Consider the following 72,089-nt stretch of genomic DNA (forward strand, 5'->3'; position numbering starts at 1 on the left):
GGACATGGAAAGAAAATAAAAAAAATATAGCTACAGAAGAAATCTGAAGAAAAACAGTTTTCCACAGAGTGGTGGCCACTTGGAACAAACTGGATGAAAAAATAGTGTGAGCAAAAACCATTCATGAGTTTAAGAGCAAACTAGACACAGCAAGATACAAAGGCGGGACCCCACGATTGTAGCTCCCCTTCCCGCAAAAAACAACTAGGTAAATATGACATCATAATTACATTGCATAATAAATAGCTATATCATAAAGTAAGTGCTCAGATGAGAGGGAGGGTGGGAGGGGTGTGGAGTGTATTTAGGGATGAAATGGGTGGGAGTGTTTTTATGCCTTTCCCTTTTTGGCTACCTCCCTTGGAAGGGGGAAAAAGCCTTGGTATATGTATGTAGGTATAAAGTAAGTCAACATGTAAACAAAAATTCTTGTATAACTATCTCAGCAAAGAAAATACATACATACATATACAAGACTTTTTCTCCCCTTACAAGGGAGGTAGCCAAAAACAAAGGTATAAAGTCCACTACCACCCATTCTATCCCTACATACTTCAATTTTGAAAAAGAGAACACAGTACCCAAAGAAACTCTTGCAACAACCTATCCTATATATTGCAGATGCTAGATGTTGTGTTGGCAAGTGGCAGTACTGACAACCAGGAGAAGATAGAGAACCTGAATGAAAAGACCTGGATGGCTACCGGCTACAAGGGCATCATTCAACTCCCACCTCCATATGGAGATGTAGTGCCTTGGTCTCTAGATCAAGCCCAAAAATTAACTCTATCCTGCCTATTACTCCTAGACCCTCTTATGCCTTTACTTTTTTTTAGGAATGTCCCCTGTGGGGCTACAAGGAGAAAGATGCCTGGTCCCAATCCCCGTCCCTTTCTTCTCGCCTCTTACGATCCAAGTGGAATGATTTTATGCCTTTTCCTTTTTGGCTACCTCCCTTGTAAAGGGGAAAAAGTCCTTGGTATATGTATGTATGCCTATTACTTCACATCCACCTACCTCCCTCTCTTTTATTGTCAACTTTTCACATATGGAGGTCAGTGCTCTGGCATCCACATTCCTACACCTCCTGCTAGTAAGAAACTGACCAGGTCCATATACATCCCACAAGCACAAAAAAATATAAATTACTCAGACACATCCATCAAGTGCAACATGTGCTACACATTGGTCCATGTCACATGCACTCACGCTGGTCCACGTCACATGTGCACCCACACTGGCCCACACAAACCAATACAAAAAAAGCTGGATTTGCAGTCACCATACATCAACACAGACACAAAACATTCTAGCAAATAAATATACTCTAAACATGAAATAAACATCAATGTTTAACATCAACATCAATGTCTAACAACACAATATACACTCTATAAAATATTTGTGGGAAAACCTGTTCCAGCCATGGCATTCCTCAGAGACGGGACTGCTTGGCCAGACAGTCTAAGGAACAACAACAATACCCCACACTAACAATCCCTTGACAACAACACAATATTTCTTCCATGAGTGACATATGGGTCTTACTGGTGGTCAGTGCTGGTTACCTGGTAGCCATGGGTGTCCTGCAAGAGATCAGGGGCAATAGACTGAAGGACTACCCATATTCACTGAATAAGATACATGACAATTAGGGAAGACAAGACTCAACAAAAAGGTTGACTCACACCCTTCTCCAATAAAACAAAAGAAACCAAACAAACACTAATGGACAACACAACTGAAAGTCACCATCCAAAAGCTAATAAAGAAAACAACTTATATATGGACCAACTGTATAGTATACGAATGGCGAAGATCCATTCTAATACAATAACAATGTAGATAGTTGTGACACCTTATCAAGTGTCTATACCACACTAATATTTCATTAATATAATATTTCCTTCTTTTATATATCCTTCTCATTAAAGACAAAAAATAATATGCCTTACTTGGTTAGGTCAGCCTTCCCTCTATTAACAGGCACCTGTACCAACTGTATTTCAGGGCATTTGGCCCGAGCTTCATCACCACGCATTCCACGTTTAACACCAAATGCTCGGGCCTCATAATTCACTGCTATGATCCTGAAAATGTACATAAAAAAATAAACAAATAAATAAACAACACATTATCTTAGCAAATTATGAGAAAACTAACAGACAAAACCATATCTACTCACTCTATTCACCAATAGAAAATTAGGTTACTTTCACCAAGAACTCTTCCTAAGCTGTAAAATTAGGACTCACCCTCCTCCTTTCCAGGAATTATACTGAACCACTGCTGCAGGAACTCCTCTGATATGTGGATTGTCACGCTCTTCTACCTGCACGTAAAAGCAATCCATGTCCAACAACACCACAATTCTTTCCGTCATTTTGTCTGGCTTCTTTAACTTCTTCTAAAGATTAACTTCCCAAGCTCACATACACATCTGTAAATAAAATCCCTATCAGTTTTCAATTAACCTTTGTCTTAAAAGTAATAAAGAAAATAATTTCATGTGCAATCATATACTTTGCAACATACAATGAACACAATAACACAGGGTGATTTTTGCATTCATTTTCTTAACAAAATCCTGCGTTTCAAATATGCCGGAAAATATGCATCACTCTGTCATCTCCCTACTGAATGACTGCTTACATATATTGCAGCAAAGTTGGGTAACTGTGGGCAAGAGTCAAGGATAATTCCTTTTTTCCTATAGGTTTGCTTGTATGGTGTGCATTTATATATCATGATTGTAATCTGGAACCTATAATTTCTGGAATAAGTTACTTGATTAAATCTGTTCTTATCTATATCAGTGTTGTCTGAAAGCATAAGTTATACAGATGGGAAGAAGGTTACGGGTGTACGAGATCTAATAGTCAAAATGGCTTATTGGGTGTTCCTGACAATATTTTTTGCACAAGTTTTTTAGTGTGGACCTAAGAGTGAAATAAAAGTCTGTTGCATGGGTTGATAGTACACTGTGAGGCCCTTGTTGGCTTGTTTATTGTAAAGGATGCCAACATGAAATGGCACGCCATAAACAGACATGGATTTGAAGTGGAAGGAAATATGGATGACCTAAGAGTGGATTTTGTGAATTAATCTGTGGCAGGAATGGAGTGTGGAAACAGCTTCTAGAATATTGTGTGAGACAAAGATGGTTTTATAGGGTGAGGGGAGGGAAGCTGATCATGAGGTGGGAGGCAGCAAGAATTGCAGTTTGACAAAAAAGAAAAAGTGAAAGTGAAAGGGGAGGATCCTAGTTCTGTTACTGTGGGAAGAGTACTATTGTATCACTCTGTCATCTCCCTACTGCCCATTTTCAAAATCTATCAATACCTTCATTCCATCTGGAGGGCATGGTAGTGTCCAGACCAGGCTAAGGATCACCACCAACTTCAATTGTACATATTATCCCTACATTTTCACACAAGGACAGCTGACAACCATCTGCTCTCCTTCTACTATTATCAACTTACAGTTTGACAACTTCTTCCCTTAGAGGACTGTTGCCAGCCACTATGGGTTTGCAACTATTTTGCCAGAGAAACTCAAGGTAACAATGGTAAATCTAAAGAAGTGCACACCTAAACACTATAGCAATACAAAATGAAATATTAATTTTGTAAACCATTCTTGGCAGAAATCAATGACAAAAAAAAAAAAAAAACTTGCTAAAAGCAAATACACTATAGAATGGGTTGCAACAATAGGCTTGAGATACCACGTTATTATCTGTCCAGTCCTGTCAATGTCAGTTTGATGATACCGATGACTATGTTGTGTGCCAGGTATTCTCCTACTCCAAGTGACGTCATATTTTATAAACAGTGGTATGGAGTTGAGCTTCATGCTTTTTTTGAAGTTACTCCTCTTCATCCTGCAGTCCAATAGAATGCCATGACCAGCCGTCAACATCCCTGGTGATGATGACCCTGATGACCTCTAGCATTACAGATACCACATTATTAAATGCAGGTTAGATTAGATTAGATGAATTTATCATACTTTAATTTTTTCATCTTTCTCAAGTATCAAAGCAAAGATTAAGATGTCATCTCAGGCACTTGTCACAACTCCATTTGTAATTTTGTTAGTGTATCACTTTGAGCAACTTTTTCCGTCATTGATTTTCAATGAGAAAGACATATATTACCTTGATATAAAATCATTTACAAAAGTAATATTCAATTTTCTATTCCTATATCATTTCGGTGTGCACTCCTAAAAATTTACCTGTTTTCTAAATTCTAAATTCATGTTCAAAAACTTATTTCAATGTCACTAAGGAGGGTCTTCAGACAATTTATGGTTTCACACAACCAACGATTTTGATATGTGGCTTATGTGTTTCTGGTGGGAGATGTTGTGATATGAACGATGGTGTACATCATTTCTGTCGCAAATGCGTATTTACAAGTGATTAAACATTGAAGTTATGCACTTATGCCTACATCTCCCCAACAATTTGGGGGGACCTGTGGGAAATCAGGTCTTCTCCATGTTTTAATCGCAAAAAAATTTACTCTGTTGTGTTAAGTATCAGAGGGGCAAAGCTGAAGGAAGAAATTATGTGACATGTCAGTGAAGAGGACCTTCAGGATTCCTGTGATCATTTGAACAATTATTGACAATTATTATCATATCAATTCTAATTTTAACCATGCAGTAGTATGTATAACAGCAAACAAGCTTATAAACTTTTCCAAAAATAATACGCATCAACATTGTCATTTATCATTGATAAAAAAATAAGGTTGATAATCAATATTGAATATTGCTTTCTCTTGGCCTTGCGCCCGAAAATCAAGCATCACCAATCATCATCATGCAATTATTATTATCATATAAAGGCCTGAACAAACACTTACCATGGCACATATGTCATATCTAATGAATGTCAATATTTTTTCTTCCGCTTAGCCCGTACATCACACTGACATCACATCTGAATCTGAATGTTATTTAAAAATGACGCATCTATGAGTATTTATATTCAAATTGTGTAACACTTTTGTTTCACTCCTTGCATGTAGCAACACGTAAGTTTGTCAATGTACCGCTTTTCTATAGTTATCATTTGTTTCGTTGCCAGTATCACCACCGTACAACTAGATATGCCTAATGAAAACCATAATCATGTCTCGACACCTAGTTATGCTTCCCGAATAACTAACATGAAGAAAGTTTTCGTTTATCCCGATTTTCAAGAGTAAACAAATGTTCGAAAACGATATGACAGTGACTGGCACTGGCTTCAACTCACCTTACGGGCCACTATTCTGTAACATTTGGCTCTATTAGAGCATATCTAAAGTATAGCTGCATTAATTTTTGGAATTTTTGTACCTTAAAAAGTATTTCAAGTGGTAAGAGTTACGTTTTATAGTAACTTATTTCCAATACTAAACCAACAAGATCGAAACAGGAGTTTAGGCGCCAACTTGAGAATATTCGTACACACCGTTGTTTCTCTTCGCATCTTTTCTACACTTGAAAACAAAATCAGTAATTACAAACACGATAGTTCATACATGTAATTTTGGGTGTTTTTGAAGTCTATATTTTTATGTGTAATTACCATAAGGAATAGTTTTGTCTATAAATCAGGTAATTGTAATGTATTTCGTGGTCATATACTTAATTTACTTGAGGGCTTTCCTGTGGTGGTCCACCGCTTTTGCCAGCACGGTTATCTTTCTTCAGGAGGGTAATCTGGTCTGGCACTTAGCTGGGGGCTGCCTTGCAATACAGTGCGTAGCCAGGTATAGGAGGCTCAACAAGTAGTGTCCTTAGGTTTTTGTCTAACTCGTTATTGAATTTGTGGGCGACGTTGTCAGATAATATTATCTTTCTATCAGTATGAACTGACAAAGTCATTATCATGGGTACCAAATCAGAATAACTCTCAGTAAAAGATTGGATTGCCTAATTGATCGGAGGGGGGGTGGTGCGCCCAATCATCACGTATGTTGTAAACAACCTACTAGATAAAGGAGATTAAAACAGCAACAGACCTATTAGTCCCTTCGGAGGCTGCTTGCAAATTGAAACGGGGTGTAAAACAGTGGAAACTGATAAAAAATATACTAGCATAATTTAAGTGTATAAGCCAATAGGCCTTAGAGAACAAGGATCAGCCTGTAGATGCCTCCACCCCCACCCCCTCCTTCTCGCAACTGCCCGCGCGTGACACAGTGCGTGTGCATGTTTCAATTTCAATAAAATTCAATTTCAATTTAGCAGTTTATTCAACAAAATATTACACATTACATTTGCATGTTGAAGATGCTCATAAATACATACATATAAACATTAATTTGTTGAAAAGGAGAGAGCGGAAGCTGAATAGCTTATAAAATGCTCTCCATTAAGTTTATATATAATTTTTTTTTTCACAGAGAAGTAATTTTATCACAAAGATATTAAAAGTAATAGGGGTGCTACTATAGCGTGAGGTCTACCACAATATAGTGGAAGATCTACCACACTATGGCGTGAGGTCTACTATACTATAGCGCGAGGTCTACCACACTATAGTGTGAGGTCTACCACAATATAGTGGGAGATCTACCGCACTATAGCGTGAGGTCTACCACACTATAGCGCGAGGTCTACCACACTATAGCGTGAGGTCTACCACACTATAGCGTGAGGTCTACCACACTATAGCGTGAGGTCTACCACACTACAGCGTGAGGTCTACCACACTATAGCGTGAGGTCTACCACACTACAGCATGAGGTCTACCATACTATAGCCTGAGGTCTACCATTTCCATACATTTTAGCGATAAACACACATTTTGTACATATCCTAGGAATGACTTAGATAATTGCATTTCTGTTTACATTCATATTAAAGGAAGAAATGTAAAAATAAAGATATTATATATTTCCATACGTTTATTCTAGTGATACACACTTTGTGTACCTTCTAAGAATGACACTATTAGGTTAGGTTAAGTCAGGTCACGTGGACAGGTCACGTTTTTTATGTATTTGGACAGGACACATGTTTATTGGACAGGTGCGGGGAGCATCCCGGAAGAACGCGGGTCACGTGATAGACTTCAGGCTTCACCTGGGTAGGCGACATATGGCAGTAGACCTCACGCTATAGTAGTACCATAATAGTAATTGTATATACATATAGCTACAAAGTAATGTCGTAACACATTCGTAAATTTCAACAAGAACCCACTGTGTTGGATAAGAAGAAATAAAATAGATGATATCCATATATTTCGATCACGGACTGTGATCCCCTTCAGTGGAATACAGAGTAGTGGAACAAAAGGCATGTATTATATACAGAGAAAGAAGAAGTAACATGGGCAGGGCTCAAGTGGCGTCTAATGCTTTGCGGGGCAAATCACCCATCTTCACTAAAGATGGTAATAATTTTATTACTTCTTATCCAACACAGTGGGTTCTTGTTGAAAAGTATATACATATTTTTTTTTCTGAAAGCGAACAGGAGTGGTAGACAGGGGCTCTTTTCTCCCTCCCTCTTCGGTGACCCCCCTCCCCACTCCCACAAAAAAATCCGTCCTCTTCCTCCCCATTCCCGCAATACCCATCCTCCTCTTCCTCCCTCCCACCCCTCCTCACCCCCACGTCTCCTCCTCCCCTTCTCTCCCTTCCTCACCCTACGTCTCCTCCTCTCCCCTCCCACTCTATGCCATCTCCCTTTTCTCCTTCCTATTCTTATCCCACCCATCCTTCCACACCCCACTCCTCCCCCTCCCCTCCTCCTTTGCATCACGGCGAGAACTAAAACTCTTGTGGTGGAATATAAACAGCCTGGTTGGCAAGATCCACGTACTACAGGCTGCTGCCCAGGCCACAAGGGACGTGGATGTAGCCCTCCTGTAGGAGACCAATTGGCTGGTCAATCGACTGGTCCGGGCTGGTGGATGCTAGGTATACTGTACAACCTGTAGCAAGTGGTCACTCACTCGTCATGTCGATTCGGGCGAAGATTCCAGGTGAACCCGTACCCGCCGTGCCTTGCGGAGAACGAGAATAGACCTTGGCTGCCAGATTCACCTTTCTCCTGTACAACATATCGTCCTCCAGACAGTGAACCAGCACTTGGGGGTGGGGGGAGGGGATGATCTCCATAGCCGGCCATGAACCCACACTCATCGCCGGGGACTTTAATGCACATCACCCTCATCTTCCGATCCCTCAGGCAACGCAATCCAACAGGGCACATCCTGGCAACACTTCTGGGGGAGATACCTGACATTAGTCTATTGAACTCAGGGGATGATACTCACACAAACTGGATAATGAAATAGTACAGTATGCGCAAAAACCATTCATGAGTTTAAAAGCAAACTAGACACTGCGAGATACAAAGGCGGGACGCCATGAGCATAGCTCCCCTTCCTGCAAAATACAACTAGGTAAATGTAAATACACCTTGGGAGGGCGCCTAAACCTCACTATGCTCTCCACTTGCATGGTTCATCGTGCTCACTGGATAGTGGACTCACAGCTCACTAGCGACCATTTTGCCCTCACCTTGGTGCTGGAATACAAGGAAGGCCAATTGAACCCTTTTCAGTAGGCACTAGACCACTGGTGGTTATATGTGTCATGATTTCTTTACAATTCTCAATTCTGTACATTCTTTCATGTTTACATACATACATATACCAAGGCTTTTTCCCCCTTCCAAGGGAGGTAGCCAAAAAGGGAAAGGCATAAAAACACTCCCACCCATTTCATCCCCAAATACACTCCACACCCCTCCCACCCTCCCTCTCATCTGAGCACCTCCTGGATGACGGGTCATCCCTGCACCCTGCCCACCGCCCTGGGTCAGAAGCAGTGTCGCAAGACACAGCACATCCACAGCAAGGCCGCTTCATTTAATCGGCGACCCCCCCTTGCATATAAGGAGAGGACGGGGAGAAATCCCTTTGGGCTGCGTCAAAATTTACTCACACATACTACCCCCCCCACCCCCCCGCCCATTCCTCCTCGTGCAATTATAACATCATCCATATACAACCATTCTCCACTCACCTCTGTCTTCCGTCCTCTCCCTTCCTTCCTCAACAGACATTCCCCTTTTCCCCAAAGCCCCCTTCACCCCATCCATCCACCTCATCCTAGGACGTCCCCTCATGTTCACTCCCTCCACATCTGCCTTCCATACCTCTTTTACTAGTCTTTCTTCACTCATTCTTTCCATGTGTCCAAACCATCCTAATATTCTTTCATCAACCCTATCTCCCAGCTCCTTTTTCACCCCTGTTCTCCTCCTCACCTCCTCATTTCTCACTCTATCCAGCCTAGTAACCCCCACCATACTTCTCAGACACCTCATCTCAAACACATTCAAACTCCTTCTCTCTTCTTCTCTTATGTTCCACGTTTCTGCCCCATACAGTGCTGTTGGCACAATCACTCCTTCATACAGTCTCCTCTTCGCATCCATTCCCAAATGTCTATTCCTCATTACACTCTTTAATCCACCAAGGCATTTACTCGCTTCTCTCAATCTACATTCTACCTCCACCTTTTCCTGCTACACTTGCACCCAAGTATCTAAAACTATCCACTTCCTCCAGTCGCTCTCCCTTAATGTTCACTTCCAGTCTACTGCCACTTTCACCCCTTGTACATCTCATCACCTTACTTTTACCCACATTTATCTTTAGCTTTCTTCTATCACATACTCTCCCAAACTCTGTCACCAGCTTCCTCAATCCCTCCTCTGACCCTGCCACAAGCGCAGTGTCGTCCGCAAACAACAGCTGGCTCACCTCCCACTTTTCTCCATTTTCTTTAACCATCTCCAATCCCTGACCCACTACCCTAGCATTCACCTCTCGCACCACCCCATCCATGTATAAGTTGAACAGACAGGGCGACATAACGCATCCTTGACGAAGTCCCACCTTTACTTCAAACCACTCACTCTCTCCATTTTTAATCCTGACACAAGCTCTACTACTCTCATAAAAACTCTTGACAGCTCCCAAAAGCTTTCCTCCTATCCCATAAATCTGCATAACCTCCCACAGTGCCTTTCTGTCTACCCTATCATAAGCCTTTTCCAGATCCATAAAAGCCCAAAAAACATCCTTCCCCTTTCCTATAGCTTTCTCACATATCTGTCTTACCACAAAGATCTGATCTACACAACCTCTACCTGTCCTAAATCCACACTGTTCCTCACCAATTACTCCTTCTGTTCCTCTCCTAATCCTCTCAATTAAGATCCTCCCATAAGCCTTCCCTACTACACTTAACAGGCTAATCCCTCTGAAGCTACTACATTCACACTTGTCCCCTTTTCCCTTGTAAAGAGGAACTATACAGGCACTTCTCCAGTCCTCCGGTACTCTACCCTCTCTCCAGCAAACATTAAATAACCTCACCAACCAGTCCACCATCACTGAACCTCCCTTTTTCAGACATTCTGGATGGCATCCATCCAGACCAGGTGCCTTACCTGCTTTCATCATCTTTACAACTGCCTTCACCTCATCCTTCCTTATTTCTTCTCCATTCTCCTCACTCATCACTCTCATTTTCTTCGCATTTCCCACTGCAGCTATCTTTCCTTCCCTATCCTCCTTCACATTTAGCAACTCCCTAAAATATTCTGCCCATCTTCCCCTTACTGCCATCTCTTCCATTATCATCTCTCCATCTCTACCTTTTACCTTTTCTTCCCTACTTGATTCGCCTCCTCTTCCTCTCTTAATTTCTTTCCAAAACATCTTTTTATTACTTTCAAAATTTTCTGTCATACTCCTACCCCATTTCACATCTGGTCTCCTCTTTGCCTCCTTTACCTTTTGCTTTACTTCTCTTTTCTTTTCTTTGTACGTCTCATATGACTCCCCCGTCCTCTTTTGTAACCAATCTGTGAATGCTCGCTTCTTCTCTTCTACAACCTTCTTTGTTTCCTCATCCCACCATTCACTACCCTTTCTTCTATTTCCCCCTGTCCTTCTTGTTCCACACACCATCCTTGCACACTATAAGACTCCCTCCTTGAACCATCCCCATTCCTCCTCCACACCCATCTCTGCTCCATCCTTTACTCCCTCCCACTCCTCCTTCAGCTTCTTTTTGTACTCCTTCTCCTTTTCCTTTTCATTCAAGTTCACTCTAAGAACCTCCCTACCTTTTGTCCCTTTCCTCTTTCTCCATCTATCCTCCACTCTCAGCTTACCTTCCACCAAAAAATGATCTGATATTCCCCCACCCTCTCCCCTTAGCACATGTACATCCTGAACTCTTCCTATCATAATCCTATTTACCACTACATAATCCATTAGCGCCCTATCTACCACCCTCTCCCATGTGTACTTATGCTTGACTTTCTTCCGAAACACTGTATTTGCTATCATCAACTCTCTTTCTAGACACATTTCCACCATCAACTCTCCACTACGATGTTTCTTTCATGTTTCATAAACAAAATCATCAGTAAGCAAAATCCACGTTCAGCTACATGAGAATATATAGATATATATTTACCTGAAGTGATTGTATTGTTTTTAGTGACTGCATTATTATAATTTTTTCCTCAAAAGTTGGCGAAGCCAACATATCCTCTGTAAATGTAAGTTTCTGTTAAAACTTTCAAAATAAGAAATGTTTTCTATTATTTTCCCGATGTTAAAAATTGAGTCAGAATTGTATGACTATATGACATAATTCCACATAGAGGCAAGAGAGTCCTGTAGAAATTTCTTCACTGAATTTTTACATTCATTCATTTTTTCCTTGTAACACAAATTCTTCCTCTACTACTTCTCTTTTATCTTTCATTACTCCAAAATACTGGTCTCCACTACTGATCCCAAAACACATCTTTGCCATGGGAAGACTGCAGAACTGTGTGTGTTACTGCCAGACAAGTAGTGCATTACCGAAAAATCTGGGGTGTATTTCCGTCAATGCATTACCTATTTTAATTTCCTTAGAGCGGTCCACATTACTGTGTATGTGTATATACACGTAGGCAGTATGTATACGCAGATTTTTTGATAATGCACTACCTGTCCAGAGGTACCGTGACCAGCTCTGAAGAACTGACAAATTTACATTCTTATATCAATCAACACTGATATCTAGGGTAAGGACAGCCATTTCATTTTTTTTTCTTTTTTTTGTAATATTGGTTAAAGGTATTTGTACAATGTTTTAAGGAAGTACTTATTAGAACTAAAAGACACTTTTATAAAAGCTATTAATGTTCTGCAGTGAATCAAAATATAATTGCATTAGGTTAAGTACCTAAAAGCCAAAATAATGGAAAAACAATTAGAAACTGTTATCAATTTAATACATTATAAATGAATTTCATCTGCTTTTCAGATACTAATCTATTAACCATCAATACTAGAATCAAGATCACATGTAAAAATTAAATCATGATGCAGGCATTTACAGGCAAAGCTAATAAGCATCACTCATGGCAATTTTAATAATGTAACAAAAAAATCGAAAGCAAAGCTAAAGTACATACAGACTTCAAGAGCAGAAAACTTCATCTTCTATCAGTATTATCTCATTCTACTTCCAATTCTGAGACTGCTAAAGATCAATTATCTCAGTATTGATAACCACGTTAATCTTAATTATAAAATCTTCAACTGATTGACCTATTGATTCTGTTTTACACCACAAACTCCCTTGTTCAGGGGATATGTGGTGCTTTATCAAAGGACTTTGGTTTTAGCAGCTGGGGGTCAGTGCTCAGGGGAATGCCCTTCCTAACCTCTACATTGTGACAAGGCTTCAAACTCGTAAACCGTACTTAAACTCCCTAGCGGCTCCCAGCTGGTAGCACTACCCCTGTACAAGGGACCTCAACTTAAAAATCTTTCTTCAAACACAAACAATGGCCATTTGACAACTAAGCATTAGCAAACAGAACTACATCAAATAAAATCTTAAGAAACATTTAGTAAGGGTAAGTCTAATAACAATGAAAGTACAATTTCATGATATAAATCATGAGTAATCTGAAAATGCTTCTTTTTACATTTTTCCCTGTATACTATGAAACCAAGATACACTCCTAATGGTTCCAGATATTCAGCAAATGAAGGTAGTGAATCAGTCATATTCATTCCCATGTACATCAATATTTCCACAAAAAAATCAATATTGGAATCAAATTTCCTTATGATATTCAGATCCTCTTATAAAAATACTGTGTTTCTTCAAGCTCACATACAAGACTTCCCAGTAACTTTTCTTACAGATAACAATAAATAAAGTGAAGTTTCCTATTACCTATAAAAATATCTATACTTATTAATGTTTCAAAAAAATGCCTTCAACAAAGACCCTTCAACGCCTTAGCTTATAAGAGACGTAAGATATACTTTCATAATTCTACCTGAAGCATCTGAATGAAAAATGATGTATATCATACAAACCTTCTTAACTTTTTACATAAGAGGTAGTAATCTACCTATGCTCTCTGGTTCACAGAGAGTTAAACATGTTAAATACATTTATAAAAGACGAGTGAAGAATAAGTGGGCAGGAAAGGGGGGAAAAAAAAGTTACACAAACATCTGAAGTACACTGGCTGTCCATGTTATTAATACATAAACATATATACATGCATGATGAGAGAGAAAGAGAGAGAAAAAATCTGCTATGAAAAAGATATAAATATCTATAAAACACAATCTCACCATCCTTCGGTGCAGTTTTGCATCCCCAACCCTTTGCCATCAAACAGGTCTATCAGTACTTAAATACATACACAACACTGTATAAAAATAAAAAAAATTATAATTTTGATAAATGTTAATGTAATACATTTTTTATTACCACAGCACTTCGTATGGAAAGAATGAGTGAAGAAAGGTTAGTAACAGAAGTGTGGAAGAAGTGAATATGAGGGGGTGTCCTAGGATGAGATGGATGGATGGGGTGAAAGGGGCTTTACATAAGAGGAATGTCTGTAGAGGAAGGACGGAACAGGACAGAAGATAGGGGTGAATGGAGAAGGGTTGTGTATAGATGAAGCTGTGATGCATGAGGGGGATGGGGGGATGAGGAAGCATGTATGGGGAGGGAGGGAGAGAGAGAGAGAGAAAAATACTGACACAGCCCAAAGGGCATGAGGGGACGGAGAGGGGGGGGGGGGTCGCCGAATTTATGAAGCAGCCCTGCTGTGGATGTGCTGTGTCTTGCGACACTGCTTCTGACCCAGGGCAGTGGACAGGATGCAGGGATGACCCATCATCCAGGAGGTGCTAAGATAGGAGGGAGGGAGGAGATGGAGGGGAGTGGAATATATGGGAAATGAAATGGGTGGGAGTGATTTCTATGCCTTTTTCTTTTTGGCTATCCCCCTTGTACGGGGGAAAAAACCTTTGGTATATGTACTTCGTATGCGAATTACTTTAGCAGGGGCTGATGAAGGGTACTGACATGTTGGAACAAATTGTCTCCCTGCAACCTGTTTTCAAAAGCTGTCAACATCCTCACCTCCTTTGACACTCAGATTCCACACTGGGCCCAAGATTTCTCTATCCACTTCAATTGTATTTCCTCCACCTTTCCACATGAGGAGAGCTGACAGCTACTTCCCTACCTTGTATTGCTATAAGCCAGTGATATAAATGGTTCCACAATAATACAACATATGACAACAGTCCAACATATCTTCCAAAAGATATCTGTCGGAGGGTCCAAGAACTGTTGTGGTGATGTAGTTTTCCTGGTAGTGAAACCCAAGGTAACAATTCATCATTGTTACATCCGCAATAAAACTATCAGCATGATGCCATGAATGGTTACTACCATGTTCAACTAAAACTCTTGCTTTATAAAATACATATAAACTTCACAGAAATCCTCAAGAGGTGCATTCAAGAATCTTTGTTCTACCTGTGAGGCAGACCAACGGTACAGTACAAAACACACTTTTGTGCAGCTCTAGCAAGAATGTTATATAAAAAAGTTATGGAATTGAGCCACTACACAAAAAATATAAAGATATATAAAGATACCTTTTCAAAATACAAAACTAATGCAAATGCTTACAAAGAATGACTTCTGAAACATCATTTGTAATTTCAAGTATACATGTAAATAACTAAGCATATACAAATATGCACTGATGTCCTAACCTAATAACCACTCCTATACATGTGTAACCTCAAATGCAAAATATTGTTTAGGTAAAGTCACAATTTTGTCACTTATTACAATGTATGGAGTCAGGTGACTTTCACTGTAAACCTCTCATTAATAAATCACTGAAGACAACTGAAAACTACTTTTTGTCTTGAGTGGTCAAAGGCACTGCGGAAGAAGCTGCTGCAGTTGGAAGAAGGGCAGGGTAAACAGCAGCTGCGCTAGTGGCTCCATAGATGTCAAAGGGGGCCTCATAACCTGTGGGATAGACTAATCATGTGTATGGAATGGGTAAATGTTGACAGTACTTTGATACTATAACTAATATATTTTTCTTGGCGGAAGTTGAAGTCTTTTTATTTTTTATTTCTATATACCAATAAGCTTCTTACCCTAATAAGGGAGTGCGTACATACAGTATAAACCAAAGGGCCTTTTTCACCTAAAGGTAGCAAAGTCTAAACATACGCCCATCCAACACCCAATCATCACCCTACCATCTTAGTAAATCCATACATATACCAAGGGCTTCCCCCCCACCTTGTAGCCAAAGTCAAAGGCATAAATCCACTCCCACCAATTTCATCCCCACATACTCCACTCCCATTCACCACCCCTCCCTCCCTCTTTTCTTGTCTCCTCCTGGATGACAGGTCATCCCTGCATCTTCCACACTACCCTGAGTCAGAAGAAATGCAGCAAGACACAGCACATCTACAGCAAGGCCACTTCATTTAATCGGCAATCTTCCTCTCTGTCCCCTCATGCAGAAAGAGAGAAGACTGGGAGAAATCCCTTTGGGCTGCATCAGAATATCATTCACAAATACTCCCTCCCCCCTCCCCTCACCCACTGCCTTCCATGAATTACAGCATCATCCATACATAACCATTCTCCACTCATCCCTATCTTCTGTTTTCTCCTTTCCTTCCTCAACAGACATCTTTCTCTTTCCCAATGCCCCTTGTACCCCATCCATCCATCTCATCCTTGGTTGCCCACTCATCCTCACTCCATCCATTTATGCCTTCCACATCTCTTTTACCAATCTTTCTTCACTCATTCTTCCCATGTGTCCAAACCATCCCAATACTTTTTCATATATCCTACCTCCCAACTCCTTTTCCACGCCTGCTCACCTCCTCATTTCTCACTCTATCCAGCCTAGTAACCCCTACCATACTTCTCAGGCATTTCATCTCAAACACATTTAAACTCTTCCTTTCTTCCTCTCTTACGTCCCATGTTTCTGCCCCACACAGTGCTGTTGGCACAATCACACCTTCATACAATCTCCTCTTAGCATCCATTCCCAATTGTCATTTCTCATTACACTTATTAATCCACCAATGCATTTACTTGCTTCTCTCAATCTACATTCTACCTTTCCTGCCACATTTGCCTCCAAGTATCTAAAGCTATCTACTTTCTCCCTTAATACTCACTTCCAATTTACTGCCATCCTCTCCCCTTGTACATCTCATCACCTTACTTTAACCCATATTTATCTTCAACTTCCTTCTTTCACACACCTTCCCAAACTTTGTCACTAACTTCCTTAACCCTCCTCTGATCTTGCTTCAAGCACAGTGTCGTCGGCAAACAACAGCTGGCTTACCTTCCATTTTTCTCCATTTTCTTTAACCATCTCCAATCCCCAGACCATTACCTTTGCATTTACCTCTTTCACCCCCCCTCTTTCACCACCACCCCAAAGAGATTTCTCCCCGTCTTCTCCTTTTATGGATGGGGGGATGGAGAGGGGGGGGGTCGCCGATTTAATGAAGCGGCCTTGCTGTGGATGTGCTGTGTCTTGTGACACTGCTTCTGACCCAGGGCAGTGGACAAGGTGCAGGAAAGACCCGTCATCCGGGAGGTGCTATGATAAGAGGGAGGGTGGAGGGGTGTGGAGTGTATTCAGGGATGGAATGGGTGGGAATGATTTTATGCCTTTTCTTTTTTGGCTACCTCCCTTGTAAGGGGGAAAAAGCCTTGGTATATGTATGTACCACCCCATCCATGTATACATTGAACAGCTAAGGCGACATAACACATCCCTGGTAAAGTCCCATTTTTACCTTGAACCACTTGCTTTCTCCATTTCTAATTCTAACATTGGCTCTACTGATATGGTTTAATGAATGGTTTTCTAATGTCACAAACTCCCCCCTATCGGAGGGCTAGGACAGTGCCCCTCACAGAGGGCTTTGTAGCGTGGAATTTAATGAACCATACCCTTGGTTCAACTTCGCTGGTGGCAGGATTCGAACCGCCATCCCCTTGACCTTCGCCACAAGTAGCGACGCCCTAACCTGCTCAGCCGGCTCTACTACTCTCATAAAAACTCTTGACTGCTCTTAACATCTTTCCTCCTATCCCATACATCATAGCCATATATATATCCCATCTTAGTACTTTGTGAATGCTCATCTCTGATCCCTGGTACATCACATGGGTTAAAGGCTTGGGTCAAATTAGACACAGATAGGAAAAATTAATTTCTAAGTTATGGTTTGTGATTCACAGTTCTGATACTAACTGGGGAGTAGAGAATGAGTGCTATGAATATTCTATTTTACCAACATTCACAAAATAAGTTTTCAACATCCTAAGTAATTGTCTAACCCAACCCTTTACAAGAGAGAGAAAGAATGAGAGGGAAAGTGAGAGAAAAAGAAAGTGAGAGGGAGAAAGAAAGAGAAAGAGAGAGAGTGGGTGGGAGGAAGAATGATAGGGAGGGAGAGAAAGAAGGAAGGAGGGGGAGAGGAAGAGAGTGAGAGTGAGGGAGAAGGAGAGACAAAGGAAGGGAGAGAGAAAAAATACTGAACCCATTTTGATCAAATCAATAGCCAGCAAAATTAACTAATCTTTCTAACAACCCTATCACCTTTAGTAGGCCAAAATGTTTCAAATGCTTTCACCCAATTAACTACGAGTACTACACTGCAAAACTCCTTTTCTTACCTGCCATTTCTGGTGGAAGATAACGGATTGTTGGGTGTGGCATCATGTATTGTGCTGTGGTTACAGGTATGGCTTGTTGTGTTGCCATCTGAGCCATTGGGGCAGCTAAGCTGGGAGTGGGGAACATGACAAGTTGCGGAGCTATGGCTGCAGTAGTTCCTTGAGAAGGTGAAGCAACAACACCTGGTAGTCCACTGACAGCAGATGCTGTAATAAACAATAAACACATGTTATATCTATCTGTTTATATTTTGTGCCAAAGATAGGGTAAGTGGAGAATGGTTATATAAGGATGATGAGGGAGGGAGGGGTTGTGAATGGGAGTGGAGTGGGTGGGGATGGGATGGGTGGGAGTGGATTTATGCCTTATGGCTTTGGCTACCTCCTTTGTGAGGGGGAAAAGGCCCTTGGTATATGTGTGTGTGTGTATATATATACATACATACATATACCAAAGGCTTTCTCCCCTTTACAAGGGAGGTAGCCCCCCCCCCCCCCAAAAAAAAAAAAAAAAAAAAAAAAAAAAAAAAAATCCATCCCCAATAAAATCCACTCCCATCCACCCCCCTCCCTCCCTCTTATTTTGGTTCCTCCTGGATGATGGGTCATCCCTGCATTTTGCCCACTGCCCTGGGTCAGAAGCAGTGTTGCATACACACACACACATAAAAAAGAAAAGGAACACAAATGCATACTGGAAGGTATTTTCCAATATGATTACAAGACAAACAGATTGAGTAATTGGAGAGAAGTTGTGAAGGTTTAGGTAGAGAGTGAATAGATAAAACATTTTCTAGTGAGCCAGATTTGTGAAGTTTTTGGTGAAAGGACATTTTTTTGGGGTCTTTTATTGATCTGGAGAGGGCATATGACAGGAGCGACAGGAAGGCATGGTGGGAGGAACTGCAGATGTATGTCTGTCTATCTATATACCAAAAGCTTTTTCCCCCTTATAAGGGAGGTAGCCAAGTCAAAAGCATATACCTACTCCCACCCATTCCATTCCCATCCACCACCCTTTCCTCCTCTCATCTTAGCTCCTCATGGATGACGGGATCCCTGTATCCCACCCACTGACCTGGGTCAGGAGCAGTGTAGCAAGACACGGTACATCCACAGATGTATGGGTTTGGGGAAAAGTTAAGGGCACGCAAAAGCTTTTATGTGATTCACCATGGTCTTGGATCACGTGTTGCACTCGTGATTGATAACTATTTCCTTCCCAGAAGAGAGCTCAGAGCTCGTATATGACCGATCCATGGGTAATGCTGTGACCTTACATGCACACAAACTCCCAACTCCCTGCCCACGAGAGTTGGAATAATGACTTGCAGCACAGCAATACTGAAATTATTTCAGCCATGGGCAGGATTTGAACCTGGACCACTGTAGTGGTGGCCACGAATGCTACTACTGTGCCATTGAGTCATAGAGCTTGTGTTATGGTTGGGAATGGTGAGAGTGAGTGGTTTGAAGCGAAGATGGGGCTCTGCCAGATTTGTGTTGTCACCGTAGCTGTTCATTGTGCAAATGGAGAAGGAAATATGGGAAGTAAATGTGAGGATGATGGACTGGGGATGGGAGATAGTAGTGGAGTGTAAAATAGTTTCTACTATCAGGCTGTAAAATAGTTTCTACTATCAGGCTGTATTGAGGATATACTGTATCTTACTGTATTGCTTCTGATCCAGGCTGTGGGCGAGGGGAAAGCCCTTCATCAGCAAGGGGCTATGATAGACGGGAAACAAAATCTCATTTGATCTGAATTATAAAATAAATTACATTTACCTGCGCTCCAGAGGCCCAATTGACGTAATACATTTTCAGCAGCAACGCTTCTTGAAGATTCTATGTCTATGGCCATTTTGTCTGTCTGAAATAGTCTTGGTCCTCCAGGAAAACCGGGTATCATTATCTGCAAAATGTTGTGTGTGAATACCATTGCACATGACTATGAGGAACTTAAAAAAAAAAAAAAAAAAAAAAAAAAAAAAAAAAAAAAAAAAAAAAAAAAAAAAAAAAAAAAAAAAAAAAAAATATATATATACATATGTATATGTATATATATATAAAATATTGAGAGAAAGAGAGAAAAAAAATATATACATAAAGAAAAATAATGAAATAATAATAATCTCTATCTATATACCAAAGCCTTTTTCCCCCTTATAAGGAAGGTAGCCAATGAAAGCAAGCACCCACTCTCATCCACCATCCATGTTCCTCTCTCATGTGGATGAAAGATCCCTCATGGATGAAGGACCATTCCTGTGTCCTGCCCGTTGCCCAGCTTAGAAGCAATGCAGCAAGACACAGCACATCCTCAATAGGGCTACTTCACTTACATAGTGACCCTCCCTCCTCATGCGGAAAATAGAGAAGAAAGGGAGAAGTCCCCTTTGGGCTGCATCAAAATATCATCCAAAGACAATCACAATCGGTGAGGATGGTGCCCCTCACAGAGGACTGTGTATTGTGGAATTTAATGAACCATGCCCTTGGTTCAACTTTGCTGGTGGCAGGATTCGAACTGCCATCCCCTCGACCTTCGTCGCAAGTAACTACACCCTAACCCACTCAGCCAGTGAGCTTCCATTGTAACAAGAAAATAAATAAATATAGAAGTTCTTAGCCAAATATGTTACACCAATTCTATAGTGCTTTAATTTTTTTTGTCTTACATTGTTACTGGAGCTTTAATGCTAAACCCAGTCTACAAATTACATGCACAAGCATAAATCTGAAGCATAAAATTGGTGGCTCCAACTTTGGTTTTGGAAAAATGTCTGAGAAGGAAAACAGTAGAGGAAACAAAAGATCAAAATTCATTTTAGTTTGTTTACATTATGAAATGTTGAATTTTTATACTAAAAATGGCAAATTTCAAAGGTTTTCCAAAAGTAATGGTAAGTACTCTCATCAGGATAATTGATCAGAATGATGCTGAGGCCAAAGTAAAAGAAAGGGAAAGCTTTCAAAGTTGCAGCAATTCACTGGAGGTAAGTGAATTCACAATTGAGTTGAAACGACCAAGAAGATTACTTTCTTTCCACGAACTGAAGTTAAATAATTAATCATACTAAATACAGAAAGATCCTTACCCTATGTGAGTAAAGAAAGGTTCCTTCATTTTGTGCATATATGGGTTCATACTGAGGCTCTCCCCATCCATTACGTAAACAGGTGTCTGAAAGTAGTTGCTGAAAAGTTAAAAGAAAAGCTATAAGAATACAAAAGACCTGAACTTCATACATCATTCATATACCATGGGATTAACGTGTCTAGCTGTGGTCTCCAAAATTGACAGCAGAGCTTCATTTTCAAAATCCATCAACCCTCCTCACCGCCATCTAATGGGCTTACATTTAGTCTCGAGACCAGCATTTCTCAACCAGCGTTCCCTGGAACCCTAAGGTTCCACGCTAAAGGTCCCTAAGGGTTCTGCGGGAACATAAACTAATGCACTTTTGATTTTTTATTTGATTTCATATACGTAATATAATTAAACATGCACGACATATTCTTGGTTATTGTAATAATGTAATATAGACATCATCCTATCTAACCTATTACAAGGTCTGTTAGAAAAATATCCGCCTTTATTTTTTTTTGCGAAAACCTGATGGATTTGAATCAAGCGCACTTGCATGAGCTGACCTTGAACCTTCATGCGCATGAGTGAATTTTTCCTGTCTGTCGATAGCATCAGTTGCTGGCAAGCAGCATTTGCATGAGGTAGTGTGTAGTGCTCTCGGTTTTTCATTGCAAGGAAAATGACGGGTCGTATCCATACACCCAGGACTCGTCACCAGTGATTATGGTATTCATGAAGTCGGAGTCGCTGTTTGTGGAGTCCAGCATGTCCTGTGAGACTTCAACACAAAGTTGCTTTTGCTCCGCCGTCAGCAGCTTTGGCACAAATTTAGCTGCCACTCTCTTCATGGACAAATCTTCGGTCACAATTGAATGTGCCGAAAAAGTACTGATGCCCACCTTTTCCTCAATTTCTCAGATAGTCACACGACGGTCCTGCATCACCACAGCGTTCACTTTGGCAATGACCTGGTCATTTTGGCATGTTGATGGCCGACCGGAGCGTGGCTCGCTCTCCACCGTTATGCTGCCATCTTTAAACTGGTTGTACCACTCCTTAATCTGTGAGATGCCCATAGCATCATCACTGAAAGCCGTCTGAATCTTCCAAATGGTTTCCACCTGGCTGTCACCCAGTTTCTGGCAAAATTTGATGCTGTAATGCTGCTCCAGTAGTTCCATCATTTTCCTTGCAATGAAAAACCACTGAGAGCACTACACACTATCTCGCGCAAATGCCACTTGCCAGCAACTAACACTATCGACAAGCAGGAAAAAATTCACAAGTGCGCACGAAGGTTCAAGGTTGGCTCATGCAAGCGTGCTTGATTCAAATCCATCAGGTTTTTGGGAAAAAAGAAAAAGAAAGAAAAAAAAAAAAAAAATTATATATATATATATATATATATATATATATATATATAAGTAAATAAAAATAGATAAAAAATAATAAAGGTAAATAAACAGATAAATAAATAAATAAAGTCAGATACTTTTCTAACAGACCTCATATTACAATGAAAATAAAACAAGAAAGATCTGGTTTTTTCTTTTTTTGCGGGGTTCCTTGCGACATGCAATTTATTTTAAAGGTTACGCATGAGTAAAAAGGTTGAGAAACGCTGCTCTAAACTGAGCCCAAGATATCTTGCTATCAATTTCACCTGTATTTCTGTGCTTTTCACACCTGGAGAGCTAACAACAGCATCTTTCCTCCTATTACTTTTAGCCTGTGACATAAATTCTAACTATGATAATGCACCCTATTGGAATGGACTTTACCTAAATCATTACAATATACTTTAATGCTTTTTCCTAGCTGTAAGGGGCAGTAAAGCTCAATTTTTTTTTTTTTTTCATATTTGTCATGCTACAAAAACTTGTTCTATATACCCTCTTCCTTTTCTAAATCCATACTGCCCTTCCAAATTATTCCATTTTCCCTTTCTAATCCTCTCAATTAGCACCTATACACCTTACCAATAACACTTAACAAACTGACCCTTCTACATTTGTCTGTTCCCTTTTCCCTTGTATCATCAAGCTATACAAGAACCCCCCCCCTGCTCACTGAATCACTTCCCTTCCAAAGGTGCACAATTCCACTATATCTACTCCTCCCTTCCACATATATTCCATGTGACATCCATGTAACCCAGGTGCTTACCAGTTTTCATCTTTCAGTGCTTTGTACCTCCTCTTCTATAATATATCAATCATTCTCCCTCATCATGACATCTCTGAATGCCATTATCAGAGCCTCCTTATACTCCTCTACACACAAACCCCCAAAAAACACTTTACTTTTTCTCCTTCTTTCTTTCCATGAAATAATTGGCTCTTTCCACCTTGCAACCATAACACCCTTATTTTTTTCTACCAAATTCCTGAAGTTAGACTACCCTTTCTCCTTATCTTGGTTCTTCCCTTTTCTGCTGATTTATAATCTTTCATAAATCTAAGTATCTGGTAAGTGCACCTCAATTTGAAAGCAAATTAATGTGTATTCTGCAATCATATACAAATGCTATTTACCTCAACTTGTGATTTCCCAACAGAAGCAACAGCTGAAGGTAGAAGGGTGTAGCTAATGACTTTCTGAAAGTATCAGACATAACCGCCTTATTAAACAGTACAAGAGCATCAAGCATCTTATATCACAGTAATAATGGAGGAAAAATTAAATACAACAATCCCTCCCATATGTGAACAGCCATCGCATGAATCGCCATTACCCAAACATGATTTGTGTTGTATACCAATCTTATTCCTTCGCAATTAAAAATTTAGCACTGTATGGGGGAAATCATTTTAAACTTTTGAACATGATGACACCTATATATGTGTTGAGCCACAAGTGGGGCATACGAGGATGCTAGCATCAGCTTTCTGATTACATTTATTTTGTCATTTTAGCTGAGTGATCCTCGTATTCTGTGAACAGGCTTGATCACATTTTCTGCAATTTTACATTTATTCAGGGCAAAAGAGAATGAGTATAACAGCAATAACTTTATATTCTGTAAAGTGTGATGCATCATTGTACATCAGGCAACTTGATGTGCATGTGAATATTTGACTCATATTGAAGAGGCAACTAAATACTCCCCAAATCTGAATACAATATGGCTGAATTAGTTGGAAATGGTGGGGATTACTGTAGATAAAGTTTTACCGAGGCCATTTCTCATTCCCTTCAACAAGATAGTATACTCCACTAATATTATTCTAAAAAGTTACCATTTTATTCAAATGTCAGGGGAAGCATAACCAAAATGAATTCTTAGTATATCAAGGCAAGTCTAGCGAATGTTACTCAAATGAATAAAATTGCCCTTAGCCCCATAAAATAAACTATGATACCATGTTCAGGGTATTAAAACTAATATACAGTAAACCCTTGATAGAACGGATCTCAATATACTGGATGTATCGGACAAAAAATCTGACCGGACAAACCCTCACTATAACAAATGAAAATCCGTTATAGCGAGGGTTCCTCAGTTATAACGGATCTTCAGATATAACGACAGACCCCTGTGCCCACGTCATCCGTTGTATCAAGGGTTTGCTGTAATTTCTAATCCTGGACAAACTTTGGGATATAATGGATCTGTCTGGTATTTCTATTGGATATATTGGATCTTCAGATATAACGACATGCCCCTATCCCTATATCGTTCATTATATTGAGGGTTTACTGTATTGTACAAATTCAATTGCTAAAAACAAAAAAATATATAAAGAATTCAAAAACTGATGGTTCTCTTCCCCTCATTTACTACCCAACACAAATTAATGATATTAACCAAATTCAGGGTTGAAAAATTTACACGTCAAATCAAGATGGTTATATCATACAAGAAAGCTACATAAACGGAAAAAAAGTATTTCGTAAGAAGTGCTGTCATAAATCATACATATGCCCCAGAGGTATTCAACATGGAAGCCACACAACACATAATCTTCTACTGCCCAACATTTACACACAAAACAGAAAACATCATAAAATTTCCCCTCAGAGTGATTTATGGGCCTCTGATGGCCACAACCACAGGTCTCTTTGTGAACAGAGCAGCTACAGATAGAGACTGAGTGAAAACAGAGGGAAGTGGGATGTGAGCCAGCTGTTGTTTGTGGATAACTCTGTGCTTGTGGCTGAGTCTGAAGAAGTTCTGAAGCAGCTGGTATCAGACTTTGGGAGGGTGTATTAGAGGAGAGAACTGAGAGTAAATGTGGATTTTTAAGTTAGATGATGAGATGTGCAAAGGAGTACTGTTGATAGGCTGATGGGTTTAAAGGGTGAGGCTGGAGGAACTATACAACTGCATTTGGGATCATATGAAGCAGTGAATTGGTGTGGGTATGGTGAATCACAGAATAAATGAGGCAAGTAAACATCTGGGGTGAATGAGAAATGTCATGAAAAATAGGCATCTAGGGATGAATGCAAAGTGAAGGTTGTACGAGGGAGTGATTGTGCCATAATAATGTACGGAGAAGAGACTTGGAATTTGAAAGAGGCAGAAAGTATGAGTCTAAATGTGCTTGAGAAGTATTTACCTAGTTGTATTTACCTAGTTGTATTTTGCGGGAAGGGGAGCTATGCTCGTGTTGTCCCGCCTTTGTATCTTGCAGTGTCTAGTTTGTTTTTAAACTCATGAATGGTTTTTGCGCATACTATTTCATTGTCCAGTTTGTTCCAAGTGTCCAAAACTCTATGAGGAAAACTGTTTTTCTTCAGTTCTCTTCTATAGCTATGTTTTTTTTATTTTCTTTCCATGTCCTCTTGTGTTTCTTTTGTCCCAGTTAAGTAAATTCTCACTATCGAGTACCTCTGTGCCTTTCATGATTCTGTAGATGGTCAATAGGTCACCTCTCTCTCTTCTTTGCTCCAGTGTCGGTAACTCCAGTTTAGCCAATCTCTCTTCGTATGATAGGTTTGCAAGTGCAGGTGCCATTTTTGTAGCTGCTCTTTGGATTCTTTCTATTTTCTTTATATTCTTTTTGGTACTGGGGGACCACAATGTCGCTGCATACTCTAATCTAGGCCTTATCAATGTAACCAATATTTTTTTCATCATGTCTTCGTCCAAGTATGTAAACGCCACTTTTATTGATCTTAGCAAGTTGTAAGTCTCCCCGACAATTTTGTTAATCTGTATATCATAGGACAAGTCGTTCGTGATAATTACTCCCAAATCTTTTTCGGATCCTACTTTCTTTACTTCTTTGGTTCCAATTGTATATTTTCCTGATATTCTGTTTTTGCTTTTTCCAAACTCCATTATGCTACACTTCTTCGTATTAAAGTCCACTTCCCATTTCTGACTCCAGTTCCATACCCTATTTAGGTCTTCTTGCAGTGCTTCACAGTCCTCATCAGTTTCTATTTTCCTTAGCAGTTTGGCGTCATCGGCAAAGAAGCTCATGTAGCAGTTCACGTCCTCATCCATGTCATTCATATAGATAGCAAACATTATTGGTGCCAGCACAGATCCTTGCGGTACTCCACTGATCACCTCTTTCCAGTCTGAATATTTTTCTCTGAGCACTACTCTCATCTTTCTACCAGTCAGAAAGTCCTCTATCCATTTTAGTAGGTTTCCCTGTATTCCTCCTATGTGTTCCAGTTTTTTTTAGTAGTTTTCTGTGTGGTACTTTGTCAAAGGCTTTTTGCAAGTCTAGGAATGCACAATCAGCCCATCCATTTCTTTCTTGCACTATGTCTATTAGTCTTGAGTAAAAGCATATTAAGTTTGTGGAGCATGATCTTCCTTGTCTGAATCCGAATTGTCTTGGGTTTAATATGTCATTGTCTTCCAGATGTTTTACCCATCTATTCTTGATTATTTTCTCACAAATTTTGGCAATGGTGCTTGTTAGTGATACTGGCCTATAGTTGGTGGGTTCTTCTTTGTTTCCTCCTTTGTGTATTGGTACAATGTTAGCGTTTTTCCAGTCCTCGGGTATCTTTCCTTCTTTGAGTGAGCTGTTTATTAAGATGTGTATTTTGTCTGTTAGTTCTTCTTTGCACTCCTTTAGAATCCAATTTGCAATACCGTCCGGGCCATGTGATTTTCTGACATCCAGCCTTGATAAATGTTCTGATATTTCCTTTAGTGATGCTGTAAACTCATTCATGAGGGGAGATTTCTTGTTTTTGTCTATGTCACAATTCGGTATTTTCTCTCTGGTGAAAACAGTGTGGTAGGTGTCGAGGATGGATAGAGCAAAAAAATGTGGAGGCGAGACTGAGAGTTGTCAGTGTGTTGTTATGATTTGGGCATGGGGAAAGTATGAATGAAGAAAAACTAACAAAATGAGAATGGAAAGCAGAAATGGATGGACTGAACTTGAGAGGAAGATTAAGAATTAATTTGTATAAAGTCAGTCATCCTTCACTACGTAAATCTTACCTCAGTGGATTTGATTCTACCGTTCGGAGCCTTAACTTGCTGCATTCGAAGGCCTCTCACACCGGCAGCTCCTCGTACGGAGGGTACACGCTTCACCAACGGACCTCTGAAAAATTTGAAGTCCTTTTTGAAGTATTATCTAAGATGTAAGAAGTATTATTAAAAATCTATATTAATCTTCATGACAATACAACCTACAAAATGCATAAAAAAAAGGGAAGTAAAAATCAATGCCTTCAAAGCATGCTCAACTACATATACAAGCAATCAAACCCCAAATCATTGCAAGCAAATTTCTTAAACTATCATTAGAATCAAGGACCCTACCCAGCTGCAGCCAAGGAGGGTGTTATATTTTCTAACAGAGATGACTGTAGAGTGCTGTACTGACTCATCGACTTGGATACAGCCTTCTGGTAATGATATTGCTCTCTGTTTACTGGCTTGGCCCACGTTACTTCCAATTCACTGTCATCAACTATCTTACCTGTCAATATATAAGAAAAAAGAGTGCAATCACTGTTAAAAAAAGTAAAGAATTCTCTTGCTGGATAAAGAAAAAATATATAAGAAAGGAGAATGAAGTATGAGAAAGAGGAATTAAGACAGAGTACCCAATATTACCAAAGAATAAAAAATAAGGCCGATAGACAATGTGTTGAATTAAATATCAAGTAGAGGAGAGATAACAGATCCGGCAAAAGAGATAGAATGATAATGATTCATCATCACTTATAGGGAGCATACATCTGGGGTTTCACCATTTCACTTATATGCTGATGCCATTCCTGTGGTTTATCCAAACAAGCCTTCATGCAGTCACCCTTCCCATTCCAAGAAGTTCTTGGCAAGATTAGTTGACTTGCTCTAGCCATGAGTTCTGCAAGTGTCCCCTCTGTTTCCTCCAAGGGTTGTCCAGTGCAGAGATGACCCAGTAAATGGGATAAAGAAAGAAAGAAAGAAAGAAAGAAAAAAAAAAAAAAAAAAAAAAAAAAAAAAAAAAAAAAAAAGGATGCAAGCCACAAGTCCATTGAACTGGAGCTGGTACTCATGAACTGCTGGTAAAAGGCCTTGACTAAGTATCATGGAACAGCTACTGGTCTGGTACAGCCATCCCATTGATAGTCTATAATTCTCACATGGCACTTTGCTCCAAAGACATCAAAATACCTCTTCAAATCAGCATTCACTGTCAATGTCTCAAAGCCATACAGCAAGACTGGGAGCGTAAATGACTTGAAGATTCAGACCTTAGTCTTCTTGCTTAAATACTGATGATCATATATACTCTGGTTGAATGAGTCCATAACAATATAGACCATGCCAAGGACCAAAGATGAGAATGTGCATGTGGTGGTCCTGCAAGATGGACAATGAAGCTGCCCATTTTCAAAACCAATCAACTCTCTTACCTCCATTCAGAGATGGAGCCCTCAGGGGCTGGCATGTGGTCTCTGGACTAAGCCCAAGAGAGATACAGAGTGTCTGGTAAGAACTAAAGAGAGATGTTTGAGATGTATTTAGAAAGGGAGATAATGATAATGAACAGTGTTTAAAAAGAGAAACAAGCATAGTGTAGTGTACATGAGACAGGGTAGCGGTGGGAGAGTGGTGGAGAGGGCATTAATGGACTATGTTGTGGTACCCAAAAGGAGAATTGGAAGAGTTCTGGATGTAAATGTATTCAGGGGAAAGAGTATGGGACTGTTAGATCACTATCTGGAAGGGAAATTGGGAATGATGGCAAAGTGAAAGTGAAGCAAGGGAGGCAGAGGTGCTAAAGGTGAACAAATTAAAAGAAAAGCTAAGAGTGAAATATCTGGAGATATTTTATCTTTATCAGATACAATTACGTCCATGAAAGGAGCTATGCAAATGGGATCCTATCTCATACTCCATTTATCATACATATCGTACTTGTGCACTGTGACCAATGATATGTACCTACATGGAATCATTCTATGAGATGGACTTCATCCTCATCACCAATTAGGAGTGTAGTACACAAACCACGTATAAGCTCATGGGGTGCTGATTTCACTATGACACGCCACAAAACCTGACAGACCATATAAAATGAAGTCCCAAAGACAATTATGAGCTGCAGAAATATGACACCTAAAGACCATCTACACCATGAAATGAAAGTCCTCAAAGTCAAGGATCGAATTGAAAGGAGAGGTACCCATACATTTGCTGCAGCCTCGACGTGATGTATGTAGTACTGTAGTTTGTGTAGTAATATAAATGGTAGTAAATTAGAATTGCTAGTCACAAGTCCATGAAGGAAGGGGACACCAGTATTCCCACCAAAATACAAGGATGTTAAAGGAGATGTGAGTATCTTCACCACAACCAAGACTGGATGTGCAGAATGAAGAAACATGAGAAGTAGTGCTGATATTGAAGACAGGAGGAGAAAGAAAGAAAGAAAGAAAAGAAAAGAAAAGAAAAAAAAATAGGTTTGCAATGACTTTTTCTAAGCTGTGCTGCACACACACAATTAAAAAATAGAGATAGAGTTTATGTGTGAATTCAGGCAAATAGGAAAAATTAGGGAATATAATTAGGATACAGATGCCATTTGGCACTTGTGTGCATCGCACCTGTGGGTGCCCTATTTACACAGAATGAGAGCCAGAAACACTCTCTCACCCGTCATACCATCGATATAGTATATATAAGCAATAAACTTTATTTTTGTACCTTGCCTTTGTTTCTTCGTGGAGAAGGAAAATAAAATGAAGGGAAACAGTCATAAAATTCATGCATGCACTCTATAAATCTCCTATGTGGGGAAGTCGGAGGTCTTTATTAGAACATGCCAGATGCATGACACTGCACAAACACAGCACACCCACTACACTATATAGCAGAACACCCACACATGCTAAGAAATAATAAAAACAATATCCAATTACTCTCTTTTCTTCCTTTACAACCACCAGACACCAACCTCTAGAAGCACATCCATATCACTGTTCTATCAACAAACTGAAAGACAATACATTGCTGCATGCCAGACCCCCCTGATATCTATCCCTCTGAATCCTCTCTTCCTCAAAAGAAGAGAATCCATCTGGCCATTCTGCAGTGCAGCCACCATCCAACCCTTCTAAGGCAACTGAAGAGACTGGATGACTGCATCACAGATAACTGTCCAGGATGTTACACTTCATCCCATACTATAGAACACATAACAGATGACTTGTACACAATCATGCATGCCAATAACACAATATATACTCTATAAGGGATTTATGGGAAAACCCTGTTTTAGGCGTGGTGCTTCTCAGGAAGACAGGACTGCTCGGCCATATAGTCTATGGAATGGCGACAAAAACAATAACTGGGTCTAAGGTCTTGTTCTATCACCTTCGATTGTATTTCCTCCCTCTTTTCATACCGTGGTAACGGTAACTGCTCCCCTTCTCCTACTACAAAAAATTGATGACACACAAACACTTATGAAATGCTGATGCAGACATCAGTCCAAAGTCTATTGTTAAGGAAACTGGAGGCAACAACTGTTATCATTATAGGTGAACCTTCATCTTTGTATTCACTCAGTGTAAACACTTTTGAAAAATATTCTGTCAGAAATAAAAAGCACTTCTTGGGGATATTATTACACTGAAGAGTTGTTGTCTCCAAAATGGTAAAAGATTTAAGAAAGGTATAAGAATAGAGGAATAGTAGAAGTTATAAGTGATTAGTATTCTTGAGCAGAGACTTGTCATAAAAGAATGCCAAGTGGCTTGACTTGTTGGAAGGTCAACAAGTTCCTACAATACTGACCACACAAAACATGTGGTCAATATCCAATATGGGAACCTAAAAACCTCTATCTCCTTGTGTGCATTGGAGTAACTGGGCTTCTAAATCTCTGAATTTGGATTCATGATACACACATGCAAATATCAACAAATATGTACACATTTGTACAAAAATAACAGCAGCAGCAGATGCAAGCATGAATACTACGCTGAAAACAATGTTTAATACGACAAATACCATGGTATATACAACCATTCAATGCCTTATGCAAGAACTGTTCCTAAATGCTGTATAATGAAAATGTCTAATTCTGCTGAATAAAAAGTCTTGTGTACTGAACACTACCTAAATCAAGGCATAATTTGAAGAACAAAACAGGTCATGACTATTTCTGTCATAAAAGAACACTAGGTAGAATGAGCAGTTTTCATGCATGTATACTTAAAGAAAATATATTGACATAAGGCAAGGATGGGTGAATATTCATAGTATATATCTTATCATATGCTAAGAGCTCCATTAATCAATGATGAATCTCATGAGTAGCTTTTATTTCTTCAATGTCATTTCAGATAAGATCATTCTTCAATTTCTTTAATTCAAATACTTATGAGGTTTTCATAATGCTACAATTATTTATTAATTATGTACATCAATATCAAGCTCAAACTTGAGAATTTTAAAAATCCCACAAGCATCTGAAATCAAAAAACTAAAATCACACAGTAAGACTAAACTGCAAAAATTTTAATGTAATCCCTCAAGAAAATCCTTACCATTCATCTTGACAATTGCTGATTCAGCTTGTTCCCTTTTGGCGAAGTGGATGAAGGCGTAGTCTTTCTGTTTCTTCACTTTCTCAACACCACCTCCACCTGCTTCACTGAACAACTTCCGAAGCACATCTTCTGTTGTGCATAAGGCCAAATTGCGGGCATAAACCACTCTAACCTTTCAAATGAAAACAGAAGTAACAGTCCATGAATAAGAGGTTTCTATCTATGAGCAGTAAGATAATTGTGTATCATCATGGTAAAGTATTTTCAACACTACATTTTGTCGCCCAATGTTCAAATATAATTCGTAATCTTGAAATTCTCTTTTGAAAGAATTTGAGTCCCACATAAGTGGAAAAGTGTATCTAGTTGAAGTGAGCTACACAGCCTCCCAGTGGAAGGATAGAAAGGCACCATTCTGGATTACTTTTGCAAATGTTAATTGTACAGGAATACGAGACATTTCTGACAATCTAATGTTATGTGGTCTTTAAGGAGGGAAAACATACATTTACAAATCTAAGTACAGGCATAACATAATATATACACATACAGAAGAACTCGGAAACTATGGACACCGAAGGAACAGATTTCAGTAACTACAGAGAAATTCTGGAGAAGGAGAATAAAGTTTTTGATAGAAATATGGAAATTCCTGCAGAAATGTGGCAACACTGGATGCTTTCAGTGCTTCAGTTGTTTTAGTCTGTCCCACATGCTTATATATACACTTAGGGCAATATATCATATTAATACTGTACCAAAGATTTAGGGCATGGTTGTATGATTATGTGTTTATTTGTGGTCGTACTAATTACTACCAACTGCTGACAACCCTGATGATACTGTTTTTAGTTAATATTAGTATATATAAATAATTTGTGCCATGCTTTATTGTTTCTGTAATTTTTAAAGCATTTGGCAGCATGCATAATGAGATAATTAAGATGTGATACACTACAAGCAACCTGATGCAAGCTTCAAGATACCATGAACTACCTCGTAGCTCATGTTGTTGGTGAAGTCAGCATATCCAATGTATACTGGAAATCATAACTCATACCTCAATATTGACATGGCCATGTGCTTTCAAATTTACAGATATGATAAAATATGGAGAGAGAGAAAATAAAATAAACATGATGGGAGTTAACTGTAGTAACAGAACTACTTCATAGCTCAGTTTTTTTCACTAAGATTAGAATGCACTCATATAAGATGATGTATTTAGTCCTAGTCGTACTCCTGCTACTCAACATTCAATATAGGTCCATCCTCTTGGGGTTGTGTCAATATATCATTCATACATAACCACTCCCTAACCCCCATCCTCGCATCACAGTATCATCTACAGTGAGTCCTCCTTATACAATTCTTTATCCGGTAAATTCACTGTTACGGTATTTGGTAATTACTACCCTCAATTCTATTTACGATAAGAAAAATTCACAGATATGGTATCCGCTAGATATTTTGAAGAGGAAACTATCATTACATGTTATAATGGGTTCGGTATATGGTAATTTAAATTTGCGGTAAGGTTTTCAGGAATGCATATGCACCGTATAACAAGGACTTACTGTATACACATTCTCCACTCACCCCATCTCATGCCTTCTCCCTCAATTACTCAACAGACATTCCCCTCTTGCTCAATGCCCCTTTCACCCCATCCATCTCATCTTCAGTTGTCCCCAAGTTATCCCCATCCACCTCTACCTTCCATACCTCTTTTACTAATCTTTCTTCACTAATTCTTTCCACATGTCCAAATCATCCCAATACTCTTTCATCAGCCCTTTCTGCCATCCCACTGCTTCTGCCAATCACTCCCTATTCAACAGCTCTCTAAAATACTATGCTTACCTTTCCCTTACTGCCTCCTTTTCTGTAAACGTCTGTCCATCTGCACCTTTCACCTTTTCTTCTCTACTTGACTCACTTTCCCTTCTTAACTTCCTTCCAAAACATCTTTTTATTACTTTCAAAACTTTCTGTCATACTCTTCCCCAATTTTCATTTGCTCTCTTTTCTGCTACCTTTATCTTTTTTTCTCTTTTCTTTTTTCTTTGTACCTCTATGTTTTTCTCATCCTACTTTGCAACCAGTCCCTGAATATTTGCTTCTTCTCTTGTACTATCTTCTTTATTTCATCATTCCTCCACTCACTACCCTTCCTTCTATTCCCTCCCATCCTCCTTGTTCCACATACAATCTTTGCATACATTGTCACTCCTTGAAACACCCCCATTCTTCCTCCACTCTACCTCTATCCTTCACTACCTTCCACACTTCTCTTAGCTTCTCCTGGCACTCATACTCCTTTTCTTTCTCATATAAACAGTTTACTCTAAGCACCTCTCTATCTTCTAACCTTTCCCTCTTTCTCCACCTACCTTCCACTAAAAAATTATCTGATATTCCCCCATCCTCTCCCCTACGAACATGAATATCCAGAACTATCCCTACTCTTTTCCTAGATACCACTACATAGTCCATTAATGCCTTCTCAACAACCCTCCCATCCACCACCCTCTCCCATGTGTATCCCTGACCTTTTTCCCGAACAATGTGTTAGCTATCATCAACACTCTTTCTAAACACATCTCCACCATTAATTCTCCACTATGATTTTTAAACCTGGCACTCAAGACTTCCCAACCACTCCCTCTATTGTTTTATCCCCTAACCTAGCATTGAGATCACCCAAAACCACTACATTTTTAATCCTCCCAAAACTCATTAAATCTATCCAAAAAGCCATCCTTTCCTTTACACCCTTCTCACTACTAGGACAATACGCACTTACAAAGACCCAATCCTCCATTCTCAGTTTCACCTTCATCCACATTAACCTCGAAGAAACCTCCTTCCACCCCACCATATATTCATCTATTTCCTCACTTACTAGTAAAGCCATCCCTTCCCTCCCTTGTTCTCTCCTCACTCGATACCCTCCCCACTACACTCCCAAACTCATAATCACACCTCCCTTTCAACTTAGTCTCACTTAATGCCAACACATTCATCTTCTTTCTCATAAATATACTGCCTATCTCTTCCCTTTTACTCTCACCTGCATCACACCCACGCACATCAAAGCCCCAAAAGCCTTGGTATATGTATGTATGTATGTATATATATATATATATATATATATATATATATATACATACACATACCAAAAAACAATGGCATAAATTAACTTCTGCCCTCTATATGTACACATGCATATATATATATATATATATATATATATATATATATATAATATATATATATATATATATACTGTATGTATATATGTGTGTGTGTGTACATAAATATATATACTGTATATATGCACACACACACATATATATATATATGACTCCACTATGGTATCTTCTGCCAATGGATCCATAAAATGTGGCCAAATATCTTTGGTTAAGGTTCTCCTCCAAGGGAAAACAGAACTTACAATATTGTTAATTGATTTAGGCAAATATGATTAATTTGATGAAACCATATATTATATGGATGCCCCCACTGCAAATACATTTCATCTTTTTCTAGAATTGTCCTGTGAGCAGGACCATAACCATATCAGTACAGGCTATATGATCACGCTAACTCTGTTGGGAACTGGTGATAAGAAAGGTTTAGTTCCACCTCTGCACAGAAAACCGACTGGTTTCACTTTTTTTTCTCAAGTTGTATCCCGTGACTTTCTCCAGATGGCATATATGTACAACTCCAAAATCCAAGTACATATCCAAATGCTACAGCTATAAAGCAAGGCAGTATGACAAGCTGTTGAACTTAGTCTTTCAAAGATATATTACTAGCTACTCCAGAGACCATGTCATATGATCCCACCAATCAATCAACCTGTTGCCCTGGTCTCAAAGGATTACAAAGGAGGAGCATGTCTGGCCCATAACTAGTTCGGATGGAAAAAATTATAATAATGATAGATAAATAAACAAATAAATAAAAATAATAAAATAAATAGGTAAAGTTATATAAACAGGTAAATGGTAAATAGTAATAAATGGACTGATAAATGATAACAAATAATAAAATAAATAATAATAAACAGAAATAATAACAAACAAATAATATAAAATAAATGGCTGGCATTATATCATCTTGCTTAGGTGTCTATCTAAATGAATCTTAAAAGTTTCAAACTGAACTACATTGGAGCCTCTGCAGGAAGTTTATTCTATTCATTAACTACATGGTTAGCAAAGTTGTTTCTATCCACTTCCAAATTAAATCTATTTCCTGACAGTTTGAGACCTTTCCAGTTCAATTCTTGTTCAATGCAAAAATTTTGTCACTGATGTTGTCAATTCCCTTTAGAATCTTACAGACCTGTATCAAGTCACCTCTGAGTCTACACTTTTTTAGAAGACTTGTGGCCTCCAGAAAAATGGCAACAGTCTCTGGGCAGGACCATAAGTCACTTAGAAAAAGAGATATTGTATTGTTGTCTGGGGACAGTAAGTGTGGAGTATTGTACAGGTGTAGTATGAGGTGCTCTGTGTCTTCTGTGTGGTGGTTGCATCTGAGGCATTCTGAATCTGTGGTCAGGCCTATTCTGTGTTGGTTTTGTCTCAATGACAGATGATGACCTGAGAGCAAATGTGCTAGTGTGGTTCTTGTTTGGTGTGTGACAATACCTGGGGGCTGTTGTTGAAGTATCAAATTAGATGGTCTTTCTTAAAGGGCTTGTCTAGTTATTTGAGCATAAATGTGTTTCTGTATGGATGTTTCATGTGGTTTAGGTGGTAGATTTAGATAGATGTTTGAGTAGTATGCTGTTGGTGTAGTTTTTTTGTTTGTGTTCTGTTGGTGATGCTTGTGAGGCATAATGTGAGTGGTGTGTGTTGTTAAGGGTTCTGGCATAGAATTGTGTTCCTGTCATTTTCATGTAATGTTCTATCGGGAGGATTTTGGTTTCCATATTTAGGTGTCCTACAGGGTTGGTGTCAGTTATGATCATATAATATAGGTAAATGCAATACTGTTCTGGGAATACAAAAGTATACCCAATACTGAATGTCGATGGCCAAGCTAAAAAAAAAAAAAAAAAAAAAAAAAACACTACTAGCAATCCTTCCTAACCTTTATAACACCTGAAATCTCAAGACCTACTTTTACATCTCTTATCAGCAACAAATTTCACTTATCTTTAGGGAAATAAATCAATAAACCACACTGCCACATTCAGTAAAAAGAAAATCATTATCTACCTAATAATATATTTCAACATGCATCTAAAGCCAGGTCAGCGTTCAGTGCAATATAATCTCAGCATGTAATGGGACTCAATTAGCAATTTGCCATTGATAAAAAAAATAGCTCTTATCAAAATTTTATGCAGTATGAGAGATAACAAGGGATGGGTGATGGATAGGTGCAGTATATGCCTTGGCTGGGCCGCCCTCCTTTATAGGAGAGAAAGGACCTTTTGTTATATGCAAGTTTTTACTAATATCAATCTAGTAGTAGCACACTGGGTTAGAGTTGTGCTCATGGGGTCTCATCTCTTTGCCTCCATCATCAAACTTTGCCTTAAATTCATTTATGGTGTTTGCTTGAATTATATCTTTATCCAACTTGTCTAATATCTATGTGGAAAGTTATTCTTCCTAGCATCCTGCAAACAAGAGTGAAGAGGAGTTCATAATAGCAAAGTGTTTATGAAAGCCAAGCATATGTATACATAGAAAGGATGTACAGTTGGTAAACGAAAGGGTGGTTCATAGAGCATTTATGGACTATGTAGTGGTATCAACAGGAAGGATAAGAAGAGCTCTGGATATTCATATTTTCTGGGGAGAGTGGGGGAGTGTCAAATAATTTTTTGAAAGAAGGGAAATTGAGACTGGAAGAAAAGTGGTAGAAAGGTAAAAGGTTGGGAGGTAGAGGTCCTGAGAGTTAACATATTGAATGACAAAGAAATACAGGAGGAATACCAGAAGCTGAAAGATGTATGGAAGGTAGTGAGGAAGAGAGAGGAGGTATGAGTAAAAGAAGAATAGGTATGTTTTAAGGAAGTGACAAAGTGTGCAACGATAGTATGTGGGATGAGGAGGATGGGAAGGTGGTAGTAGAAAAGAAAAAGTGAGCATATATGGAGTGATAATAAGGTAGGACTAGGGAAGCATATGAGAGGTACAAATACAAGAAACAGAACACAAGATAAATGAGGCAAAAAGGAAAGTAGATGTAAAATGGGAAGAGTATCAGAGAAAATTCTTAAAAGAATAAAAAGATTTTTGGAAGAAAGTGAAGGTAGAGAGGAAAAGGTAAAAAGGTGCACATAGACAGATATTAACGGAAGTGAATGTGATAAGGGGAAGATGGTTAGAATATTTAGAGAGCTGTTGAATATGGAGGAAGTTAGGGAGGGATTGTGGAAGTGGGAGTAGCTAGGTAAATGATTGATGGAAGAAAATGACAGGGATATAGGGAATGACAAGGTGCAAAGAGCACTGAAAATAATGAGCTGATAAGGCACCTGGGTTGGATGAGTGTCATGCAGAGTCTTACAAATGGAGGAATGGTCATGCTGACTGGTGCAGTTGTTTAACGTGTGCCTAGGACGGAAGATGTCTGAGGACTGCAGGAGCACATATATAGTTCTGCTTTCCGAAGGAAAAGGGCACAAATCTGAATGTACTAGTTTAATAGGGATAAGTTTGCTGATTGTAGTTGGAAAGGTATATGAGTGTTAACTGAGACGATTGGGAGAGGACCAGAGGGAGCAATTGGTGACGAACAGTGCAAGTTTAGGAAAGGTAGTGGTAGGGATAGAAAGGGTGTTGTTGTTATTGTTGTCGTTCCCTAGACTGTCTGTCCGAGCAATCCCGTCTCCCCAAGGAATGCCACAGCCGAAACTGGGTTTTCCCACAAATCCTTTATAGAGTGTATGTTGTGTTGTTTGCGTGCATGATTGTGTATAATGAAGTCTTCCATTATGTGTTGTATGGTATGGGGTGAAGTATTACATCCTGGGCAGCTGTTCACAATGTGGTCATCCAGCTTCTTCTGGTAGCTTAGAAGTGCTGGGTGGTGGCCGCACTGCAGTCTGGCCAGGTTGACTCTGTCCTTTCATGGGAGAGAGGATTCAGAAGGGTGGATATCAGGGGGTCTGGCATGCAGCAGTGTGTTGTCTTTCAGTGTGTTAATGGAGCGGTGAGTGATATGATTATGAATATGTTTCCAGAGGGTATTTGGTTGGCAGATAGGGTAGATGAAAAATAGTGGGATGTTTTGAGCACAAGAAAAGAATTAAGAAAGTCTAGCAAAAAGAGAGCGGAAACCAGAGGTGGAAGGAGTGAACTTGAGGAGTAGACCAAGAATGAAATGGATGGATGAGGTGACGTGGGCTTTGAGTACAAGGGGAATGTCTGTTGAGCAGGGAAAAGAGAAGGCAAGAGATAGGAGTAAGTGAATGGTTATGCCTGGGATATAAATTGATGTGGCATGAAGGGATTTCTCCATGTCTTCTCTATTTTTGCATAAAGGGATGTGGAGGGAGGGAGGGAGGGAGGGAGGGGGGTTGTCATTTAAACGAAGCAGCTGGTCCTGCTGTGTCTTGCTGCACTGCTTCTAAAGGTGAGCAGTGGGCAGGGGACAAGGATGACCCATAATCCATGAGGAGTTAAGATGAAAGGGAAATAGGTGATAGATGGGAGTTGGTGTATGCCTTGGCTGGCTACCTCTCTTTTCAAGGGGAAGAAGTCTATCAATATATTGAAAGAACACTGATGAAATATATGTGCCTCTGGTTCTTAGGGGGTACCCCTTAAAGAAAAAAAAAAAAAAATAAAAATATATATATATATATATATATATATATATATATATATATATATATATATATAATAAATAATAAAAAGTCCCTCGCATTCTGAATACATTATGCAGTCAATACCCTAGTAATAATAATATATTATATACATATACCAAAAGGCCCCTTCCCCCTTATAAGGGAATAAGCATACACCCACTTTTCTCCCATCCCACACCTATCCAGAACCCATTTGTAGTCCCTCCATTAAGATTGACAGGTCGTCCCTGTGCATTACTGTTCAGGTCAGAAGCAATGCAACAAGATATATAATAATAATAATAATAATAGTATATGTAATAATAATCATAACAATAATAAAATGATAATATTAATAGCAATATAACAATAATAATATAATGGATAATAAAAAAAATATATATATATAATGATAATACAGACAACCAATAATAAAAAATAAAAGAAACGATGAATTACACCAATAATAAATAAATTAGATGTACACTGACTAGCCAGCCTTCACCAGTAAGGGAAGTGGTCACTATCCCTTCATGAAGTGAAATGAGAAGTAAGACTTTTAACAATGGGGAAAGGCAGCGTTCATCAGCCAACACGCATGCAGGACACACGAAAATTTAAGAAAAGCGCTACTGAGCTATTTCCAATGAATATTGGACGTACAAAAACATCTACATACATCATAAACACGAAGTGCATGAAAAATGTATGTATGTATGTATGTGTATATATATATATATATATATATATATATATATATATATATATATATATATATATATATATATATATATATATATATACATATATATATATATATATATATATATATATGTAGGGTTTGTGTGTACGTGCGTGCGTGCAAATGTTGCCCATGACGTAATGAGAACGACGCAGGGTACCGTATCGAGCATACCTCTGCCGGGATATCATAATCCGTTCTGGATAAGGGGTGTTACCCTTATCACCACAACTAGGTTCTGCGGTCGCCTTTCCTCGTTATTGGTACCAACACTCGACGTCACTTGGTATCAACTCCTATTTTTTTTCGTAGCTCAGTTAAATATTGTGCAGAGTCTTATTTCCCGCCTGAACGAAAGTGAGTTCGTTTTCTTTTGCTTTGCTTTTTTCTTCGCTTCTCCGTGAGGTCCACCACAGCCACCAACACCTGGTGGGTACTATATATAGCGCGAGGAAGATTATTTCATCTAAAGAGATAATACTTTATCGGAATAGGAAGACAATAAATGCAAGTGACGCCCATTAATTCACTTTCCCAACCTTTCAAATTCCTTGGATCTTGTCTTCATGCGAAACCGTTACAATAAATAAATAAAAGATAATAAATAAATAGAACGTGACAACAGTCAAGGTGGTGGGCGGGAAACGTGTGGGTTCTCACATTGCAAGAAAACAAAGCGCCTATGCAGTAAATATGAATAAGAACTTCAATACACAAGCACACATTATATATATATAATATATATATATATATATATATATATATACATATATATATACATATATATATATATATATATATATATATATATATATATATATATATATATATATAAATGCCTCACCTTGCTCATCGTGTCGGCGTCTACGTCAGGCTCCGGTTCGGCCCAGTCCACCTTGACTTCGGTTCCTCCCCAGAGAACTTCCTTGCCGCTGTACAGTTTCCGGCGCGCCATGGCCGCCGACCGATGGCTGTCGTACTCGACAAAGGCGTACCCGCGGTTCTTGGTGCGGTCGTTGATGGAGGCGTACAGGATGACGTTGATGACGCCTTCGGTCACCCTCTTCATCTCGCTGAGCACCTCCTCCCGTTTGCGGCTCTTCGGGATTCCCCCGACGAAGAGTCTGTTGTTGTCGACGCTCTTCATGACGCCCAAGAACCTACGGGGTCGGATTTCGTGGTTGTTGAGGAGTCGGATGGCCGTCTCGGCCTCGTGCTTGGCCGTGTACGTGGCGAAGGCGTAGCCACGGTTGTTCCCCGTGAAATCCATCATGAGCCTGAGTTCGAAGAGCGTTCCAGCGCGTTCCAGGACCGGGACGAGTTCGTCCTCGTACAGATCACGCGGGATCTTGCCGATGAAGACCTCGCACCCCTTCAGGGGCGTCGGGCCGGTCCAGTTCGGGGGCGGACCGTACTTCCTCTGCCCGTTCTCCTGGTCCAGCGGGTAACCCGTCCGCTTCTGGAGCTCGGCGAGGGCGTCCCTGACACTCTGTCCCAAGTTCTCGCTGGGCTTGGGCGAAGGCACGCGTTGATGACTTTCGGGCGGTCTCGTCATGTCGATCAGGAAACGCGAACTGTCATCCTCGAGCGAGGCCTGCCTTGGTCGGGTTCGTCCTTATCAGTTGCGAGAGAGAGAGAGAGGAGCTCCTCGTCACGCGATAAGAGCCCCTCCCTTGCCCGGCCGCAGGGGACAAAGTTGTCTCGCTCGCGCGATGCTTGGTTCTTTGTATGCGGGGCTATCAGCTGATAAGGACGCGTTATCGGGGCTCCGGTGGGCAGCACCTCCCAACACCTCTCCGGCCCACCCACCGCCCCGACACGCCCCTTAACAAAGAACACAAACAAAAAAAAGAGCGGTCGAGGGGGGGGGGTCACCACTTTCACAATTCCACGGGCGAGTTGCATATATATATATATATATATATACACACACACACACACATATATATATATATATATATATACACATATATACATACACATATATATATATATACATACATACATACTTGTATATATACATTTCTTGAAGTCTGACCATTAAACGCACAGACGCTCTGTGGGCGTAGTTATTCTGTATATTACAATTAGATAAACACACACAGCTTGTTGTAGTAGATAGCGTCGTGACCTCCCACGCGTGAGGTCCCAAGTTAACCACACACCCGGCATGAAAAGCTTTCCTTCCTACAAGCCGTTAACCCCCCCCCCCTTGACCAAGGAGATTGTGTTTGTATGTAAAGGTCACATATTACCCATAAATTGGACTATGCGAGCTCCCGTCCGGACGGGTGACAACTGCTGATCACAAACCCAGCACGTGGTCCAAAGCAACAAAGACACACGTTGCAGGAAAATTCACCTTGAAAAGGGGGGGGGGTGTCGCCCCTCCATTAACGCGAAAAAAAAACAATAAATAAATATATAAATCGTCACCCCAGACTTCCACAGGGTGACAATTCTTTGCTTGTATAAAGTTGATGACAATACGAGTAAGCATACCCTCATTCAACCTAATCTTTATTCCACTGCTGATATTCGGCGTACTGTGGTGACAATTCTTCACGTGGGATCTCATGGGGGTGACAATTCTTCAGTGGGCGTTCTAGGGGGTGACAATTCTTCATGTGGACCCCCCCCAAAAAAAATATATATATACACACACACATACATATATAAGCTTCCAGTCTCACGTGATCCAACATCAAGAGAAACTGCTTCAAACTTCCTCATCGACTTCCTCCAATACATGCAGACCTGTGGGTCCACAGACTGGCCGTGGTGATAACATCTAAATCAACGGCGAATAAAACAAAAACATATTTACACATACACAAGCGTGCGCGCACTCGCATTAATGTTAGGGTACCGGCTTGGCCTGTTAAGCAGTCCCGAGTTCGGCCCTCGCCCAGGCATGAAAAGCATCACGTTGCTGCAAGTCGTACGTATGTGTGTCAGGGTCACACGACCATTGGGCAATAAAGCTTTGTGCTCTCATTCGGGAGGATAATAGCTGTCAATCACGAGTCCAACACGTGATCACGTGACCTTGGTGAATCAACGCGTCCTATAAATCATATGCTTAAAAGAAATTACCGTTTTCTGTGTCGATGCGTTGTTTCGAACTCTTAGATATATATTAAGTCCTGTTTATACGATAATTATACTTACAGCTAAGTAGGACATCTGACGAAAAAGCAGCACAGGAACAAACTGATTATGACACACCGACATACAAATCGAACACATTCAAGTCGTCAAATGATATGAATTTGAAATGCTAGATGACGACATCGCATAAAGTATTCTAGAACTACTCTAAAGACAATTCAACAATATGTCTAATCTTCGTATAAATTAAAATTTTCTTATTTTGTCATTCACCTTTTCAATATATGACGCAAAGGTAATTTGACATTTGGAGATTCAAAAAATAAAAAATATATATACATAACCAAAGTAGTTTCTACTCAAACGAACTCAAGTCGCGTGTGTGACGGGCTACTCAACGTCTGTGACGTTTTGGCACTGAAGGCATCATTGTGCATCAATGTTTCACGGAGTATCTTCAACTATTGCAACATTTTCAAGTTTAAACCAGTTAGTGTCGATGTTGCACGGAGCATACCTAGATTGAAAACCTGACATCCTTCAGTTATCTTCAATATAGACTCACAAATACATCGCAATTATGGAACGAAAATAAGTCCCGAGATGCCTCGTAACTTGTAGCTATCTCAAACTTTCATAAACGTCAATAAAAATAGACAAATAAACAAAACAAAAAATAGGCAATTAGAACATAAAATGTATAAATAAATAAAAAATAAAGGCATACCGCCCGGAGAACCGTTACAAATTGCATCCATCACGCACTCCGATTTATTACACACGTGCACGACGAACACCGTCACTGCGACGAAAATAATTCACATTACAAAAGTCGTACCATGCCTTCAAAATGCTAAGCCGCCTTCGTAAATAAAGCAAAATAAAATTTCAAATGCTTATTATTCAACCTCACCATTTTAGTGTAGTTCACCGTTTTACAAACTTCCATAAATTGTAAATATTGCCTGCAAAGATCTCTAGGTCCTTATCAGCAAGTTTAGCAAATGAAATATAGGGTGTCGCCAGAAACATGCGGTTTCATTGTCCAATAAACAAAACCAGTCATACTAGCAGGTATGTTCCTCAGGGAACAAGAACACTGCTACTATATCCCCAAGGTGTTGTGAAAGTTGACTAAATGGGGCGGATTGTGAAGATAAGATTTCTTTGTATTCTTCTCCTTCGTAGAATCATGGCTGAAAACATGCAATGACTTAGCCACCACAAATCCATGGGAGACGAATCTATTTCTTGGAACAGGTAATTATGTAAAGAGATGGCCAAACAAACAAGTGGCTGTCATTTGATCTAGCTATCCAAAGTGAATTTCGATCGTAGCAAAGTACGTTTTCGTGTACCCTCCCCCACAGCTGCACGACATACAAACACAGTTACCATTAATTGAATTCCTCTTCAAATATATTCGAACTATTAAGATAAAAAATAGCCTGGAAAGTTATTTGTACAATTGCCGATGGCACCCTACGATTTTCCGCATTTGTTTAAACAATTTCTCGAATTATTTATTACATATTCGAACGTTAAAACATGGCGTCCTCACGCGCAACAATCTGATATTCAAGTAGAAAAATATTCCTTATTTTCTGTTTGGATCACACCACTCCGTGTCCCCAGTTACATACAATCGACAAACGCTAACTAGTATAATACCCAGAAATTCATCAACGTACCGAAATGATCAAGAAAATATTATTAGTTGCAAGATCTTATCTTTCTCAATTATTTCCGAGAACCATTGCTTATCACTCACCAAGTGACTGGTACTCGCTTGAAGTTGCAACGGTTACAGCTGAGTAGCCTTGCCGGACCCGGCTCGGACAGGTTATGTTCTTCCTGCTATTGTGGCCAATCATTCGTAATACAGAATTACAATCCAACTTGTTCAGTGTGTGAAGTTGCATATTGAATATATACCCCTACAGTAACTATGATGTCAAAGCAAACTGTATTGTTACAAATGTATTAAATGCATCCAATTTTGTTCACCGCGTTCAAAATAAAGACTGGTATGTGAACTAAGCAACGAAATACAAATATTTTATTAGGATATAATATGCAGAAAATTCAGTATAGAAAAAATATTACCTTTGCAAATTCGACGTTTTTAAGTCGTACAAAAATCACGGTTACGAAAACTAACATGTATGCCCCGGTCTTGTAGACGCTTGGTGTAACCTCGCCTTTTCAGAAACGAGATCATAGGATCCATAGTATACAGATGTATGTTATCTGTGCCAGCAATAATACAGTTGTGTTCACGTAGATGTTATACACTCTTTATGTTTCGCGACACAAAAACGTCGAACTTGCAAAGATTTTTTTCATTTTATGCTGTCACGTCCTTAGCGTGAATAGAATCCTGTGGTTGTGCTGTGTCACGCTCTTGTGTGAATAAAGTCTCATGTTTGTATTTTTAAGGTGCGCCTTGCGTGATTATGTGTATTACATGTTATAATTTGTGTTGTATTTCATTAAATGTCGTATATATAACCCATTGCGCAATACCCGTCTGTTGGGGAGAAACGCGAAATAATTTGGCGGGAAAGCTTATTCTGCTTCCCCATGGGTTGAAGGTATCTAAATTACCTACTTTGGATACGTTTTGGCATCCCGGGAAACGTAAGCACTGGTCTGTGCAAATTACATTTTAACGGTGCTTGAAAAATATTTTTAATCGCTTATCGCATTTTTAAATCAATTCTGGCTAGACCGTGCCTTTTTCACCTATGGGTGGTTCTGCTTTACTAATTGGACATTATAAATCGCGATTAAGGTATATTTTTAAACAAATTACCACGAGAGTATCGCCGCAGCACTGTATAAAACACGCCACGTTCGGCCGGGCGTATTTTGGCGGGTTCCGCAATTTTGAGCCTCCCTATATTGGTAGAACAATTAAACGATTCCAGGCACCTACTTAACGGACACCCGGAAGTAAGACGACGACTAAAATGCCGTAGAAGCTTCATAACTGGAGAGTCTGGAGTATAAATAGCCGGGGGGCTAAAGACTGGTAAAAACGGAAGGGATCACTACCTACTCAACGACCTAAAGTAGCCAAAACTGGAGACAAGCTCCACAACTGAAGACTTGTCAACAGTGCTGGGCGTCCCTGTGGCTAAACACCCCAAGACATGGGGGACCACATCCCCCGTGGGTGTCCACAGAGGCACCCACATATTCACACCAAAACCTGAAGGAAGTAAATGACACGTCTCACCTATGGACACAGCAATGGCGCGATAAGGTGATATGGTTATCTTGCGGGAACGTTGTTGGGTGGGGCACATATATTTATTTTTCTACACACATAAAAACCCAGACGATAACAACTGGTTTTCTAAGTTATAAAAATGTATCTTTGCGGAAAACAAAATTAATAATTTGGTTTAGAAAGTGCAGAAAACTGTTATTCTTTTAATCCAGCTATTATTTTTCGAAAACAAATTAACATGTCTTAAGTAATCTTTAACAGGTGAAGCACAGCTGAAAAAATAACAGCGAAATTTCTGGTTGTCTTAAAAAGTCAAAAGCATATTTCCCTAGTTAAATGCTAAGACGATTATTCTGTTTCCGTTGTATTTACACTTGCGTCGATACACTACCTCATAAGTGTACAAATATTTTAGAGCAAAATTGTAAATCAATGCATTGCGGATATCATTGGAAAAGAGTTCTCATTGGCTGATATAACTCGATTTCTCATTGGTCTACGCATAACATGCACGTCGCTTGTTCGGTGCATGCGTTGATAGATTTCAATTACGAACGTTGCCCAGCTCGTCAAGCTCCAAGAAAAATTAATATAATACATAGTGTGAAGTATGGGCGTCCTCATAGTAGGCACAAAATCGTCAAAATTTCACAACATTTCATTACTTTTACGCATCTTGTCATAAATGCGCAATGTTGCAACTACAATTGTAAATAATTGCAGTGGCTCATAATGACGTAAAAGTAGGCAAATTTTCTATGCGAAAACGTGTTTCCGTTGACAGTTTTGACCGCAGAAATGATATTGTACGATATGAACCACGGCGGTGATGCATTGTGGGTATTAGTGTTAACGTTTAACCACCAGCCAAACCTCCTCTCCTATAAATTAAAACTTCACTGAACTTCAAAGAAAACGTTTTTCGACATATCATGTGCTGTTGAATTTATTATTTGGTTTTCTGGGTTAATGGCCAATGAGACAATAAACGACGGCTATAACTTACGAAAATATAATGTCTAGTCTACACATCTTGTATACATAGTTTTAAAGGAAATATTCCTTTCCAACTCTCGTCCTGACCACGCGCCAGTGAACTTCGAAGGCGTGATGCAACGCGTACCTGCCTACCGGGTACTTGACACGAAGATAATGACCACACAAAGCGGCGACTGTCCCCCCCAGCGCGAGTTAACCATTCCACAGCTGTCACGAGATAGTACTATTTACCGTGGTGCGAGGCGGGCATTCCGAGGCTTCGAAAATACACGAACGGTTGGACGCTAAAATAAACAGGAAATGATCCCATTCCCAACATTAGACTCGTTTCACTAACCTAGCCTAATCTATCCATGATTGTCACTTTGTGTAGGGACAGCTGGGTTTGGGTGAATGAGAAAAATCGGCAGTTAATTGGATCATGTTATGAAAATTGTAGAGGCAATCCTTGATGAACTAGTGAAACTGGAGAAGGATCAGATGTGGGCAACAATCTCTTTCAAGATAGGATCAAAGATGATTTGGCAGCATGACAGGGAAATACACATGTTGTATTTTTATATAATTAAAGTAGGAAGGAGTCAATGGGTTATAAAGGTAGTGATAAGGGTGAGGATTTCATCATCCCGTGTCTAGCTAGCTCACTTTGCAGGAAATGACATACTGGTTGGAGAGACAGATAAACAGAGTGATGAAAGATGCTGAGAAATATATATATATATAAATATATATATATATATATATATATATATATTTGTTTTAGCAATATTGGACACCAGTACGAGTTTTCCTAGTTTTTATGAAACATACTAATGATGACCCTGCATGTAATGTTCCTGCAAGAGGGACAGCTTTCCATTTCAAAAGCCTGTTAATCCCCCTTGCATCCGTCAAGAGGTGCAGCCGACTGTCTCCAGACGAGGCCCAAGATCTCTATCAGCTTTAACTATATTTCTTACGAATTTTCGCATATAGAAATGACTGCTCCCCTTTTCATACCACTTTAAGAAGAGATTTGGAGTTTGAAGAAGGTAGAAAGGAAGACCTAATTGTGTTTGAAAGGAAGTGTTTATGAAGTACAGTTGGAGTTACAAAAATAAATGAGAAATGTGGATGGAGAAGAGGTGGATAAAAAAATGCTGGGATGGTTTGGACATGTGGAAAAAAAGAATGAAGATTAGCAAAAAAAGTGTAGAAAGCAAAAATAGATCAATGGAATTTGAAGGAAACCTAGAGGCCAAGAGATAAAAGTAATAAAAGACTAGATGCCTGAAGGCCATTAAAAAGTAGTTTCCTATATAGGATTATTGGCTTATTAAATAGTTTGAATGTAGGAACAATTTTCAGATTAATGTCACAACTCCCTGAAGACTTGCAAATATGTGTAGAAAGTAAAAATGGACCAATGGAACTTGAGGGAAGACCAAGAAAGTCTCTGTGTGCGAAGAGGAACCTAGAGACTATGCAATGAAATTAATAAAAGACTAGATACCTGAAGGCCATTAAATTTTTTTTTTCATATATAGAATTATTGGTTAATTAAATAGTTTGAATGAAGGAACAATGTTCAGATTATCGTCACAAACTCCTCCTCTCCAAGGAAGCAAGGATGCTGCCTCCTTGTGAAGGACTTTTTCATGTAGCAGTCTGCCTTTTCTATGAAGTCTTCCCAGGCAAGATTCGAATTGCTTTCACTCCTGACCTCCACCACAAAGTGATACTCTAACCTGATTAGCTAGCAAGCATCCCCAAGAAATAATAAATATGGGACAACTCAGTCAGAACTGACCACTCAGAATCCAGAAAGGACCCTACAAGCATATACAGTATCTTGTTCCTGTATACTACAACTAGGTAAATACACTGTCAGGCTCTAACATAACAATATCTTGAATTAACTGCCATATTGAGTTTCACAAACCAGATGGTCCTTGATCCCTCCCATAAAGATATCTGAAATTAAATGTTGGATGGCTATCAGCATTCTACAAGTGTGGAGAAAGGTTGTTTCTGTATCACCGTCTAACAGAAGGAAGGCAACAGCAGTCAGTTCATGGACCAAGTATTCCACCTTCAGGTAGTGATGAACAAGTCCGGGTACAATTTAAGTACAGCAGCCTTAGCTGTACCCAATCTGGAAACCCCCATCTCTCCCAGTGCTAAACACAGCAAAATAAATTCCCTACAATCTATTTTATCGTAAAAAGCTTCAATTACTTTAGTTTGAGCACTGGGTTGGTGACTCATTTTGCCGTATTTACAAAAGCCGTGGTGGAGAACATTGGGACCACTTGTACTCTTAAGTTGTATGAAAGATGGTAGGCTCTCAAGGTGAGTGATACACGACTTCAACATTCATCCTGCAGGACCACTGTTAGCTGGGTACCAAAAACCAAGGCCGATCAGTGCCCACCATGCATACTGTCAAGTAAGTTGGTATGCACAACATCCTCTCTCATATGACAGTACCTAAACTGAGCATGCATACAATTCTGAAACAGGATAAGTAACATTCAGAAATCTAAACATTTTTTTCAAGTTCACAAACAAAAACTCTCTGCTACTGATATCTACCTGTAACATACTGAAGCTTGAGTTAATTATCTAGCCATACTACCATTTCAGAAGTTTCAGATTCTTTTTTCTTTTTTTCCAACGGTGATCACTGGTTCTACCAATCTCATTTATGAAAATTCAGATCAGATATATTTTATATATCATATTATGTGTACCTTCTAAAAACTTAAAGGCTTCTGAATAATAAACACGTTTATCATGACAGTTGATTTCTTATGGAATGGATGCTGTCGGCAATCTGGTCAATGATTACAATGAAATGAGCAACACGAGTCAAAATTTGAAAAACAAATTTCTAACACAACACAAATAAAATTCATTCAATCATTATGGCAAAATATTTTTCAAATAGCTTAAATCTTTTTCACAAAACCAATGTCCTCTTATATGAATAAGAATATCTGGTATTAGCCAGCTGTGGCTATATGATCATATTTTGAACAGGTGCCCTCAACTTGGGTAAACCTCCCCTCTATACTGGGGAAATTAAGTATTTCATGGGGGGAATCACAAAATTAACGTTCCAAGACCATTCATCAAGCTCCCCCAGACATCAGCCCTATGCAGAAATCCCTCCCATATCCAGCAAGAACCACATTAACATAATTGCTCAGGTCACCATCCAGCTTTAAACCAAAAACATAAAATAGTTTGGCCGAAAGGAGGGCTTTAAAAGGTCATGGAAGTAAATTAAGAATGACCACATGTCAAAAGGATGTGAAGAAATAGTTTTCCATAGATATATAAATATGTAGAATACCTTAGAAGGTGATATTGCCCAAGCTCAAACAATACACAAGTTAGAATCTAAATATGATAATTGCAAATCAGATATAGATTAAGTTGTAACTGTACATGAATTTGATTTTAGGTGTGTTTGAAAATTAGGGAATAGGAGACAGGACCCAATGGGTGTTCCTCCTCTCCTGTAAACTACAATTTGGTAAATACAGAGGCAAACTGACCAAGATGCAATCAACACACACATATCTAATGCATTCTATGTTGCCCTGCTCTAGTCTAACCCAGTCAGCAAGATAACTCTTAATATGATCCACCCCCTCCAAGTTTGATGTTCTTTTTTTTTACATTGTACAAGTAAAATTCACATATTCACAATAATTTCCATATCAAAACATTCTTGTCACAAATTACTAATTATCTCTTGCTGCAATGGCTTGTGGGCCAATCTGGTGCCTGTTGCCACTTGGGAGCTGTGGGTTTCCTGCATGAAAGGCCTGAGCCTGGGGCAATGGATTGACGGACTGACAGGGGAAATCAGGATTGTATTTTCAAACAAACTATTGGAATAATGATCTCAATAATACTTCTACAATCTACAGAACATATGTACAAATGTTATACATTAAATTAATTTCTTTTTCCATCTATATACGGTTTTTCCCTCTTACCAGGGGGGTAGCCAAAGTCAAAAGACATATACTGACTCCCATCCATCCATTCCCCTCTTATCCACCAGGGAGGTGAATGGGAGTGGAAGGGGGGGGGTAAACGTCTTTTGACTTTGGCTACCTCCCTGGTATGAGGGAAAAATACATTGGAATATAGATAGAAAAGGAAATTAACTTTATCTACGAGTCAGAAAAAATTCCCACTGATAATTTAGCAAATAAAGTGCTTCAGGAGGCAGGAACTGTATAGAATTGCTACTGTATTACATGCAAAACTCTTCACTACATTGTTACCTTCTTTAACTCATCCTTGCCATATTCGTGCTCTGGGGCTGCCCAATCAACCTTAATGTCGGGATCTTCAAAAATAAAAACTGTTCCGTTCAGGAGTTTACGCCGAGCTTGGGAAGCGGCTGTATGACTCTCGTATTCAACAAAAGCAAAACCTCTGTTTTTCAGACGATTGAAAGAGCATTGATACATTATCACCTTTCTCACACCCTCAGTAACTCTGCGCATCTCGTTTTCCAAACCTGCCTTCGTCAAAAACTTATCAATTCCACCAACAAAAAGACGCCTATTGTCAACGCTCTTCAAGACCCCGATATACCGCTGGGGGCGAATTTCAAAATTATTTAATGTTTTCACTGCATTCCTGGCATCTTCTTCGAAGACATACGTTACGAATGCATATCCCCGATTAAATCCACTAAAGTCCACCATCATTCTGAGCATGTATATTCTTCCAGCTTTTGCTAAAACTGGAACGAGTTCATCTTCGAATAAATCCCGTGGAAGTTTTCCAATGAATACTTCAGTGCCACGCTCTGGTGGTGCCATGTATAAAGGAGGGCCAAATATTCTCTGCCCATTTTTCTGATGAATTGGATAGTCAAAATTATACTTTAACATAAGCCTTTCCAGCTTCTTACACAAGTCAAGTTCTTCTATGTTGTCTTTCATTTTGACACGCGACTCCCTTTCTTCTACGTTGCGCAACGTACACTAACGTTTGGAACTTTGGAAACTGCTAAGCTCACGTGTTTTTTCATAGGATGGTTTTCGACGCTTTTCTCACCAGAATAAAGAAAAAATGAATATACATTTTATTTAATCGTATATCATTACAGTATTACAGTATTTCGTGCTGTATTCTATCACAATAGATCTGTATATTTTGATCACAAACGAATATGTCTACTATTGTTATTTTAACTTGATAAAATCAGTCTAGTATTATAAACTTTTATAGACGTAAAGGTAACATCTGTCTGAAACAATAAAGCCATGTGAATAACAACACAATATTAGCCCAAAAACAAACTAAAAAACAAAACGAACAAGATGACAGTTCTACTGTAAAATTCTCCAAAAGAAAATAGAAAAAAAAGACATGATACTGTACTTCTTTTTATATTGCATTTTATCATTGTCTGTCACTAAAGAGATGGGATGTGTGTTGATGTTGAGGGATGATATGGCGGGGTGCTACTTTAGCTATAATATTATAAGCGCAGTAAAAACTTGTACATCGTACAAATTACGTTGGTGTGATATCTACATAATAATTCATCTTTTACATGTACATCAAACAGATGTTTTTATTTGTTAATTATAACTTTATATGTAAAGAAAGTTGGGAATGGAAATAACAGAAATATGTTAACTTTTAGTTCTTTTATTCATATTTCATTTTGGTATGAGATAGCTACGTAATAAGTCATTTTAGTTTTGTCTGGATGAAAGAGTGGTGTTTTTATTTGTTAATCATGACATTATATATATATATATATATATATATATATATATATATATATATATATATATATATATGTATATAACATAGAAAGTTTGTCAATAGAAATGTCGGATTATAAGAGCCGAATGCTGATATATAAATTCTGTTAGTCATGAGAAATGAAATTAGAGTTGCTTATGTTTTGTCTGCAGTGGCGTTCAGAGGGTGGGGTAGGGGCAAGGGGTTGGTAATCAAATAAGATAATTTGGAGAAAAGATCTTAATAAATTTTATTCATTTAAATTCAAACCGAATAAAGTGTTTATTCTTTGTTTCATCTCTATTTACTTATATATAGCATATCTTCCTTTAATCATAATATTTCGCAGTTCTAGGCCTTGTACTTTAGTTCGGAGATGTACAAAGCCGGTTGGATTTCTAATTTACAGGAGAGAAAGGCCACCAGGATTGTCGGAGTGGAAAGGTGCATGGAGGAACTGGAAGTCGACGCTATAGTATAGATCTGATCTTCCACATTACTCGGGTTCCCTGGAAGCAGATTCGTTCAAAGTCTTGAGTGTTTTACATTCGAATCCGAACACTGTGAGGTGTGACAAAGACAAGATGTGGTCTTTGATCACATTTTAAATGGGTTTAGGCTTGGAGAATAGTGAGTCGGGTCCTTAGCCAAGGCGCAAACTGAGACGCAGGCGACACAGGTGACGCAGGCGACACAGGGGACGCAGGTGACATAGGGGACACAGGCGACGCAGCACAAAGCATAGGCAGATTTCCTGTTGCCGAGTTAAAGTACACATTGAACTTTTATCTTGCCGTGTGTTATTGCATCATTTAATTCATATGATTTTTTTTTATAAACAATGGTAGAGCTTGTTAAAAATAAATCAAAGTCGTAGGTATGGTCTGTATATTTTGCTTTTGTATTTGTGCTTTGCTTTTATTTTCTATTTTTTGTTACCTCCCTTGGAAGGGGGTAAAAGTCCTAGGTATATATGTAAGGTATGCATGGCTTTTATATTTCTGTCACCCTGCTGTTTCTTTTGGCATATTAAAAAAATAAATAAAAAATCATGATAAGATATTTCCCTTAGACCGCCATGTCATCAGTTATCGCGACATTACTCGTTAAGATAGAAATGTATTCACACAGTATTTCTTCGAGGTAACTTTTTCTCTCAGTCTTCCATAAAATATTAACGTTTTCTTTTTATACCCAATAAAAGAAAATGAAAAAAATTAGCCCTGACTAATATTTTATTTTTTCCTGAGTAGTTACATATTTTCTTTGAAAATCCAACATTTAATCTATATATGTGGATCAGATGTGTATTTCATTGATTTTGCCCAGTATAAAATTTGGTTTAATTTAAAATATCATCATAGCTTATCTCGCCAGACGACCAGCTATTCAAATATTCTTTATTAACTAGGTCGGTGTTCACTAGATCGAGTTAGAATGGACGTCACATGAGCTTAGGATAGGTCAGTTTTATATACAGTTTCTTCGCGCTTGCAAAATGGATCGGTTTTGAGTTCCCAATTAACCAGATTATCACCAGTTCTGGGAACTGGATCTTTCTCTATTCATTGCGGATCATTTTTGTTTTGGTAGTTGCTCTTCCTTGAGATCTTGCAGTGTATCGTTAAGGAATTGTGCTTTCCGACTTTGAAATATGATGAAATATAATTAAATTCGTTTCCCGTATCAGTAAACATACCAGCAGGCAGAAAATACCGACATATTGAAAGGACAGGACAGCAGAGGACAGATGGTAATAAATTGTAGATAAGGTTCCTAGACATAATGAAAGCGCATGACCGAGTAAACGGAGAAATGTTTTGTAAAGTCTTATAAAAGATCGGTTTGAGTGAGAAACAGGTTAAGATCGTGAAAAGTATGCATGAATACACGAGGCTGGGTGATCTTGAGATAGATTGGGTGAAGAGCGAGAGAGGAATTAGGCAGAGATGCATTGTGTCACCAACCTTGTTTAGCCTGTATACGACGAACTAGTAGCCAGGTTGAGGAGAATGGATGCAGGAGTGAAAGTAGGAAATTATAGAGTGTTTATTGTTGTACATGGTCGGATTTAGGGCAGAGCCAATAGGCATTGCGCATTTAGGGGCCCAGTGCCAACTTCATTACAATATCATAAACACTTTTTTTGTGTGTATCTTGATAAAGAAAACGAGTAATCACCTGACTGAGCACCAAGCGGCACTATGAATGTAAACAAACTCCGAGGTGGCAGACAGCACGTTTCATGAAAACTGGGACGATATTTTACGAGTGCTAATTATTAGCATATTAAAAAGGTGTCGACATAATATAACAACATTTCTCTTTATCAAAACAAGCATAATATAAAATACCTATCTACATCAATTAGTAGACGTCCGTCAAAGGAGGGACGTAATAATTCTAGAAGAGATGCCACAGAGCTCCTAACTTCTGATCTCTCAATAATTTTTGATTGGGTAAGAACAAACCTAGTGTTACTCAGTTTCTTCTCCTTTGCACTTATTACAATAATTTTTCTATTGCAGTTTATGAAAATATGAAAAAAAAATTAGTTCCATTATAGTAACTATTGCTTGTGGTTTTTATTTTCGACATATCTATACGTACAGTATTTCTTCATCGAACTGTAAAAGATATTTTTTACAATTGTATAAATGTAATCTGAAGTAGAACTTAATCCCTTATCCTTCTTTATTAAAATGCTTTTTGAAATATTCGTCATCATCATATCTTACGGCGCCATAGTTGTATCTATAGAAGGGCGGTGTTGTTTACTTTCTTCAGGTGATGGTGAGGATGTGGGTCTACCCTTGGGCAGCCACAGACACCCAGAAATAGTGACAAGTCCCCCACTAGTGGAATTGTCTCCGATTTCCAAACTTTGGCTCTTGCTCCGTTTAGATCGGTGGTTCTTAACCTTTTAAAGCATCGACCCAAAATCCTGTCCAGATCGACCATGGCGACCCATACCTTTGTAAAATTTAATTTAAATTTAAAAATAATTGTAGATGTTGAGAAGATTTCTTACATCAATTAAATTGTCTATGTCTCCATAATGTTGTCCATAGACGTTAACGATTAAGGTGTTCTGATACAGTATTATTACTTATAACATTTTTAATAGGAATATTAAATCCTTGGCGACTCATTCAAACGACTTGACAACCCAACTTTGGGTCAGGACCCAGGGGTTAAGAACTTCTGGCTTAGAGTTACCCAGTCCTTCCTGCCGAGAGTTGTTACGCTGTGTGAGATTTCATTTAGTCATGGTAGAGCCTTGTTGGGTGGGGAGTGGTCACTCACCCTCCACCTTTCCACTCTCTAGGCCGTCGGTGATGTTTACTCAAAGCCCTTCACTGCTGTGAAGATTTTAATAAGAGATTTTAGTCTTCGTCTTACTTCCTGGTGTCCGTAAAGTGGGTGCCTGGGATCGTTTAGTTGTTTGTGTCTTTTGAGTCGTGTTGGTATCTTGTCGGATGTGGGACGGTGCACTATTAGTCAGTATGTATAAAACTGGAAGGAGTGTTGATCTTAGTGTCCCTGTGATTATTCGGCATGATTTGTTCAATTCTGGATCGACTTTGTGCGCGTGGCACGACCTTGCTCCCCTGGTGAAAGAAATTGGTGAATTAACAAAGGGGACACATTAACAACGTAAGTGATTTAACATAGGATATGTGATTTTACAACCAATTTACGAACTTACAACCAATCACACCTACTTACACCAAACTTGTTTTTGAGGAAAGGTTGTGGATGTTTTCCCCGTGAGTTCCACAAGAAGATCAAACAGGATATTTGAAAATTCATAACAACTTCCGAACTCGTTAGATAAAAAGGAGTTTATACAATAGATCAGTTAAAAGCAATTTTATTCGCAAAAATCGGTACAGGTCTGCACACGACTCCACCGATAATAATACAAGGGTTGTTCAACAGAGGAGAATAAAGAACAATGAAATGATTGAGTCCTCGAGTGTACAGTTAGCTTGTCTGTAGATAAACCTCTGAATGCACAAAAATCACATAGTACCAATCTGAAACAATCTCTTGCAACTACGCTTATAGTCTAAATTACAAAATATCAATTTCCAGCACCGTCAAGTCCAGGTAAGCACAATTTACCTTCAATTTTGCACATTTTGGTACAAAATCATATAATTCAACTTGTACAGAATAATAATTCTCTACGAAAAAATATTACTCAACTACGCCAGGAAAAATCCCAAACGAGTTACAAAAATAACGGTCAATGCGAAAAAAAAAATTCTCAATTCAAAATGAAGATATGAATACTTTAGTATTTAAACAAAGTCTTTTCACCACTGCCTTTTGCTAGAAACAAATCTTTGCATTCATATTCAGGACATCAATTTGTGGTTCTTTCAGCAAGTACCGCATCGAAATTGCCATAAATTGAGCAGAACTTTGAAGACATCATTGTCGTAATCACATTTGAACGTACGATTACATCAACCTATGAAATTCAAATCAGAGACGTTTCGTAACGGATATTATACCAAAGTCGTTTTGCAAAAGAACGAAAATCTGAGTATTTGAGTGGGCAGTTTCCAATCAGGGAATAAATCACGTTGTACCATAATTGTAGTATTTTGGCAGTGAACGACATACGGAAGTCAGATCGTACCAAATTGAATTCGCTGTCGATTTGCATTAGCATTTCTTACGCTCAACGTTTCGAGACTACTTAAATATACAACCGGATACATAAATTCATCGACATTCTTGACGTTTTCCTTCGGTGATAGATGGCGTTGCTATCGCTACCTACACACAGTAATGCAATTAGTAATTAGTACACAAAATTCATATCTTTGTCTGATATCATTTGTCGAAGCTCGGGCATTTGATACCGTAAGCTTTTAGACCTCACGCGTTGATTCTAACGGGTATGAACCACTACTAATTTCGTTTCTCACCTCTAGTTGTGTGTGGGGAGTCATGGGGGGACAGTTGCCCCCCCCTTTTGAAATCTAGGAAGTGTTTGAAATGTTGCCGGTCGTTACGTATAATTTCGTTTATTTCTTCAAGTTGTAGAATATCAGTGTAGGGATGATTTTCGAATGTGAGTCTGTAATTTAAGTACATACTGATATCATACTTGAGAGAGAGAGAGAGAGAGAGAGAGAGAGAGAGAGAGAGAGAGAGAGAGAGGAGACAGAGAGAGACCATCGCCGTATGACGTCACGCGCCCTGAGAGAGAGGATCAAGATGGCCCACAACACTGTAATTTTGATTTGGCGCATATTCTCTCGTTGTAGTTACCAGACAAATTTTTTGTTTTTCCCTAAGGTACGATGTAATTTTTTCGAGTTATCAAAATAGTGTCCCATTGTTGTGAATATATCGCGATTCATTTGTTAGACATTTGAATTGTAAGAATAGTCATATTAACGCGGTTTTGAGTGAAAAAAGTGGCCAAACAAACAAAAATGGCTCCTTGAGGTGTGAAGAATGAAAAAAAAAAAAAAAAAAAAAAAAAAAAAAAAAAAAAAAATATATTTATATATATATTTATATATATATATATATATATATATATATATATATATATATATATATATATAATAATAAAAATATTGGGGGCTATGTGTACGAGTGTGGCCCGTACAGGCGAATTTTGGATTTACTATTTTTTCAAAATTATAAAACTTCATAAAAAGTGTTTATTTGTTGAGATAATGAAATAATATTCCACATGGAAAATAGCGTTTGAGAAATCAGTGACTTTTTTTTTGTATCAGTAGAAAAAGAATACCATGTTCTATGTATTCTAGAACATTGTCAGTTAATATGGACAATTTACTAGTGTGGTAGTGTCAATTTTTAGTACATAGGGTTGTTAATAAATTCATAGATTTTCCCCAAAATTCCGTGTGGTAAAATTCTAAATGTACATCGATCAATAAAAATCGGTAGCAGTGTACAAGTTCCCGTTGTCTATACGTGTTAGATATCAGATATTTTGTTTTTTGTGGATTTTTTTTTTGAGTTTTTATTCAAAACCTGAAAAAGAAAGTAAAACAAAAAAGAGAAAGAGGGGAAAGAAGAAGAAAAAATTTACATTTCTTTTCCTTCTTTTGCGAAATGTCGCCATTTGCAATTAAGCACAGTGTACATTTAGACGAATCAATTTGGTATAATCTGCTCTTCCGATTTTTCGTTAAACCAATCTATCATGAAACACGGCTTCAATAGGTCCGGTGACCGTTCACTGTTCCCATAAGTACCGAATGGAACGATACTCCAAAAGCTCTTCAAGAAAAAGAAAAGTTGAAAAAATCAAGTCAGGTACTCGTTCGTTCACTCATTTTAAACGTTATTATGCACAGAATGAAACTCGGTCACGAACTACTCTCATGAAAAGATGATTGTGATTGAAAAGCTAGACCTCATATGATGGAAGAAATTGTCGTCTTTACTACAAGATCATATCCCATGGTACTGCTGGTCATTTGATTGGTGAATCAAAAGGCTGACTGAAATGAGATAGTTTGTATGTTTACTATTTGTTTGGGCACATGCTGCCTGCACTGGGAGTATGGGAGGTGGATTACCTTATGTAAACAAAATACTAATCCTTGTATGAAACATATCGGTTCACAAAACTAACATTTTCTTTTAGATGGTGTTGACATTAACCATCCGCAAATAGTAGATAAAACAGATCAACGTGACCAAAGCTGTCGATGAGGTCGTTTCACTAGGGGGAGGGAAGTCTAAAGGGAAATTATGAAACGCTAACAGGTTCTTAGAAAGAAAACCCGGCTATGACGTAATGTCGGTCATTTTTTTTTTACCGCTAGTACCCCTTGTCATTCAGGCTTTTGTTGATATGGAAAAGAAATATTAAGATGACGATCTAGCGGGTATTGGAGACTAGACACGAGAAGCTTCTAGATTTGCACTATTTCGAAATTTGAGTCCTCCTTTTTTTGAAAATTAATTGGTCTTGGACTCGGGTCGACTTTTGTTTACATGCACGACGATGGGCACTTCGTTTTTGTTCCTTACATCAACCAAAAGAACAAAACGGAAGTCCTCTTATCTCTCGCTACAATATCCGACTAGAAGAATCATTTACATTCTACAAAATAAGACTAGTTTGTTTTTTCATATCACAAGTGATGACGTCAACACGGAAGCAGCAGATTGGTGGCATTTCTAGCCAATCATAGCACGTCTTCAAGTGGCCTTGACGACATCGCATCATTTTCCAAAGCGTCCCATTCCGTCGGTTTGATAAACGACAGACGTATGCCCTGCTGTTGTAGCAGAGGCACATATTCATATATAATGACTTATAATCTAATCTCAAAATTCATATATGTGCACTTTATGCATGTACATTTCATATCCTGTAATAAAATTCCCAAACGTAAATATATATATGACATTTATATATGTATATAAATCCTTTGATTATTCATATCCTAGAGAACTAAATTCAACAAAGGCTGTGCCTCCTCAGAGATATTATGCAAAAGATCACAATAGTGTGGGGGTGTAGTTACACCAAGTGATATAACTCATAGTCGAGAATATACTATACATTCTTTTAACAACCCATAAAATATGTCTCTTCGAGTCTTGTCAAACATTAGTATATAATATGTACACATCTTTCAAAATATTAAAATCTGATTAGAATTACAAGCTACTATGTCAAAAAGTTGTGCATAAATAAAAAACGAGGTGAGTAATTATGCATAAAAAGCTTATGTAGATAAGAACATTGAAAAGCCCAGTCAACTGGGATGAGATGTTGCTAGCGCAAAAGGTCCTCATGTGCTGTCAGATGCACGATGACTCACCGATTTCCTTCAACCGCTTGACGCTTCGAATCCAGCGCTATTGCCAAACTAATTAATCTTTTACGTTCTTTCCAGGACATTTACTTTTCATTCATGAGACTTCTCTTTCACTCTTGCTACCTCTGAACCGTAGTCCGTACAAGTCACATTCAAATCCCTAATCAAAAGTATACGTTCTAAGTTATGCTGCAGAACATCTATCCACGTGGGTTTTGTTTATATATCGTAGTGCCAAATTCCTTTGTAATAGAGTTACAGAACACGTAGGCTGTTTTCACTTGGGGTCAGACCCCTTTTGAAGGGTCTGATTCGAATTTGGTTGTTGTAACTAGTGGTCTAGTCTGGTGAAGACTTGGTCATATCAAAATGCAGTCGCATAAGTTTTAGCTGGCTGCCTTCAGCAGGAGAAGGGGAGAAGTGTCGTATACAAGTAATGCGAGACCGGTACGAGCTGGATTAGAAAAGCAATATCACACACACAATGCGAGACTCGTTCACAAGGAACTAAATCGTATGAAAAAAATCAGGCTGCATTGCAATGTGTATCTTAGAATGAAGTAAGGAATAACAAAATGCATATAATTCTTTTAAGCGATTTAGTAACTTGGATGCAGTCTCCACCGGTTACCGAGTGAAGAAAACCGTTTTATTCAAACGAATCTTCTCCGACTTCGCGTGGTGAGGGTGGGAGAGGGTAAGAGAGGCAACTTGTTCGGATGGTAAAGAAGGAAGTCGCTGAATTTAAATGAGCAAATGCAATAAATGCAGATGGAGAAAACTTCTGAGAAACGAGAGAAAAGAAGAAAAATAGGAGACAAGAGAAGCATGAACTGGGGGTGGGATACACAAGTGCCAAGTAGATCATGAAGGAAATGAGAATAGAGTAAGGTGGTTTGGGACAATGAGGAAATAAAACGGAACCAAGAAATAAGGTATTCATGCCTTGACCATGTCAAGGTTACTAGATGTCGCCATAGACATCAATAAGGATGTTGGAGGTCTTGGGATTTGTAAATAAACGGAATTTTTGGTAATCAAAGAAAACAAGCAGCTACTTAGTCCTGACCAGGTGGTTCGGCTCCTCTGCCTTCAACTTATCCACTTTTGTTTTGTAAACTATCACTGAAAATGAGGTCTTTTCGTTTTATGCCCTGGGTTACCTTTGATTCTGAATTGATGTTGACAGATAAACACAGTATATCAATGGCGGATATCTACAAGTGATGGTCCAGTGAGACGGGCGTCAGGTAGAATCATCTCCTTGGCGCCCATCTTCAAAACCACTCAACACCCCCCCCCCTTCCTCACCTGGGGGTGCACTCCCGAGGGGCTGGCATTCGGTTTCCGGACCGGGGCTAATATCCCTCTCAGTCAACTTCAGTCTTTTAAAATGAAGATAAATGACAAATGTTCCCTTCTTTATATTACAAATCGGTCAATTTTAAGATACCCGACAGTAGTACAACTGATGGTACTACACATTCTCTTCCCACACGTCAGGGGACCGTTGCCATCCATTGTGGGGCTGAGGGTTTTCAGTCAGTGAAATTCGAGGTAACATTTACTGTAATCGTCATCATAAATCAATATTCATTCTCCTGGAACTTAGTATTTATGTGCTTAGAAATTACGTACGAAAAATTATGCTCAACATTCCGTGGGCTTCGTCCTCCCCAGCTTTGCCGGGGTTTTGGCTGATCAGTAGGCAGCTTTCTGCATCAGCTACCTGCGGTGTTTGATCTTGTATCTTTATATATATATATATATATATATATATATATATATATATATATATATATATATATATATATATATATGCAGAAAATACACTGGGAAATAAACTTAGTCCGAACGTTTTCGTCTACTTAAGACATCTTCAGACTTAAGTTTCTTATTTCCTAGTGATTTTTCTGCAAATTATTTTCAAGTGTTCTTGTGAATTACTGCAAATGTATATATATATATATATATATATATATATATATATATATATATATATATATGTGTGTGTGTGTGTGTGTGTGTGTGTGTGTGTGTGTATACATATATATATAAATATTACTAATAGCCATGGGAACATCTTTAGACATTGTTCAGACCACCCGCAAAGTTAAAGACTGTATTTGACAAAAAATTACTGGAAGTCTATATCATCAGTTTTGTCGTCGGAAAACTGACGCACTTGGTAGCATACGCAGCGCATTTGGTAGATCTGCAAGACTCAATGAATACCATAAACATGTAAACACAAATCAATCTATACTCACCGTTTTCTGTTAAGATCCCATTTTCAGATCCACTGTTTCTGTCGCATTAGTTATTTTTCATCAAGTTTTCAATTCCACATACGATTATTTTGATTAATTAATTGTTCCCTCCAGTTTCACCGAGGCGAAACCCGCGGCCCCACATTGACTGGCAACGGTCCTGGGTGCCCGCCTATAGATCTCTCTGGAAAGAAACTTTGAACTGTTGTTTTGCTTTCATGTGGATATTTTCTGTCGCCAGCTGAAAGTGGTACAGATTAGTCGCCGGTTGCTAGCCCTCCAAACGTTAAAGAGAGAGAGAGAGAGAGAGAGAGAGAGAGAGAGAGAGAGAGAGCAGAAGAGAGAGAGAGAGAGAGAGAGGAGAGAGAGAGAGAGGAGAGAGAAAGAGAGGAGAGAGAAGAGGAGAGAAGAGAGATTAGAGGAGAGAAGAAAGAAGAGAGAGAAGAGAGGAGAGAAGAGAAGAAAGAAGAGGAGAGAGAAGAGAGAGAGAAGAAAGAGGAGAGAGAAATGTCCACTTTTCAGGTCTATATCACGTATAGGTACTCGGCTATAGGTCCCACTGTGTATTACATACAGGACCACTGACAGGCACCTGCTCGTAATGGCCCTACGAGACTGACCTCGGAGAGGATCATCTCCCTTCTACCTATCTTCAACATCTCCCCCTCCTATCCCACCACCATCTAGAGTTGCAGCCCCGAGGGGCTGGCGTTTTGTCCCCAGGCTGGTGGTTTACAAATGACACCACGATAAACAACAGACAAGAGTCCAATGTTTCTTAATAGAGAGATCTATGGTAAGGGAGTGGCGAGGATCGTTGCCATCCGTCTTGGGGTTGCGGGTTTTTCGTCTGTGAAACTTGAGTCGTCAATGGTTACATTATAATGAAATAATCGAGACACAAAGATGAAAGAATCATCAGTGATGTATTCACAGTTGTTCGATGCAAATATTTCAAGGCTATCCCTATAATCTAACCAATATTTTCGTTTTCTCTGATTAACACTTTTAGAGAAAACGGATTCCACTGGGACCTTTATCTTTGGCTAAAGATGAGGCCACTTTTTTTTTTACATTGTGGTTAAATTCAAGGTCACCCCAAACAAAATAAATGTATTGGTCTTTTGCAAATTAAAGACAAAGCTTTAGTTTCAAATAATGATGAACAAAAAACAACAACGCTGGCATCATTCATCGCAACCAATATTTAAATGTTTACACTCGACAACTGAACGTTCAGCATTCTCGGTCACACGACAAAAGTTCCAATTCGAGTTCCTCCGCTTCGCCTCCCGAAGTACAGCCAGCGTCGTGTCAGGTCACCATCCACTCCGGGTCAGGGTCCGAGTCCCAGCCTTCGTGTGACATGACACTGTGTCACGTGTCGTCCGAAGTGGAAGTCATTTCCACGTCGAAGTCATGCGTTGACGTTGCCCGGCTGGTTGTGGCGGGGGTAGGGGCAACAGATGGGAAGATTGGGGGCGGTGTGGGGTTGGTGGGCGTGGGCGTGGGCGTAGCGAGTGGTCGGGCGGTGCAGGACGAAAGCTCGCGGGACACTGAAGACCTAAGGGAGACGGCAGACAACGTCCTCTTGCGGGGCCGACGAATGACCCCATCCGCCTCGTCGTCCTGCTGGAAGAAGGCCCGAGGGATCATCAGTACAAAGGACGGGACACGTACATCCCGTTACATAAACATGTGAACAAATAATTCCGACAGTTGTCTCCGGACTCGAACCCGAGACTTGCGCGGTGGAAGGTCGTTGCAACGACCTGCCACCCCGCAAGTCTCGGGTTCGAGTTCGGGGGTACAATTGTCGGAATTATTTGATTGACATCGCCGTCACTGGCGATTCTATTCATGTAAACAAACATTAATGTATACAAACATGCATACATGTATAAACACAAACACACACACATATCCAGGCATACATCCAAGCATACACACGGGCATACCTCCCCTTCTAATCCTCGAAGGGGAGAGGCGTTATATATGGCAATCTCCCAAGAAGACACCCAACACATCCCCACACATGATCCTTTCTATCTCACATGTCTGCACTAGTTTAGTGATTAGTGATTATCACACTCCCTCAGCTGGCACGCAGCGATCAGGCAAGCTACTTGGTTCACCTCTGTTTAAGAGAGCTTTTCCTGGTTCTATGCTCAGTTGGTGTCCAAATGACCCTGCAAGGTCATACCGAGGTCCACGTCTCTCATCCATACAGCATGACAGAGATCCCAGACGAGACCTGAACGCCTACAATTACTCTTTGAGACCTCAGTAATTACACTACGTTATTAATTCGTCACTTTCGCTATTTTCAGCGTCTGTACTTTCCCTTCATCTAAAATGATAACGCGTCTTCTTGGCGTTGTCTGCAACTGAGAAGCTGGACTGATGAAACCCGTAAGGTCAACACACGTCTCATTCCTGTCAACAAATCTTGGTTTAGAGATTCAGCTACTGGCAAGGGGATAAATAGGCGGTTATGCAGTGGACTCGAAGCTGACAAATTGCATCTTTATTTTCATACCATGGTGGAACCATATCTACGAGTAATCATTTTCCTGCCCGTCAATGTTTCTTTAAGCAATGACGAGGAACAGTAAGGAACAAACCAGAGGTGCCCTTGTCTCCTTTCACGTCATTTTCAGACTTCGAATAAGGAGGTAACGAGGAGCGTACCCCAGAGGACGCTTAACTGCAACCAGTCCTCACTCTCACAATGTCCTCACACAGCCAGGGCAAGTGGCAGTCACGTGGGCTTGGGTGTAAAGTGTAATTCATCTACGGCGTAAATGACTCGCATATTCATACCATAAGGGAACTAAAGACTTTGGTTGGATTACTGAGCAATATTAAAGCCTTGTAGTCTGTGCAGTCAGGATGACAACTCTTTCACTCCCAAGCCAAGGTAGCGAGACCCATCCTCAGCGTAGGCAGTACTTATTTTAACACATCTCTTCCCGTATATGCTTGTACATGCATATGCTGTACACACATACATACACATACATGGACACATACTCATCTACACGCACACACACGCATACACACAACATAAATGCAACAACAAATATGCTAATTAAGAACGAAATCAACAATGAACATAATCCTGAAGAATGACAATTTTCATGGTCTTTATTTCAATAGTTATGATGGAATAGAAAGAAAATTAATTTCCCTAACATATCCTTAGAATATAGTGTAAGGAACAATTATGATGTACAAAAAATTTAAAAAATAATTTATACAATTGTGAATACTATAGCTACTCTGTGGTTGGCATTCTAAATAGTGCTGTACAAAATGACTACCCTTATTGGTCTAGGTTTTAGGAATTCATGTGTCTATGATCGTGTCTATTTAACATGGTTTGGGTTAGATTCTGTTATCGTGCTACAGAATATTCCAAACCTATATCAAAGGTGTTTATACTTCAGAAACAAGATCCGAAGCACTACTGTATATTTATACATATATACAGTACATTGATAATTACATTATATCACAGTGTGTTTTTGGTATAGATCAACACGAATCATGGAGCAGTCTCTGAAAAGAATAAGGTAAATTCATCTGGAATTGATAACGATAAGGATGCGTATCTTTAAGTCAATGTACAGTTTGGAGCAAAATCTTTGACTCACCCAGAGTTTTGTATGACACAAAATTCAAGTTCTCGAACGATCTTTTTTACCTATTCGAGAAAATGACATAATTACAAATTAAATACTACATAGGAAAAAAAATTCATGTACTCGATAAAAAAAATCATATTGACGTTGCGAAAACTATAGCATAGGTCAAAACTTCTGCTCGCGATTGTATTTCGTATGGTTGAAACTTAAAATATGATGATTTCACTGGGTGAGAACATACTTACGGAAGTTAGTGATGAAATCGGTGAAAGTCTACTTTTGTGAGGAAATTCAAACTATAATGATAAAAACGGAAAGTAAAAGGGAAAACATACAGACAGAAAAATACAGTGTAGTAGTAGTAATGCATTAGTACAGAAACTATAACAGCAATGTATTAGTTATGCAAAAAAAAAAAGACTAAATGTAGTACAGTGGTGGGATTGCAAACGTGTTAATTGTTGCAACAGTTGTGGCTGGTTAGTAAAAAAAAAAAAAACTTTCGTGAACGGGAAAACACCCAACATATCACCATTTTCAACACATTTCTTTCAGTGCTCAATTTTTTTTTTTTTTGTTTAATGAGGGGTAGGCCCCAGGGTTTTGTCAGACACGAGAAGGGCCTGTTTCCTTGTCAACAGACATCAAATGGTTGGAATGACGTCATGACCCCGCATGACCTCGCCTTTGTCAGTGATGCGTAATACAACCGAGGATTCTAAGAGGACCATAGACATCTCGTATGCCTTTTTTCCACTCCTCTGGAGAGTATGTGTTTACGTATACAAGGGTGTGATTCACCTTTGGTCTTTGGATCACGTGTTGGACTCGTGATCGACAGTTATTTCCCTACCGGAAGAGAGCTCAGAGCTCGTATGACCGATCTATGGTAATGCTTTGACCTTACACGCACACACACACCCAACTCCCCGCCCACGAGAGTTGGAGTAACGACTCGAAGCGCAGCGATACTGCGCTTAGAGTCGTTAGTGTGTGTAAGTGTATGTGTAAGTGTATATGTGTGAACGTGGTTGTATGCATTTGTGTGTACATGCGTATGTGTGCGGGTGTATCTGTGTCCGTATGCGTATGCATGCGTATGTGTGTGTGTGTGTGTGTGTGTGTGTGTGTGTGTGTGTGTGTGTGTGTGTGTGTGTGTGTGTGTGTGTGTGTGTGTGTGTGTGTTTACCTAGTTGTATTTTGCGGGAAGGGGAGCTACGCTCGTAGTGTCCCGCCTTTGTATCTCGTAATGTCTAGTTTGCTCTTAAACACACGAATGGTTTTTGCGCACACCATTTTTTGTCCAGTTTGTTCCAAGTGTCCACCACTCTATGGAAAACTGTTTTTATTCAGATCTCTTCTGTAGATATGTTTTTTTATTTTCTTTCCATGTCCTCTTGTGCATCTCTTGTCCCAATTTAACACGTCCTCTCTATCGAGTATTTCTGTGGCCTTCATGATTCTGTAGATGGTCAGTAAGTCACCTCTCTCTCTTCTTTGCTCCAGAGTCGGTAACTCTAGTTTAGCCAATCTCTCCTCATATGACAAGTTTGCAAGTACAGGCGTTATTTTTGTGGCTGCTCTCTGGATTCTTTCTATTTTCTTTATATTCTTTTTGGTACGCGGTGAACACAATGTCGCCGCATATGTCTAGGCCTTATCAGAGTGACCAATATTTTTTTTAATACTTTCTTCGTCCAAATGTGTGTGTGTGTGTGTGTGTGTGTATGCGTGTGTATGTGTGTATGTATGTGCGTGTGTGTAAACATAATGATCACGGCAATAAAACAAAAACAATATAAAACATACAGACAATATCGATGATTAGAATGAATTATGGTCTTTAAAGAAATATAGGCCAACAGAAAAGGTCACAGTATTCATGAAAAAGAAAATAGAAATAATTTCTATTACAATCTATAATGATTTTTGTAATGTAATACATGGCAATGACATGATAACAACGGATGAAAATTAAGATATGATAAAAATGATGAAGTTAATAATTATCACAGAAGTCTTCATACTACATGAAATGGATTCATGCCTTGATTCGACCACCCTCCTTTAAGGGGGAAAAGGACCTATATGTGCATATATATGTATATATATATAATATATATATATACACGTGCGTGTGCGTGCGTGTGTAGGTGTGTATGTGTGTGTGTGTGTGTGTGTGTGTGTGTGTGTGTGTGTGTGTGTGTAATATGGGGTTAATGATCATTTACCATGATTATGATAATGATACTTATTGTAGTAATGATAATGACAACAATCCTTGGTGAGGTATAACAAGATTGTAATGACGGAGACACCTGATAACCTTCCTACGATTTTTTTTTCTTTTTTTTTTGTCGTGTGTGTGGGAAGTCGTTACTTAATACAATCTTCCAGGATGAAGAGCTCTTCAAAAAAGCTCTTGGATTAGTCTCCACACATTCATCCACTTTCCATCCACATCCTTGATTCTGAAGCCTCGGTCACAAGAACATCCTACAATGTCTGCGGACATGAGCGTGGATGTTTGTCTTTGTAACAAACTCACTTCCCTTGTCTGCAGAGGACGAACCAGCAAAGCGTTCTTCGTGTTTGTCTTGTACAGACAATTAAGGCCGGCGAGCTCCGTCACTGAGACAGACAAATATTCTCTGTTGTGTCAGCAGACACTATATAGCATGTTCGTGGTGTAAGCTTCAGCTAAAAAAAAAAAAACCACTTTTGAGGGTTATTGCCTAAGTCATTTGTGTGTGCTCTAAGGTCGCCTGGCACCTCTGAATCTCGTGTTTAGCAAATGCATCAGTCAACAATTGGTGTCAGCTAGAACAAGATCTGTAAAACAAGTCATCGAGTCGAAGGTGGAAATAAAAAGGCATAAGAAAAAAAAAAGAAGAACAAAGAATAAGGAAGAAAGAAAATGAATATAAAGAACAAAGAACAAAGAAAATCTTCATCATGAACCCTCTCCACATCGACACGACAACCTTACGGGAAAAATAAAACCGAAAGAAAACATTCTGTCTCGACGAGCAAGAGTCCTGTAAGGTGATGAGATGTGTCCCTTATCAGCTAACACGACCCACCTCCGGAGCGATGGGGAGAGCGGCTCCATCCACCAAACTCTTCCTCCTTCGTATCTCAGAGAGTAATTCCGCAAATTCAGTTTTGAGCGCTTGAACCTTGGACGTGAGAGCCTCATGTCGCCTGCACAAGGGAGACGTCGATGACTGCTGCTGCTGCTGATCCTCGAGAGGTTGGAGGTTGAGGTGGAGGTGGTGCCGTAGAGGGTGCTGGTGTGCTGCTGTGGGTTGCTGGGTGGTCGAGGAGGAGCATCCAAGGAGGGAAGTTTCCGAACCCGAACTGGTTTCCGAAGTTCGCTCGGCCGTGTCGTCCTGCCGGGGGATGACTGTTGCACTTAGGGATAGTGTTGGGACTCGAGGGTAACGTGGGGGGCTGACTGACTCGGCGGTCGCGAGTCTGGACACTTGAGGGCGGGGCGGGGGCGGGGGCGGGGGGGAGGTCGGTCCGGGTAGCAGGAGGTTTTTTGGATCCGGGGTTGAGGAGTTTTTGGTCTGGGTTGAGGACTTCTTGGATTGGGGACTTTTTGTAATGGGATTGAGGAGTTTTTTGCGTCGGGGATTGAGGAATTCTTAGTCTGGGTTGAGGACTTCTTGGATTGAGGACTTTTTGTAATGGGGTTGAGGAGTTTTTGGATTGAGGACTTTTTGTAATGGGATTGAGGAGCTTTTGGATCCGGGATTGAGGACTTTTTGGACATGGGGTTGAGGACTTTTATGCTTGGGTTGAGATTTTTTTTGGTCTGGTATTTAGATCTTTTTGGGTCTGAGACTGAGGACTTTTTTGGATCTGGGGTTGAGGACCTTTTGGATCTGAGGATGACGACTTTTTAGATTTGGGTTTGAGGACTTTTTTGGATTTGGGATTGAAGACTTTTTGGATCTGGGGTTGAGGACTTTTTGGATCTGGGGTTGAGGACTTTTTGGATCTGGGGTTGAGGACTTTTTTGGATCTGGGGTTGAGGACTTTTTAGAGCTGGGATTGAGGGTTTTTGGATCTGGGATTGAGTATTCTTATGTCTGGGTTGGGGATTTTTGGATCTGGTGTTGAGGATGAGGACTTTTTGGATCTGGAATTGAGGACTTTTTGGATTTGGGGCCGAGAATTTTTTTGATCTGGGGTTGAGGAATTCTTAAATCTGGGTCGGATCTCTTTCTCTGGACCTCAGGAACTTGGTCTGGGTCTAAAGCCCTTTTGGTCTGGACTCTAAGACTTTTTGGTCATATGAAATTTGAATTGGGCTGGTCAAGGACTTTGAGGGTCCTCTGGACTGGATTTTTCGAGGAATTTTGGATTGGCCTGATCATGGAATTTAGAGGGAATTTGGAGTTGGCTGGCCACGATTTATGAGGGAATTTGGAGTTGGTTGGCCAAAATTTTTGAGTGAATTTGGAATTGGCTGGCCAACA

General features: G+C 39.3%; 4 protein-coding genes across 8 annotated transcripts in view; all 4 read right to left on the reverse strand.

The window, feature by feature from the left end:
• LOC143028388 (DNA polymerase eta-like) overlaps positions 1-5,788 on the reverse strand; it is a 16,707-nt gene extending 10,919 nt beyond the window's left edge. The window contains exons 1-3 of one of the 3 annotated variants that reach the window (XM_076190382.1): positions 5,653-5,788; positions 2,256-2,440; positions 1,956-2,090 (exon numbers count right to left, since the gene is read on the reverse strand). In XM_076190382.1, coding sequence (XP_076046497.1) covers positions 1,956-2,090; positions 2,256-2,383 — 263 coding nt within the window. In that variant the 5' untranslated portion in view covers positions 2,384-2,440; positions 5,653-5,788. Of the gene's footprint in view, positions 1-1,955; positions 2,091-2,255; positions 2,441-4,874; positions 5,215-5,643 lie in introns of those variants that run through there. The other 2 variants (XM_076190383.1, XM_076190381.1) reach the window with 2 other exon arrangements.
• An 8,131-nt stretch (positions 5,789-13,919) lies between these two features.
• LOC143028390 (putative RNA-binding protein 46) lies at positions 13,920-42,449 on the reverse strand. Of its 3 annotated transcripts, none has more exons than XM_076190385.1 (9): positions 41,584-42,447; positions 32,173-32,347; positions 27,947-28,106; positions 27,620-27,725; positions 23,736-23,798; positions 21,209-21,307; positions 19,896-20,022; positions 18,108-18,314; positions 13,920-15,401 (listed from the first exon to the last, which is right to left on the reverse strand). In XM_076190385.1, the coding sequence occupies exons 1-9, from the start codon at positions 42,292-42,294 to the stop codon at positions 15,283-15,285; spliced, it is 1,767 nt and encodes a 588-aa protein (XP_076046500.1). In that variant the 5' UTR covers positions 42,295-42,447; the 3' UTR covers positions 13,920-15,282. The 3 variants fall into 3 exon arrangements, with proteins under 3 accessions (XP_076046500.1, XP_076046499.1, XP_076046501.1); XM_076190384.1 differs by having other exon boundaries at positions 13,920-15,413; positions 41,584-42,444; XM_076190386.1 differs by lacking the exon at positions 23,736-23,798 and having other exon boundaries at positions 13,920-15,413; positions 41,584-42,449.
• Positions 42,450-51,815: 9,366 nt separating this feature from the next.
• LOC143028069 (APOBEC1 complementation factor-like) lies at positions 51,816-53,036 on the reverse strand. Its single transcript, XM_076189710.1, has 2 exons — positions 52,368-53,036; positions 51,816-51,926 (listed from the first exon to the last, which is right to left on the reverse strand). The coding sequence occupies exons 1-2, from the start codon at positions 53,034-53,036 to the stop codon at positions 51,816-51,818; spliced, it is 780 nt and encodes a 259-aa protein (XP_076045825.1).
• Positions 53,037-64,351: 11,315 nt separating this feature from the next.
• The window catches only part of LOC143028391 (uncharacterized), a 284,461-nt gene continuing 276,723 nt past the window's right edge, over positions 64,352-72,089 (reverse strand). Inside the window, exons 9-11 of the mRNA XM_076190387.1 lie at positions 70,686-70,994; positions 67,848-67,898; positions 64,352-65,587 (exon numbers count right to left, since the gene is read on the reverse strand). Coding sequence (XP_076046502.1) covers positions 65,333-65,587; positions 67,848-67,898; positions 70,686-70,994 — 615 coding nt within the window. The 3' untranslated portion in view covers positions 64,352-65,332. The remainder of the gene's footprint in view (positions 65,588-67,847; positions 67,899-70,685; positions 70,995-72,089) is intronic.

The sequence above is a fragment of the Oratosquilla oratoria genome, chromosome 9, assembly GCF_046742065.1.
Source record: "Oratosquilla oratoria isolate Oo_2021 chromosome 9, ASM4674206v1, whole genome shotgun sequence".
In the NCBI taxonomy this organism is placed as follows: Eukaryota; Metazoa; Arthropoda; class Malacostraca; order Stomatopoda; family Squillidae; genus Oratosquilla; species Oratosquilla oratoria.

Bases quoted from the DNA above. Each gene is read 5' to 3' on its own strand.
- LOC143028390 (XM_076190384.1), bottom strand. From the start codon at position 42,294: ATGACGAGACCGCCCGAAAGTCATCAACGCGTGCCTTCGCCCAAGCCC. The intron at 27,726-27,946 runs GTAGGGTCCTTG...CAAATTTTTCAG, and splicing joins CCCTCCTTGGCTGCAGCTGG to AGGTCCGTTGGTGAAGCGTG. The intron at 20,023-21,208 runs GTAAGGATCTTT...AACATTTTGCAG, and splicing joins CCTTTCTTTACTCACATAGG to ATAATGATACCCGGTTTTCC.
- LOC143028069 (XM_076189710.1), bottom strand. From the start codon at position 53,036: ATGAAAGACAACATAGAAGAACTTGACTTGTGTAAGAAGCTGGAAAGG. The intron at 51,927-52,367 runs GTAACAATGTAG...TTCCCCTGTCAG, and splicing joins GCAAGGATGAGTTAAAGAAG to TCCGTCAATCCATTGCCCCA.